The following is a 71,505-nucleotide window of genomic DNA, read 5'->3' as shown; positions in this document are numbered from 1 at the left end:
ATAATAATAATAATAATAATAATATGCCCAAGTCAGACCTGACGTTGGTGAATGAGCATGGAGCGAGTGATAAGAAAATGTTTACAATTACTTAAGGGGAAGTTGGTCAACCACCTCAAGCAATTACATTAACTCTTCTAGTTTTAGTAGTTATAGCCTCAAACATAAGACGAAACCAGGTCCACAGTCTGGTCTTTCAATCAGGATCAGAATAAACACCTGTTTACTAGGCTCTCAGCATCTGTTTCTTTTTTACTGTGGCCATCTCGTTGGCAGGAGGAAGAAGGGGGGGTGGGGTGGGGAAAGGACAAACCAACAGCCAGAGAAGAGTTAATGAGACGTTTCACTTTAAAGGAAGCTTGTTTATAAAAAAAAAAAAAAAAGCACAAGGGGGCATAAGGTGGTTTACCTGAGACGTAAGCTAACTGCTGGATATCTGCCTCCACCAAATATAGGCATGTTAGACCCAACTAGCATATGAATATCTTCAAAAGTCCACAGGATATTCCGGACGAAATCATTTTTAAGACCCTTTAATTTAAAACAGGATAGATTATAATAACAACAACAGATTAACAATTTCCCCCCATAATCCAAAGAAACACCAGAAAAGAAGAAGCAAAGGAGACAAGGTCAATTCCCGAGAGCTGTAAGACAGAGATGTTTACAAAGCAATTTTGAAGACCAAGTGGAATTATTCCCTATCAGTTCCAACTGAGACTAGTTCTCAAAGGATGAAGTGGACTGGGATCAGTTGTCGCAGATGGGCACATGGAAAGCATACCTGACTGTTCTCCCCGTCATTGAACAAAGTAGTAAGGTTTTGCTCTTTAGGTGCTGAGGCCACATGCCCCACTATGCATGAGGGCTCAAGAGGCTCCCTGCCCTGTGGAAAGTGCAAGATAAGGAGTGACTGTGCTGCCAACACGTCTTACAATTGACCTATGCTTACAGAACTATCACCCACGCACAAGAACACATATCCCAATCTACCTGTATGAATTAGCCAGTACAATGCACGGTGTTCATAACTCATGGGGTGTGGCTTGCTTTAGCTCTGATTTCCCACAGTGGCTGCAAGCCAATCAAATCCATATCTTAAATGAGATGGGTTTAAAGATCTTTCAAAGAATCACTTTTCATTCCTTGGTTTTTGGTAAGTTTGATTACCACTCTCTGGAAGCCCAGCAGATCTCTACTGAACTAAAACACCAGGCACCTCAGCCACAGTTTAAAACAACCTTCACCTTCCACAGTCTCCAGTTGAGAATGTCCTATGTGAGCGTCACAGAATCCTAAACCCTAGAGAACTTTCCAATTAGTGTGAAAATCTGCTGCCTGCCAAAAACCTGCTTTTGAAGATTAATGTCTATTGAACATCATTCCCACCAGTGTTCTAAAAACCAAACAAAACCAAACAACACAAAATCCAAATATTTTAAATGGTATTAAATTAGAAAAATCTACCTCCCTCTCTGTATAATCCAATGTCCTCCCATTTTTTAATATTGAAACTACTTCTTCCTTCTTTTGAGACAGGGTCTTTTTTTGTAGCCCTATCCTTTTCTTCTTCCCAGAATCTGGACTACATTAGAAAATACCCACATTTTGGGTGAACACAGTATGCCACACCACAGCACTGCAGCCGCTAGGCAGCTGTCACCAAGAACATTGATGCTCTTCCTTTGGCCTTGAGATGCACACATGGACCTGCTGCTGCCTTCACAGAACTATCTCAGTCCACTGACTTAGAGGAACACAAAGGCTCCCCTGGAGCTGGAGTTAAAGCATTTGCAAGCTGCCCAACGTGGGTGATGGTATGGAATGCAGACCTTCAAGAGCAGTGTGAGCTTACCTACGCAGCCACTGTTCTAGCCACTGTAATGTGAGTTCTAAGAATCCTCTGGTTACAGACAGCCACATGCAATAAAACACATCAAGTACCGAATACAAAACGATACGCCTCTACTTCTTCCTGTAACCACTAAGTGACTTGCATATTAAGCACCTCCTTCCTTTGATGTTTTCTCTTTGGGGAAAAACCAAACACCTCAAATTTAAATACGTACTTTTATGGAATGCCTTCTCTACTTTAAAATCTCTAAAATTAAAATCAAGTTAGCCTTTTTTTTAAAAAAAATAAAAGCAAGTTAGATGTGCTAATTTTTTACAAGTCTGTTATGTGTAAAGACTGAGCCAATCTGACTGAATTCATGTTCAGTCCATGACAATATACAGCGAGACAAAAACCCAATTTACCAAGTTAGAAGGTTTACTTTTTTTCCCTTTGGAAAAATGCTTTATTAGATATTTTCTTTATTTACATTTCAAATGTTATCCCCTTTCCTCATTTCCCCTCCGAAAACCCCCCTATCCCACCCCCCATCTCCTTGCTAACCCACCCACTCCTGGCATTCCCCTACACTGGGACACCGAGCCTTCACAAGACCAAGAGCCTCTCCTCTCATTGATGTCCCACAAGGCCATCCTCTGTGGTTGGAGCTATGGGTCCCTCCATGTGTACTCTTTGGTTGGTGGTTGAGTCCCTGGGAGCTCTGGGGGGTACTGGTTGGTTCACACTGTTGTTCCTCCTATGGGACTGCAAACCCCTTCAGCTCCTTGGGTCCTTTCTCTAGCTCCTTCATTGGGGACCCTGTGCTCAGTCCAATGGATGCCTGTGAGCATCTACTTCTGCGTTTGTCAGGCACTGGCAGAGCCTCTCAGGAGACAGCTCTCTTAGGCTCCTGTCAGCATCCACAATAGTGCCTGGTTTGGGTAAAAAGGTCTACTTTTATTTCTTTTGACTCATTTTAGTGTATCTTCCTAAAAACAGAAATGCCACAAATTAGCATCTACAGTGTTATTTCATCCTACGGAAGACAGAGTAAGTTAAAAACAAGTAACTAGGGGCTGAAGGGATGGCTAAGAGCACTGGCTCCAATTTCCAGGATGGACACGGCAGCTCCCAAGTGTCAGTTAACGCTAGCTCCAGGAGACTGAATACTCTTTTGTGGCCTCAGTAGGCACCAGACATGCACACGGTACTACTCAGAGATGCAGGCAGGCAAACACCCATATTCATAAAATAAACATAAATAAAATAGACAACAGTCTATTCTTTCGTCACATAGACTTAGAGGGATGGCTAAGCAGTCAAGAACACTTTCCTGCTACTCTAGAGGACCCTGGTTCAATTCCCAGAACCCCACATGGGAACTCACAACTGCCTGGAACTCTAGTTTCAGGAGATCTATCATATCAGACATGCATTTGGCACATAGATCTGTGCATGCAGGCAAAATACCCATATATATAAAATAAAAATATTTAAAAATCTTTATATGATAATGTGGGGCCAAATCCATTTTCCAGGAGGAACATCATCCAATTTAGGCCAAACAACCTAAATTATAGGCACACCTATCACTCAATGCATGACAGGTACTTAGTACATATCTAGAGTTAAAAATACACTTTACATTCAGTCGTACTCAATTTTAAGAGAAAAAAAAAATCAGTTGACTACTTTAAAATATTTTGTGTTATTTAATCTAACCCTGATTCATGTTAACTGCTGGATATTCTACTGTGGAAAGCTAAATGCATTTTTGTTTCTAACCCTGAGATGAGGCTGAGTGAATACCCCTCACCCTTCTTCATCACCTGCTTAGTTCAGCTCTGCTCTCCTGAGTGAGTTCACAGAATCAGATCCAAGGACTGACAAACCTGACTGGAAGCACTGGGATCCTCAGACACGGAAGAGGGCATTTCAAAGGGAGCAGGCCAGGCGGCCCCTTCAGACTCATGTGTCTGCTGAGAACTCGATGACTCTTCTTGTTCTGCAGGAGACGGGACAGGCTGCGCAGCTCCATCACCATTGATGCTAGTCAACCGGAAATAGAGAGGAAAACGTGACACATCATACTACAGCCTACCTGTCTGTATAAAACAGACTCTATAATCAAGCATGCATCTTGTCTATAAGAAACATAGTTAGTGTTAACAAAGCAAAACTTCAACTGCAAATTTTACCCTATTCAAACTGTAAATTTTAGGACAGAATCTGATTTTTCCTAAGACAAAGATAAACAGTAGTCAAATACCTGTAGTACAAGAACTTGGAAAGAATAGCCTTCTGATACCAGTGCTCCTTGCTTTTCTTCTTCCTCTGCCACTTCTGATCGATCAGTCTTTGATAGAACTCTTTCAACCATGTCCAATCACCAGTCTGAATAACGAGACATTACCGAACAAATATGCACACGTGTGATGAATACTGGACACTGTGTTGAAAGCTCAGCCCACAGCCAATGGTGTTTCTAAGATACCGAGGAACCTCTAGAAGGCAGAGCTTAGAGGAAGGAAGCTAGGTCTCTGGAGGTGTGGCCTTGAAAGGATCCTGCACTCCTGGCCCCTTCTCTCTCTCTTTACTTTTCGGTCATCATGAGGGAAGCAGAGTCTCACCCTGGCTCTAAGGAGTTGTGCTGTGACAGGGTGACAGGATGGAGCTTCTGCACCCACCCAGAACAACACTCACGTCCCTCCTGCTCTTCTGCTGGATGTTTCCTCTCTGTGACAAGCAAGACACCGATTCTCACTCACCCAATGCTCTCAGCTAAAAGCAGATATTCTTTAGTTTCTACAGATTGTTTCATGAGCATGCACTTATAGGAAGAACAATAGAAAGAACACTTTGATTTTTCTGCACCCAATTCACATCTAAGAATCTCCTACGTTTCTCTTCTAGCTAGGCCTGGAGAGGAAATCCTTTCCTACAGTACCTTCTCAGCTGCCCGAGGAAGGCCCCGCTTTACACTTTAATCAAAGTACCTATGTGTGTCTCAACAACCACACTGAACTAAGGAGCAAGGGCTGTGACTTGTTCACTGTCACCCTAAGATCTGACCAAGTACAGGACACACAAGCTGCACTGTGTTGCTTTCTAAAGAAACTATATTATCAAATTAATTTCTTGTAACTTATTTTTTGTTATCCAAGCATTGGAGAAGTTAGGACTGGTAGGCAGGTCTGTCATCGCAGCTACCTGGAGACTGAAGCAGGTGAATTACAAGTTTAAGACCTGGGTGAACTACAATGTGAGTTAGAGGCCAGCCTGGGCAATTAGCAAGACCCTGTCTGGGGAAAGAGGTGTTCATGGGTACAGTTCAGTGACAGAACACTTATCTATCATGCATGAAGATAGGTTCAAGCAAAAATAGCACTGTGTAGGAATATTTAAAAGGTAGTACAGACAGGCAGAACCATCAAGTACTTGTCAGCAGCCCAGGAAGGCAAGCATCAAGTAGGCCTAGAGAAGTCACAACTGTCCTTATCACCTGGGGGAAAGCATCTACGGACCAGCAGCCTGAGAAGCTAGAAATCAACTCGTATAATTAGTTATACTCATAGGAACAGCTCTTTAACGTTGTTTACGTTTCGGCCAGCCATGTTTCCAGAGTATGTCTATAATAGACATTAAAAGAATTTTCAAAAACAATTAGTTCCTTTAATCTCACAGATTTACCAATCCTTTCTTTTAAAAACTGACTTCATCCTTTTAAAGACAGAATCCTGGTTTTACATTCAGCTTAAAAAAAAAATGGGTTTGGAGAGATGGCTCAATGGTTTAGAGCACTGACTGATCTTCCAGAGGACCTGGGTTTGGTTCCCAGTACCCAAGTGGTAGCTCACAAATATCTGTATGATCCAGCACCCTCTTCTGGCCTCCCTAGTTATTAGGCATGCCATGTGGTTCACAGATGTGTCCATCATGCACCTAAAAATTATACGAAGTTTCTTCTCTGTTCTTTTCTCTCCCCCCTCACCCCCCTTTAAAGACTCTCTATATAGGCCCAGCTGTCCTAGAACTCTACATACAGCAGACTGGCCTTGAACTCGAGATTCACTCTTGCTTCTGTCTCCTCAGCCTGAGGTTGGTTGCATTCCACCAACCATGACCAGATGCTTTGTCTTTAACAAAGCTTTTCTCTATTTTTAAGTCTCTGATCAAACAGCTCATTTCTTTATTGCTGAAGTACTCAGCTACAATTCCAATTTGGCATTAAAAAAAAACTGTTTTAAGTATGAATATGTACATATGCGTGTGTTTGATGCTCAGGCGTGCAGGTCTGTTTTGGATGTCAGATGAGGTTGTCAGGTGTCCTGCTCTATCACCATCTATCTCGCTGTACCCCAAGGTTGTTTTTTGTCATTCCTGATCCGGTTCCTGCCAAGCTAGCAAGCCCTAGCCATCCTATCTCCAGCTCCCCACAGTAATGGGGCTCCAGGCCTGCATGACTATGCTCTGCTTTTTAGACAAGGTCTGGGAATCTGACTCAGGTCCTTGTGCTTGCCCAGCAAGTGCTCTTAGCCCGACTCTGGCATTTCCTTAAAACAAAACCACACTTTCATATTAAGAGAGTGCTTTTCTAAATGATTTTTGCATGAAGTAGTTACCTGAGATGACCTCATAAAGAGTTCTTGAATGTCCAGCTCATCTAGTAAGAGGGTCCTTCCTATGCGGTGCACAGCCATGCTCACGTGGGACTTGCTGTAGGGAATCTTCAGGAGCTTTTTTATGTTCTTAAGAGAGTTAGAGAGGCCCCATTAGTATCACCCAGAATTTATGGAGTTTAACTTCATTCAATCTGAAGTTTAATAAGCCTTATTTAAGGTTACACAAACTAGACTTTTCGTAATAATAATCATATAGAGGGCAGAGCTTTAAACTCTGAGTTACACTGTCAATGTAAGTGCAGCCCAACACTATTACATATTCTATTACAGTACAATTCCTTTTTATAGGGATGGAGGACAACAGCTACTAGTATACCATTTTAAATTCTCAAATGGTAATAGACACAGAATAACTCTAAACATATTCAATTATTACTGTTAAAATACAACCAACAGTATTCATATTTTTTATTAGTCCCACTGTTTTGGAATTGTATCCTCCTCTTAGAGGAGATAAAAAGCATTTTTAAAGCAAACATAGGTATTGAATAATTACATAACTTTGTCTTATTCCATTGCTGATAGCAAGACTGTAAAGCATAACACGTTTTAACATCCTCCTCCCCTCCCCTGCGGCACTGCATATCCCCAAAGTCACCGTGAAAACACTCACTTCTGAGTCGGAGACGACATCCACATCATTTCCCACCGAGTCAATGAAGTCATACGCCATGCCGAAACTACGGAAGGAAGGAAGGAAGAGGCCACAGATGGAAGGCTGAACAGAGTAAAACTGTCTACTGCTTCTAGGACATGCACACCTCACATTTGGAAATCAAGAAGTCCACTGCCATCTGGCTGCCAACTTCTCATTTCTTCTTAGGTACACAGAAAATGAAGCACATCTTTAAAATGCATCTTCAACTTAGTGAGACAGTAAGAACTGCAAAAAGCAGTCAGTGTGAGCATAAACCCTTAACCTCTCTGATGCAAAACAGTTCAAGATTTAATTCCACATATGAAGAAAAACAAAATGAGAAAAATATGTTAACATGTATGGATATAACATATAAAGATATAACATCAATAAAAGAAAAAAAATTGTACCTAAAATCAACTCAGCTTAAAGAGAAAATGAAAAACTGGTAAGCACCTAACTCATTCAAATCACCAAGTTCATCTATAAGGTTGCAAAGCAACGGATGTCACCATTTTCCCCTTAGTAGGTGGCAGAGTCAGGACATTTAATCAGGACTGCATATGCATGTATGATTTTCTATCTGCTCTGGGCAAGTAGGTTAGCCTTCATTTCTCATGTACAAACAGTTAATAGTGTCTATCTTAGGGCTGGAGAGATGGCTCAATGGCTAAGAGCACTGACTGCTCTTCCAAAGATCCTGAGTTCAATTCCCAGCAACCACATGATAGCTCACAACCATCTGTAATGAGATCTGATGCCCTCTTCTGGTGTATCTGAAGACAGCTACAGTGTACTTATATATAATACATAAATAAATATTAAAAAAGAAAAAAATCTAGCACAACTACTGAAACCAACTCACCACATTTAATACAATTAAGCCATTTTTAAAATAGTCGAAATATGTGGTCATTTTCAGACTTTTCACAGTATCAAAAATGCTACATCAACTTGTAAGCAAAGCTATTACCTTTTGAGGCACTAGGATAATCTCTAAACTACTAGCTCAGGGTATTAATGCATTTGTGGCTCTTTCTGTGTTATATAAAGTTTTATATAAGTTATATAAAAATGTTTTAAGTCCAATCATTCAGGGGAGGAAAAAGAAAACACGGTTAAAACAGCCTACAAGAATATAGACACAGCATAAGACTCCCAAATACTCACAACTTTAAAAACCACCAGTAGAATTTCCAGTGTGGGTCAAGGGTGTAGGTTACCCAGCATTTGGGGTTTTAAACCTCAGGCTTTTCCAAATACTCCATCATATTTAATAAACACTCCAAAGGGCAAGCCGAGCAGCAGCTTAAGTCTTGCCCCTCGCATACCATCCTATTTGCACATATGAAAGCAGACACAACAGGCTAAAACAGCTGATGAGCAGTCAACGTGTACACGTTATCGTGACATGCTGCAGCCTGGAAGAAAGCATGTACCTCTGAAATCTTCTTACTGTACCATGGACTTTGGATGACAACTATATTCTTTTACTAAAAATATCTGAGCAAGTGAACATGCATCTCCAATTGAACTGCGAAGCAGCTTTCAGAGCTTCGAGCCGGGGTTGAGAGGGAGGGAAAGAAATGCCAGCGATTAAAATTTACCTTGAAAACGGCTTGCTTTTCTTACTATTGCCAAGAATGGTGGTTCCTGCTGGCCCTAGTTTGGCACTCTCTCGTAACCAGTTGGCAGGTGGGAGTTTCAAGTCTGTTTTTTCTTCGAGACGTGCAAACGCTGTTCGAGGAGGGGCAGAAGAGTATTTTACCACAGCTCTGCTTTTCACTTCGTTGCCTCCAAGAAATAAGGCCGATCCCTAAATAACATATGGAATGAAGCTTTAATGAACACTGCCAGGAACGACAATCTCACTTTCATAAAAATGAATTAAGAACCCACCAAATCAGGATTCACAAGGAGCCTCAGCTGCGTGTCAGCTCTAACACTTAATAAACAAGCTTAAATTACGCTTACTTAGCTGTTTTTCACGAAACTAAAAAAAAAAAAAAAAAAAAAAAGGATCAATCAAGAAGTGGACAGGGGCCAACCAACCTGCTTTTTAAAAATCTGGGCATAGTAGTTGCAAACACAAGCTTCAAGCACTCTGGAGGCAGAGGCACAAGGGCCAGTGCAAGGTCTACGTCCAGCTTGACTGCCCGGTCTGCATAACCAGTTCCACACCAGCCAAGACTCAACCCGGTACGATGAGTCACAGAAAAATGTAGACTCAGAAACTAAGTGCGCTCAACTGTGTCCTGTCAACCGCATGTAAAACGAGCAAGACTTCTGTACGGTTCTAATGGAATATTTTTAAGTAGCATAAGTCAATGACAAACGTCATTTGCAGGACGTGTTTATTTTTACCAAACACACAGCGATTGATCGGTAAGCTCATCGCATCCCATTCTACATTAGCTCCGTAGCTGACCCTACACCCACCCGGGCATGCTCAATGTCTGGACCCGCTGTTCGACTCTCCTTCGAGAACCCTTCCAGGCGTTGCAAATTCTCTGTGCCCTCCCTGGGTCCGTCCCTCTCTCCTCTGCCTGCCTTCGGCGGGCTGTGACACACACACACTCTATAGCCCGTCCACTGGCGCCGAGTGCGAAGCCAGGGGTGTTGCGCATTGCAAGCAAACGCCTGCCTGCACACCCGACGACAGGCTCGCCTGGTGATTCATTCCGTACTAGAGGTGCTAAGGAGGCGTGGAAGAAAGTTCCAGAAGCCCCACGTCCCCCTCCCAGGCCCGCAAACCCCCCAAGCCCCTGCAGGTCGCGCTCCGCCGCCGCCGCCTCTCACCTGTGCAGAAGGCTCCTCGGAGTCCGCCTGGGACAGGAGGCTGAGCCCTCCTCGGGCGGCCGCCCCTGAAGGAGAAGCCTCGGCTCCTGCTTCCTTGGGGTCCCCCATCATTTCCGACCCTGGGGAGGCGACCAGACGCGCGAGCCCTGGAGGCGGCGACAGGAACGCGGGCCCAGAGTCGCAGGAGAACCTCAGAGCGAGCGACTCGGACACTCAGCGGCTCGCACTTCCGGCGGCTGCCAGGAAGAGCTCGAGGTAGCGCGATGAAATCTCGCGAGATTCACCCAAAGGTCCAGCCCGTCCTCCGGCTCTGGCTCCTCCTTCGCGGTCCGGGCAGGAGCTGCCGCACGCCGTTGCCTGTCACACCATTAGGGCGGACACTTCTCGCGATACACGCCTCCCGGGCTCCTCCCCCTCGCTCGTGGCCGGTCTTTGTTGGCAAACAGTTAATGAGACTTGAGTCAAAGTCGCGGTGGCTGGGGTGGGGCGGTGCCGCCTTGGGTATTCGCGTAATCAAAGCTGGTGGCATCAAGGCCCTCGCAGGCGGCCGCTCTCTTGGGGCTTCTCCGAGTTGCACACGCGCGGGGACCTCCGTGGGTCTCAGCACCCTCAGATCAGTGGGGCTGAAGCAAGGAGAGAGAAGCCATCAGTCTGTTTAATCGGTTTCTAGGCAGCGCTCATGCAGCCCTGGCTGGTTTCGAACTCGCAAAATAGCCGAGAGTGACCTTGAACTTGACACTCTGCCTCCAGCTCCCGAGGGCTGGGGTTTCTTTCTGCCCGAGGATGGAACCCAGGGCTTCGTGTAGGCTAGGCAAGCACTCGGAGCTACATTTCCACCCTGCACCCAATAACAGACAAACTGCTACATTCCTCATAAAACATATATATTTGAGGTAAAAGGTTTTGTTTTATGTCGAGGTATTACGTTTTGGGTTTTTTTTTTTTTTTTTTTTTTTTTTAAATGTGTTTTGAGTGCTTTGGCTGCGTGTGTGCATGCAGTGCCCGCAGAAACCAGAAGAGGGCATCAGATCTCCTGGAACGGGAGTTACACGCAGTTGGGAGTTGTGGGCTGTGGGTGCTAAGCTGTGTCCTCTGCAAGAGCAGAAAGTGCTCCTAATGGCTGAGCCAGGACGGAGGTATACGTTTTCAGTTTTCAGTGTTTTGGCCTTTGCAATTATTTAGCCATGCCAGGTTATAATTTTCCTTAGTCTCTAAAAACCCAGTAACTGAAAAACTTTAGGAGTTCTCGGAGAAAGCAGATGCAGTCTGCAAATTGCTTTCATGCAAAACAAGACATTTTTATGAATTAACTTTTTGGTGCATATTTTGCAGATCCTTACTTTAAAGCATGTTTTGTGATTTTTTTTTAAACTACTCTGTATTTAGAGCCAGTTTTTGTTTGTTTGTTTGTTTGTTTGTTTTGTCCTTTTCGTTGTTTATTACATCAGAGGCTAGCAGGCTCGTCACATAAAAGCTTGTGCCAAACAAAACTGAGGGCCCGAGTTCCATGTCATCCCTGGACCCCACTGTAGAAGGAGAGAACTGACTCTGGAAAGCTCCCCTCTGGCCGTCACATGTCCTGTGGCATGAACACACACACAATAATAATACAGAGATCTGAATAAGACCTATGTAGCTAACACAAAAAGATTAAACTTTGAGTACTTAAAAATAAACCCTGTATATCCATTAACTCACGTTACAGGAATATTTTTTTTTACAGGAATATTTTTAAAAATTAAATTGCACATCATAGTATGTTAAATGATAAGCAAATATTTAAAAAGTAATATGGTCCCAATTTGAAAATCCATCTGTTTCTGAAATGGAAATCTCTGGTTGTTTTTGTGTCTCTAAATGAACAGATTCATGTAAGAAAGAAATGATTTACATTTAGTCTAACATTTTTCTATTTTTCTTTCTTGTTTCATATTTAATTTTATTAACACTTCTACAAATATAAGTTAGGTTCTGATAACCTTACAGTTTTGTCATTTATTAATAACGATGTATCAGTAAGAATTTACTGAGGTAGTATAGTAGTGGGTTTTTTTTTCTTCGGGACTCAAATATTGTACAAATTTCTTGAGATGCTAACATGTGGATCCTTTTTAATGATGCTTAGTAGGAAAATGTGCTACTAGTACCCTACAAAAAGGAGAAATGAAGGAAGCAGAAGTGAGAGCTCGGTATACAGAACAGGAGTCTGACAACACCAAGGGGCTCATGAGAGCTCAGGGCTCCGGCAAGCCAATCAAGCTCCCTCCCCCCTCCCCCCTCCCCCCCCCCCCCCCCCCCCGCCGCCCCCAGACTTATGGAGGAAGGTCTGGCCAGGGGCTGGGTTTCAAGAAGCCACACACAGGCAGGGACTAATTTAGTTGGGAGAGGAGAGTGATCCCTGAGGCCTGGAGAAACCAGGCACATCTGGGTTACATAAAGTTTATACATTCCTCCAGCTCTAAGAGCCTTTCCCCCATAATCAAACACATGCTGTAGGCTTCTAAAAGTTATCATCACTGCCTCTAATGTAAGTGATTGAAATCCAGTGTTGTGAGGAAACAGATCACTCCTCCCATCATTCAAACGTTAGGACAAGAACAGCTGCCAGAATTTGCCTAACATACGTCTCCTTGGGATGGTCTCTGTCACACATGCCTCCCTGGACAGTCGCATTGGCTTTGAGCTCTCGTGTTTCCCGTCTCAGTGCCTCATGGCCTCTTTGCTTAGGATACACATGTGGAGTGGATGACTAACTTACTGTGTGCCACCACAGCTCTAAGTTGCTGGTGCTTTTCTTGTGCTTAGGATTCCTTCTCTGAGTTCCCTAGCTTACTCCTGCGCATCTTGTAGATTCCGCTCAGGTCACTCTAATAAGTCCTTTCTGATACACCCCACGTTTTCTTCACACACATCCTTGGTCCCTTATACTTGTACAGCTTTATCCTGTGTTTGTCACACACGAGAAAACAACGTTTGAATCTGCCTCCCTTGCCGCCTTTGGACTCAAAGGCCTTCGTTCTGTCTGATCAGCCTTTTCACCAGCAGCAGGCTCTGCACCTGCAAACCGAGCTGTTTAAGCCCTTAGGCAATGTAGGGGAAATTGACTGGTACTGTCAATTTTAAAGTGCTTTCAAAATGTTGGAAACACAAAAAACAATGTAGTTCACTCAAAAATATTTTAATACTCAAAATCCAGGCTAAAAATGTCTTATAAAGTAGCTCAATGTAGTGTAGCACCGGTGTCATCAATTATTGAAGTTAATATTGATGCACGGTTTGTGCCGTTCTGAAACGGTTTGTAAGCTAGAGCTTCGTAGTTTGCAAAATTTCCCTCACCATGCATGAGTCTCTCAGGGAAATGCTAGTCAGTAATAGACTGATTTCGTTACCAGGTGGTGACACATACTTTTAATTCTAGCACTCTGGAAGCAGAGGCAGGCAGACCTCTGATATGTAGTGATTTCTGGGTTGGCCAGAGATACACAGTGAGACCATTATTTTAAAAATATGCATCTAGTTATTTGTAGCATGTAATATTTTTATATTGTTTTGGAAAAAAATGTATCCTCAAATGTATTCCATTAAACACTATGTTTCCTTTTTTTAGATTTATTTTTTTATGTGTGTTAGTGTTTTATCCGTATGTATGTTATGTGCACCATGTGCATGCCTGGTGCTCTCAGAGGACAGAAGTGGGTGTCACATCCCCTGGAACTGGACTTACAGATGGCTGTGGGCAGTCATGTGGGTGCTGGGAATTGAACCTAAGTCTATCTTAGGAGCAACAAGTGCTCCTAACCACTGAGCCACCTCTCCAGACTCCCATTGAACACGAGACACTATTCAGATAGTATAATAAGTTGCTACTCACTGGTTTTTTTAAAATATTTATTTATTTATTTTATATATTTGAGTACACTGTCGCTATCTCCAGGCACACCAGAAGTGGGCATCAGATCCTATTACAGATGGTTGTGAGCCACCATGTGGTTGCTGGAAATTGAACTCAGAACCTCTGGAAGAACAGTCAGTGCTCCTAACCACTGAGGCATCTCTCCAGCCCTCCAGAAAAGTATTGTAGCAAAGACAACACTAAATTATTTTAGAAGTAAACTTTTTGGCTTTTCATTGTCTTTATTTTTTTAAAAAGACTGGTAGTTTATTCATTTATTTTGGAAGTTAACCTTTTATCCTGATACCTGCTGCTATTTCAAGGCTCACATCCCAGGACAGTCACCCTCAGTCCTCATTGCTGTTGTTATGCCCCAGCTTCAGCACGGCCTAGGGAGGCTTCTCAGGACTGCTTTCCCTCTGCCCTCTTTCCTTCAGTCTGAGGCTCCAGGCTCTTGAGGTTCTCTGTGGTTCTCTCAGTCTCCTCATTAGTGCCCCATCATCAAAATAGGCCCTGCTCTGTGGTAACCCTGTGGATCCTAGATCCCTTCAAATCAAAGGTGCATTGCCGAGATGTCTCGGTGCCTGCAGGGTGCTCTCATAATTGGAAGAATTACCGAGAGCTGACTCATGCTTGTCCAATACTTTTTTGAAACAGAGTTAGAAATCCTCTATAAAACCTTGATAGAAAGAGAACTGTGTGAGGGCTGAGAGCAGTTGTGGGTGCTGCTGAGTCTAATGGGGGAATCCAGTGCCCTTGGAGTTGCTGTGCAACTAGCGGAGGATGCTGGCCTTGGAGACTGTTAACCCTTGGTAGTGTTTTGGAATGTGGGTCTCGCTTACCTTGGGTCTTACACGTAGCCAACCCCACTCTCTGCTTGCTGAACACGGGAAGCCCTGAGCTTCTGACTCATGATTGTGCTCAGAGCTGGAAGTTGGATTTGAGATGATCAGGACCCACCTCTTCCTTCTTTAAAGAGAGTGGCGTGATCCAGAAAGACAAACAGAATTGCATCACTGAGAGATGTGCAGTCTTCACGAGAAGCAAAGCTGGACAAGTGCTCAGGTCTACTACTCAGGTGTAAACTACTAATGTAGGCCAGTAGAGTTTCATTGTTTTTTGTTCTTTCTTAGGGTTTCCTTACACAGCCTATGCCGGCCTGGAACTCAATCCTCTTGGGTCAGCCTTTCCAGTGCTGGGCCACTGTGCCCAGCTAGAACCTCAGTTTGTTTCATAATAGCTGGCTTAAACAGCAGACTATCAAGCCACCATCAGTTTTGAAATCAATATCTCTGGGTTAGCCCAAGAACTCTACATTTTTAATCAGACTGCTAATCCTAGAACACATTGGCCTATAAACCACAATTTAGGACAGTGACCTCCAGAGGCAGTTCCCGGGATTGCAGGAAGAACCACAGCATCCTACAAAAAGAAATACTACTAAATGTGTACCCTTGCTCGGGCCCTGGTCAGTGGCATACCAGGCAGAGACTCCATATGCAATGAAAGTAGTGCTTATTGCATGTGAGGGTTGGTTGCTAGGCAACAAATAGGCCAGTAAGTCAAAACAAAATTTCAGATGAACACTGAAAACATTTGTAGAGTGAGAATATACCAAATATTTATTGTAAATATACCCAGTGCTGCATTTGAGTTCCATGAGTCCATGTCATCTGTATCCAGGACCCAGGCTGCTAGTCCTTAAGCCTTTGGTCAGTGACAAGCACTCCCGCCATTTGCTTTGTTTTAACAACAACAACAAAGATCACATGACCAACTGTTGCATTAGTGAGGTAGGGGAGAACAAGGCTTCCCCCCAAGGCAGGACACTGGTTGTCAGTGACCACTACACAGCACTGTCACAAAGTGAAGTCTGTTGGATGGCACTAGCAAGGTTAAACTCAATGACAAAACCAGGCTTTTTAGAGATCTTCTTTGCTGGTGTGCAATGGGGAAAGAATGACCTTGAAGCAGCTCCTATTACACACAAAGGTCACAGGTCCTCAGTGACAAACCACCAATAAGAGTTGTCAAGCTTGAGAGTGAGTTATTATTTTTTTTGTCAGTGTTCCACGTGGTGACAAGTAGGTTCATTAGGAAGCTACTTGGAGAAAGTTTCCCCAACAGACTTCATCTGTCCATTCAAGATAGAAGTGACGCTCGAGCAATGATTGGTTTTCAAAAGAATTTCAGCCTACTGAGGGAGCTTTTCTGCAGATAGACATTTGGAAATCTTTACAACGTTCGATGAGTATGTTACTCAAGATAAGTCCATGGCTTATTATTTATTCAGGGCTTTGCTATGCGAGTGTGAGGACCTGAGTTCAGAGACACAGAGCCCACACAAAAGCCAGGTGGCTGAGCTGCTCTGCGTAAGAAGAAGGAATGGAATCCTTTGAGTGAGCTGCCTACTGAGGCTAAGCAAAATGCCAAGCTCCCAGTACAGCGAGAGACCCTGAGCCAATGTGCAAGGTAAAGAGCAATCAAGGGAGACACATGATTGCCAGCCTTGGACATCCACGTGTACGCACACATATGTGCACATGTACATGCACACATACAGCCACACATATGTGAACAGGCACATTTCACACACACTTGTATAAGAAAAAAGAAAAGAAAGGAAAAAAAGGGAATAAAAGATGAAGACAAACAAGAGTTCAAATTGCATCCTTAGTGACAGTGGGTGCTCTCAGCACACAGCAGCTCTGGCTTAGGTAGACTGCATGCTAAGGGGAGAGGATCCACATGGTCAAGGGGGCAGCCTGGCTGTAGATCCTTTGTCATACTGGCAGTGTTGGGGGGGAAAATCTATTCATACTTTAATGTGTCCTTTGATACTACTAGTGGACCAACTCAGGTCACCTAGTTAATCTCCTTGTCAGCTGTCAACCCACCTGTTTACCTCATATCTGCTTGCAAGACTCTCTTCAGAGCCAGCCAGCCAGCCAGCCAGCAGGTCTTCCCCCCTCCTGTGACTCATCCTGGTTTTAAGTTTGTTCTATGACAACAGTCTGGCAGCCTTTCTTCTGGATGTATGACAAAACAAGTTGTATGGGGAAACAGGCGACTAACTTAGTCCTCAGTCCCGTGTGACTGATCCATGAGAAGGACTACTGGCTTCTAAAGGATATGGATACGTAGGCAGCCAAGCCTCAGTTTAAAGCCTCGTGTGGTTTGTGGCTCCAACAGAACGTTCAGACTAATACAGTAAGGCCCAAGGCCAACGAATTCTTTTAAGGAGCTCTAAGTATCCTTTAAGATGGATTAAAAGGAGCAGCCATCTAAAATCATTTAAAAATAAACAACTGGGCCTGGAGAGATGGGTCACCTGGTGTGGGAACTTGAGGACCTAGGTTCTGGTCTCAGTACCTCCGTAGAAAGTCAGGCTAGGCATGTGCTCAACTGGAGCCAGAGTGTTGTGGAGAACAAAGACAGCAGGATCAAGGCTTGCTGACCACCAAGCTAGCTCAGGATTTGATGAAAGACCTTGTCTCAAAGGAATAAGGCAGAAAATGACAGAACAGGGCACCCAACATTCTCCTGTGTCCCCTGCATGCATGCAAAGACTCACAGACTCATGCGCACAGACATGCATATAATGTGGTCAGCACACACGTCACACGTGTTTAATGATGTGTGATTTTAAAAGTTTATAAGCTAGTGCTTTTATCTATTTATTTTATTTTATTTAGATCATTTATTTGATTTGTTTGGGATAGTCAAGACATGGTCTCATGTAGCCCAAGCTGGCCTTACACTTTCTGGATAGACAAGGGTTACCTTGAATTCCTGCCCCTCCCCCTGCATCTGCCTGCCATGTACTGGATTTATAGGCATGCATCATCATGCCTGGCTTTAGGAAGACTATTTTAGATGCAATTAAATGCTATCTTTAAGTCAAGAACAATTAGCAAGTTAATGAGGTATACTTTGCTTCACACTTTAATTTGACGAGAGTAGACAATTTTGAAGCACAATAAAAGATTGGATGCACAATTCACTGATATAATGGCAAGATGGCTTTGGTCACAACTGCCTGATGCCTTATTTATGAAATGATAATTATTTAATTTCTATTCTAAAATTAATAACATTTAAGCAGAGCATTTGGAAACCTCCTCCCCCTAGCCCTCACACTGGAAGGGATTTGTTTTCTAGACATCCATGAACTTGGATTTTTTTGGCAAGCTCTCCGCATGGGCTTTCAGAATACAGACAAGTGTTTGTAAGGGCAAGCTGTGTCCACTAACTCTCTCTCTCTCTCTTTCTGTCTCTGCCCCCACCTCTCTCTCTCTTTCTCTCTCTCTCTCTGACTCTCTCTGTGTTCCTCTCACTGTTTGTCTATGTTTCTCTCTGTCTCTGTATGTCTCACTCTGTCTCTGTCTCTCAGGAGTGGGGTGAGGAATGACTATGTATATGTGTGGACCCCGGAGGAGGACATCATGTGTTCTGCTCTGTTGTTCTCTGCCTTATTCTCTTGAGAGAGGGTCTCCCAGTGAGTCTGGAGTTAGGCTGGCATCCAGTGAGCTCAGTCTTCCTCTGCCCCCAGCATCGCTGGGGCTACAGGCATAGGTGCAGCCACACCTCTGCATGTTTGCAAGCTCTGCATGCTTGAGATTTGAACACAGGTCCTTGTGCTTGTGCAGCAACTGTTCCTACCCACTTAACCACCCATCCCCAGATATAGCTTCTTATAGGAGGACTGTAGCTGGCTTGATATTTTGTTGCTTCTTCTTTTTCCCACCCTTTATCCACCTCTTCACCCTATCTCTAGATAGAAGAGAGAGAAAGAAAGATAGAGGAGAGAGGGAAGACTCTAAATCTAATTTCTTTCTTGTTTCTTTGCTTGTAGCTGGTTGTACTGGCTGGTTTTGGGTGTCAACTTGACACAGGCTGGAGTTATCACAGAGAAAGGAGCTTCAGTTGAGGAAATGCCTCCACGAGATCCAGCTGTAAGGCATTTTCTCAATTAGTGATCAAGGGGGAAAGGCCCCTTGTGGGTGAGACCATCTCTGGGCTGGTAGTCTTGGATTCTATAAGAGAGCAGGCTGAGCAAGCCAGGGGAAGCAAGCCAGTAAAGAACATCCCTCCATGCCTCTGCATCAGCTCCTGCTCCCTGCCCTGCTTGAGTTCCAGTCCTGACTTCCTTGGTGATGAACAGCAGTATGGAAGTGTAAGCTGAATAAACCCTCTCCTCTCCAACTTGCTTCTTGGTCATGATGTTTGTGCAGGAATAGAAACCCTGACTAAAACACTGGTCTTTGCTACTTTGTGGCTTCCTCTTGTTTCCCAGTCTTTATCCCCAAGGTTTCACCTCTATCACTGAACAGGAAAAAAAGAAGGATAGAGGAGAGAGAGAGAGAGAGAGAGAGAGAGAGAGAGAGAGAGAGAGAGAAAATCCCTGAATCTGATTTCTTTCTTCTTATTTCTTCTTTGTGCATGACTACTAATAAACCACAACCAATCTCACTGAATGAGCAACAACCAACAACCACCACTTCTCAGGGCCCTCTGAAAAGGTCTCAGAATTCCAAATGTCACACAATGGCAGAAATTATCTGCAGCTGGCAAGGCCACGCCTCTGCTAGAGCACCAGACAAATCATAGTCAGCTGCTGCAGACTAAGCGGCCCCACATCCCTACACTGGGATTAGAATGAAAACATATATTTCTGTGTTCTTAAAAGAACCCAAAATTCCAGAATTCTTACTACAGAAGAGTATTCTTAGAGTATTTGAATTTTATCCTCCAAGCCTGATCAATACTCAAAATGAATCCTGGGAATAGTTTCAATATCTCTAACATCTGCTCTCCAAGCAGATCAGTGGCTGAAGCCCAAAAGCAGTTATTTACACAGCACATAGATGAAGGAGAAAAAATTGCCCAGTGAACCACCCAATGAGTGTGCCAGTCAACAATGTTGTGACCCCCTACACACACACACACACACACAAACACACACATACACACTCAATTCCCCTCCTTCCCAGTTAAGGGGAAGGCTTTCCAGACCCAAATAAATCCTTCAGCTATTAGATATTTACAAGGAGGCATCCAACAGGGAACAACGAAATGACCACAGCCTGTGCCTCGTCTCTAACCGTATCATAACATCATCTGATTATCTTCCCTCAGGCACTGAAGAGATGTAGTTTCTGTTCTCAGGGTCACACAGTCACGAGGACCCCACTGACAAGACCCATTGCTTATGAACGCCATGCAGGATGGCAGCCGCTGCCTGAACTGTGGGTGTTATCCACATATGACAGTTTTTTACATATTTATTTACATTTTTCTCTCTCCAGGAAATGGAGCCAGAATCCACAGATGTCATTATCCATCTGCACACGTTTGTTTACCACCCAGAAGGCAAGATTGCATTTTAAAGTCTTGGATGGTTATTCTTTTTCATCACGAGTGACTCCAGAAGCCCTGACCATTCACAGTGACCCTGGCTGAAAGTGTCTGTCAAAGCCTTGTTTCCTGGAGTGCTTTGAGATTCTCCTACAAAAGGCATTTTCCAAGCACAGAGTGGAAAAACATCATTTATATTCATTCGGTCGCTGTGGCATTTCTCCCTGGAATCTTCCTCTTGTCTGTCAACATTGGGAGAGGGCCGCTGACCTCATCTACATTACAAATGGCCTCCTTTTAACGGGAGGTAAGTAAGATACATGCTACATGCGCGCGCGCACACAGAGAGAGAGAGAGAGGGGGAGAGAGAGAGAGAGAGAGAGGAGAGAGAGAGAGGAGAGAGAGGAGAGAGAGAGAGAGACTGACTTTTGTTCTTTACTAGGGGAGTCTCAGGCTTGGCTATCTATTAGCTAGTTGAGTCAAATAGGGGTGTGTGTGTGTGTGTGTGTGTGTGTGTGTGTGTGTATGTATGTATTACAAATGTTCTGGGAAGGCCTGAGTATTTGAGTATTCCATCAATACAGTATTCTGTAGATTCTGTGGGGTGTTCCTGGGAGGGGCACATAGTTCTAACCATGGTTGCTTGGTTAGAACTTCCCTGATTATGAATAGTTGAAATGTAGTTCCAGAGACAAATTATCTTGGGTTCTCTTTAGTCCCTTTAGCAGTCATCCATTGCCCAGTTCCGTGTCTGACCTAAAGTCCTTTGGATGGTCAGGTAAAGCTTTTGGAATGTATTAACTCATTACTAGCTTCTACTAACTAAAAAATATCACATGACAGTATCCAAATTCTACAGCAGTTTTCTCTGCTGTGCTGTGACCTGCTTAGTCCACACTCCCACCATTATTTTCTGCAGATACCTTGACTCATTCGGTCTGTGATAACAGGAGTTCAGGTAAGGGGTTCCACACTGGGATATGTTATCAGGGCAGCCAGAGTCCCTGATGCGGGGACATGCTCACTCCTATTGGACACAATAAATGGCCTCTTTTTCCCTTTCAGGTGAGAGCTGGTCACACAAAACATGTTAGATTTTTCTATCTATCACTGTGACTTACAGGAGAGTCACCAGAAAGAGGGGAGGACTCCCTAAGGCATCATTTAGAATGTAGCTATTGCTGCCAGTCCAAACGGCTCTACCCTCTCCCAGGACTGTGTTCAGAGTAGAGACATTTCTACCAAGATGGCTCCATGACCTGAACAAACTCTTCTTTAAGGAGGTCGGTGCCCTGCTCAGTGTGACTTAAGGGACATTAGAGGGACATTCTTTGCCTCATTGTAAGGAGAGGTTACCAGCTGGATCAACAGGAGCTACAGCCTCCAACCCAAGGGCTTTGGTTCCCACTTGGTAATGTTCTAGGATATGGAGCAGCCTGAGGCAGTGCCTGAGATGTCAACACCAAATGTGGAAATCTGCATCTATCAATGATATCGTATGGAGTGTTGGGGGGGGGGGTGTGAAGGAGTGCTGCCCCAGAGATGCAGGGGTCCCATGGGAAGAGAGACTCACCCTGGAGCCCTAATCCCATCTCTCTGCCTGCCAGCCTCTTGGTCTGCACATCAGCTTCTGCTTACTTCTCTTTCTCCTTAAAATCTTTTCATCACCAAAACATTTCAAATGCAAACTTCAGTAGAGAAGACAGAAAAGTAGTCCCAATACTTGCACCTGTCACCATCATCTGCTTCCTCAATTATCCACACATGGGCCGTCCAGGTCGATGTTCCCACCTTCCTTCCTCCTCCAGGAGACTACTGAAAGTGGCTCTTCTCCTTTAATTGTGTTTAATTTCGTCCTCCCAGATGCATTTCTTCTTGACATGCTTTTCTGTCCTGTCAATCACTGTCAACAGTCAGTCTTGGGTTGCCCTAGAAAACCTGGATCCTCAGAGAGCCCTGAGCAGCTTTGAGAGAAGCGTTGGGGTTGACTAGTACCATGAGGTATGACGAAGTTAACTCATTTCGATGATTTGTTCCATCCTGCATGCAGCTCTGGGTGGAAGGTTACTATTCAGACATCATTTCTGACTTCTGAGGTCTGTGTTCTAGTTCAAGGTCAAGGCTAAGGGCAGTATTGAGTATCCAGGCATGAAAGGCAGAAAAGCAGTTACCGACAAAGGGAAGGTACAAGGCATGATGAACACAGCAGTTTGGTTAGGAAGGCTGATGGTAGAGGGGCTTGGGGAGAGATTGACAGGCTGGGGGTGGGACAGTAACAGTAAGTATGGAGGTGGGAGTGGCCACAGGGGACAGGGGAGCCATCTTGGTGTCTAGAACACTCTTCACAGGGGTCTGGCAGGAGACAGGTAGTTAGGTTCTTGATCTCAAAGTTCTGTCTAGCTTAGCAATGAGATAATTCTTTTTCTTTTACAGTCTTCTTTCTTTTTAAAGATGTATTTATTTTTATTTTATGTGTATAGGCGTTTGCCTGCAGGTATGAATGTGTACCACAGTCTCCTACATGGAGCCTGGAAGAGGGTGTTGGATCCCTGAGATTAGAGTTACAGACAGTTATGAGTTGTCATGTGAGCACTGAAACAGAAAACCGACTTGATTCTTCACGGGAACAAGGTTTCAGTAGAGATGTGGGCACGTTTATTGAAGAACCTTCAACATCAGCCGAATGTGAGGGGGTGGGGAAATCTGTTATCCTAAGAGCATGCTCCCTCGTCTTCTGGGACTAGTCTGATGATTCTGGAACATGTGTTCGGTATGGGATGACTCCAGGGTTTCATTCCTCCACTGACCCCATTCATCATGCTTATCAATAACTTTGAACAACTATCTATCTATCTATCTATCTATCTATCTATCTATCTATCTATCATATATCTGTCTGTCTGTCTGTCTGTCTGTTTGTCTGTCTATGTATCTAGTTTATGTGTGTACATGTGTGGTCTACAGAGGCTAAAAGAGGCTGTTGTATCCCCTGAAGTTGCAGTTAGTTATAGGTTGTTGTGACCCCCCCACCCCCCGCAGTGTGGGTTCTGAGATCAGTAGCAAGCTCTCTTTACTGCCGAGCCTTTGCTGCAGCCCCCGAACAATCATAGTTTCATCTTTGTTGATGTGAAGTGTCAATCTCCTTTGAACTTTGATTCAGAGAGGCCCAGAGGATACTGCTGGAAGGAAGGCAGCTTATGGGCCCCACTCTACTTTACCACAGCCCAGGAGGTAATCCTGATACCAAAACCCCATAAAGCTTGTTTTCAGATACACAAGCTTTGTGAAGCAAACACAATGTTTGAGGATGCCTACTAACAGAGGCTCACACAGCATCTGTCTGTCTACTATGAAAGTTTCCTAAGATTGTGTTGCTTCTTAAAAAAACAGAACCTAACATTCTTCCTTGATAAATACATCTTTCTAACAGCCACTCTTGAGAAACTACTGACTAAAATATTTCATTTACTCTCCCTTGGCTGCTCTAGGTAGGGGGTTGTTCTTTAGAGAATCAAATTGGATAGAATGAACTTTTATATATTAAAGGGAATTTATTACAGCGGCTTCCAGGCTGTGGTCCAGCTGGTCTAGCAATGGCTGCCTCCCAACAGAAAGGGTGAGAGTCCCGTGATTGTTCAGCTCACAAGGCTGGACTCAGGGGTCTTCAGCCTATGTTGGAACCCCACAAAAGTAGGGTCTAATACCAGTAAAGGAATGCCTCAGCATCAGGATGGATGGACTTGTCAGTAAGACTAAGGGCATGCTAGCAAACAGCAAAACCTTCCTTCTGCCTTCCTTTTATATGGGCTGCCACTGTAAGTGTGGCCCAGGTTTAGGGTGGGTCTTCCCATCTCAAAAGATCCAGTCAAGGAAATCCCTTTTAGGCAGGCCCAGCTGCTTGGGTTTTCGTTGATTCCAGAGGTAGTCAAGTTGACAACCGAGATTAGCAGCCATCACAGGGATATACACGAAGTGCCTTAAGGGACAGGGCCTGGAAGCAGATTTCAGCTGTTAGTCAGGATTTCCGGAACTGCAGGTGAGGTGATCCATCTTTACCCTGAGGCTACAGGTGAGCAAGAGTAGGAGGCAAGGCAAGTGGCCTTCGGGCCCTGGTTTGAGGTAATCATTCTATGTTCCCTATGAGCATTTAGACTGGGTGCCGGGACCAGCATGTGCATGTAGAATCCAAAGGGCAGTGAGACTATCTAGAAACCTTAGCCAAGGACCTCTGACTAAGACCCAATTCGGAAGGAGGTTGTTATGCAACCAGGGTTGGGAAGAAGGACACAAGAATTCCAGGCGCTCACAGAGGTGGGGGCAGGAGGGAGAGTGGAAGGGGGAGGCTTCAGCAAAGTCCCAGAAGCAGAATGGGGCATCCTGGGTGAAGGGCCACCAGTGAGGCTGGAATGCAAGCAGCAGCCAGGCTGGGAAGGACTGGACATGCAGGCGGGGACAGAGCAGCAAAGACCTCTGTGGCAGGTTTAAGAAACGTGTGTCCTCTGCATGAGACACTTCCATCAAGGGTCCTCATGGCCAGGGTAGATGAGGCTAGTCCAAACAGTGGGGGCAGCCCTGGCTTGACACAATCCTTCTCTAGACCAGAGGGGAATGGACGGGTGGGGAGAGGAAAGCGGGCATCAGGTGACTAGGGTTTGGGGGAGCCACTGGATCTGAAGTGTGGAAAGATGAGTAATAAGGTCAGGATGAGGTGCATAAAGCAGGGGCGCTGAGTGGGGGCTCAGCTTGAGGCAGTGGCAGGCCACAGTCTGGGGACACTTGTTATGGCTTTGGAACATTTAAGCAGGTAGCAAGGAGGCAGGGGATTACCAGCCCAGCTGTGAAAGGAAGGGGAAGAGGATGCTAGATGGGAGCCCTGTCTGTGAGCCTGGTGGGAGGAGATGCAGAGGTGACACTGGGGTGAGACCTCCTACTTGCTGTCAGAGTGGAACAATCCAAGCTCTCTCAGGCAACAGATTTCAACATAAGTCACATGAGCAGTGAGCTAAAATGAGAATGGAGGTGTTAGAGATAGCTCAGATGCTCAGCCTACCCTAGAACTCACAGAGAACGACCTGTCTCTGCCTCCCAAGGACTGGAATTAAAGGTGTGCACCTCCACCATAGCCTAAAGTGTTTATTTTGAAAGTACAAAAACCTGAACTTGATCTCAGAGCTCATGGGGGGAAAACGAAAAGGTCAGGCATGCTGGTGACCTTGTAATCCTAGCACTAAGGAGACAGGTGAGTCCTTGGGGCTCACTGGCCAGACAGCTTAGATCACTTGCTGAGTATTGCATCCAGTGAGAATCTATGCCTCAAAAACAAAATAGAAGGTGGAATGACTCCTAAGGTTGTCTTCGGGCGCACGAGAGCACACACACACACACACACACACACACACCACATATATACCACCCCACCTCCTCTACACATATACCACAAACACATACACACTACCCCCCCCACACATACCATATACCACACATGGACCCCTTCACACCCACACACCCCACATATATACCACCCCACCTCCTCTACACATATACCACAAACACATACACACCACACTACCCCCTACATACACACACACACATGTACACGCACCATATACCACACACATACTCCTCCACACACACAGCACACAGACACAGACATACATACCACACCATATATCATACACACACACACACACACACACACACATATTCACTATGCACAAGAACACATGTATGCACACATGAATGATAATGGAAGACTTTCCAGTCACCTTGTGTCATTGTAACCAAGTGCCTCAGACAAATCACGTGTAACAAGAGAGAGGTCTGCAGATAGATTTGGGCACCACTGCCTGAGGTCTCTCATGCCTGTGAGTTAAGTCAGAGTCTTGCTCTCTGAGCACTATTTTGCTGTGTATGTTTGTAAATATATCTCCCTAGCATATTTTATGCTCCAGTTAATTTAGTTGACATCTAATTTAGTTGACATATAAAAATAAAATCAATTTCAGACAAAATACCCATAAAATAAGTGAAATGGCATAATAGGTTTCAAGAAATTAAAATGTAATGTATTTAGGCTTCTATTCTAAAGCAATTTCATCTAGAATAGTAGATACTGACTGTAGCTGTAATTTAAAATAAAATCCCTGTCAGTTGCACAATAACAAATGTTGCTACATATTCAAAAACTTGTTGCTTGGAATAGTTCATTGTAAAAAATGAAGAAATTCGTTCAAGTGTCCTTTAAAACGTCAAAAAGCCTAAACAGGAGGGCTTGGTGCCTTGGCGTCCGGGCTGTGATTAAGTTGTGACAATGATCATTACTTTGGCTGTAAACACTCTCACATTTCACTGGGTGAGTTCTTTAATTAATGCCGGGCTCTGTTCTGTTTATTACCCGTGTGCTTATGCTTCCTGTCATTTTCCAGTTGTCTGCTTGAGTCCCGTTTTTAAATAGTGATTTAGCAACTGATAATGCGTATTGATTCCCGTGCTCCTTCTCATTTACATTTTTATCACTTTGGTTGGCGTATTCGGGCTTAATCATTTTATTTTTATAAACAGTCATACGGTGTGCTAATTCAACTGCATGATTAAGTTTGGCTTCTGAAGAGAGTGTGTTTTAGAGAGCGGCCCTTGAAGTAACTCCGTGTTAGGCATTGTCCATGAGTCCAAAGGTCTGCTCTCCTGTGGATAACTGGAAACATAATTCTAGATTTTCAGAACTGCTTCTGTCATCTGAGGCGTTCTGAGCACTGTGCGTTCCAGTAGGGGGTGCAATGTGATTTAAAGCCAGGATCTGCACCACAAGGACGTGGTTTCAATGTGTCTTCTCAGCGGCAGAACAAGAACGCTCTCGCCCACTGTCTGCAAATCCAGTTCTGGGGGTGGCGGGGGTGTGTGTGTGGGTCACTGCACAGGGGAAGTAGGAGCAGAAATCAGGGCGGGCTAGAAAAACCAGAGGACCTGCTAAAAATTATGCATATGTAGAAAAATATTTTCTCATGTGCTTCAAGTCCATGACGTGTTAGAGTATTAGCTTTCATGCTGGTAAGATGAAGTGAACGTCAGACTTTATCTTTACGTGAAGTGATGGCCTCACGCAAACAGAGCATGCGCACGAGGATGCTCAGTGCAGCCTATTTTAAGTCAATTGTTTGCCTTCTTTTTCTTTTTCTTTTTCTTTTTTTTTCTTTTTCATTTTTATTATGATTTTTTTTTTAAGTTTTGCCTGACTCTCTTTGTTTTCTGAAATAGGGTTTCTCTATATAGCCCTTACTGCCCTGGGACTCACTCTGTAGACCAGGATGGCCTCAAACTCAATGAGTCTCCTGTTCCGTAGTCCCCAGCCCCACCTCCTTGCTGGAATTAAAATCATGCACCACCACTGTTGCCTGGTTTATATTGTTTACTTTCAATGCAGTCGTTTATTTGTGTGACCTGTGGCAGCACAAGCATGGGGATGACCAAGCATGGGGACAACTCTGCCATTGGTGTTGACGAATAAATGAGCACATACACAACGCATTTCGAGCATGGTGGGCATGCAGCAAGTGCTATGTAAATGTTCGTACTACTCTGGTGTGCGTGTGTGCGCGTGCTAGAGCAAGCATGCGCTGTATGTGCTTGTGTAACACATGTGTGCAGAAGCTAGAGGAGAATGTCAGGAGTTCTACTCTCCCATTCTCCACTTTATTCCTTTGCGGCAGGGTCAAAGGAATTTGATTGAACTCAGAGCTAAGCCTGTAGCTGGCAAGCCTCAGCCATTTTTTTTTTTTTTTTTGTCTTTGCTTCTAAGACTCCTGGTGCTGTAGGCACACACCATCATTCCTGACTTTTTATGTATGTGCTGGGATCCGAACTCAGCTCCTCATGCTTTCATGCTTGTGTGGCAAGCTCTCTTACCCACTGACCCGTCTCTCCAGCTCCAACACAGTATTTTAAGTAAAATAGCCAGGCAAGGGGGCACATGGCTTTAACCCTAGCACTCAGGAGGCAGAGGCAGGCAAATCTCTGAGTTTGAGGCCAGCCTGCTCTATAGAATGAGTTTCAGGACAGGCAGGGCTATGGAGAAAGAGGCTCTGTCTCAAAATAAAATGAAAAGTAAAACAGGGCTGGAAACGGTCAGTGAGTGAAGTGCTTGTCCTGTAAGTCTGAGGGCCAGGGTGTTCAAACCCACCCCACACAGAAAAGCCGGGCAGCCTGGAGGCTCCCTTGTAGTCCCAGGTCCTTAGAGAAGCTGGCTAGCTAGACTGGTCTACACGGGGCGCTCTGGCTGAATAGAGAGACCCTGCTAATATAAAAGGTGGAACTCATACAGAAACCCAGGCACTGCGTTTCTCCTGCCAGTTGCTCTCACAGCTTTTAAATGTCATCCTGTTTTTAACAGCCATTCAAGCCATCTTAGTCATCTTTAGTGGATAATTGAGCAGCATTCAAGTACATTCACAGCATCGTGAAATTATCTGCTGTTATCAATTTCTAGAACTTTCTCATCTTCTCAAACCAAAATTCTGCCCATGAAACATGAATTCCTCCGCTCCCTGATTCCACTCCCAATTCTGCTTTCTGTCTCTACGGATTTGGCTACCTGAAGGAAGTGGAACAAGACACTCTGTGTCCTCTTATGACTGTTTTATTTTACTTAGGGTGTTTCTAAGGCCCATCTACTTTGTAGCATGTCTGCCAGTGTTTCATTCTGTGTGTGTGTGTGTGTGTGTGTGTGTGTATGTGTGTGTGTGTGTGTGCATGTGCCAGAGGCCAATAGTCTTGGCTTTATTTTTTGAGATAGGGATTCTCATTGAATCTGGGGCTTGCTGTTTTAGCTAGCACGATGCGTTCCCAGGGTCCACCGTCTCCCCCTGCCTAGCACCGGGGTTACAGATATATGCTGCTGTGCTCAGCTTTTTATATGGGTGCCCATGCTTGCACAAGCACTTTACTGCCATCTTTTCTGCCCCCTCATCCCTTTATGAGACCGAATAATATTCCATCACACAGATGTACCATATTTTGCGTACCCATTTCCTTGCCAGCGGACACTTGGATTCTTTGTAACTCCTGGAAAGATGCTCACATGACATTGATGCCTGCTGCTTTCCATTCCTTTGAGCGCTCATTCCCTTTCTTTGGGGGGAGGGATGTTGAGCAGGGTTTCTCAGTTTTCCAGCGTCCGTCCGTTTCCATGTGGTGGCTCTGTGTAGCATCAGTCTTTTTGCCTCCGCACTCAGCTACATGTTTTACAAGTTCAGGTCAGCTGGAAAAGGTGCTTTTCTCTTCTTCCTTTTCATATTGTCTTGTTTCCTCCACCCCACACCCAGAATTCTGTCATCCCCTTACTGCTTCAGTGGGTGCTCCCTTGTATGGCTGACACCCTCTTCTCTATTCTTCCAGGATACCTGCCCTGAATTTGTCTTTTAGATTTATTTATTTTATTTTATGTGTATCTTTTGGCCTGTATATATGTATGTATACTACATGAATACCTGGTGTCCATGGGGGTCAGACAAGGGCATTGGGTCCTCTAGAACTGGAGTTACATAGAGTCACCAATCAGCATGTGGGTGCTGTGGACTGGACCCGAGTCCTCTGTAAGAGCCACAGGCACTGAGTCATCTCTGCAGTCCAAGACTTCCCTTCCTTTTGATGTTGTTCACCACATTGCATCGTGGTTGCTTAAAACACATTCAATGGCTTTCTTAAGGAAAGATTACTAGAGACAAGTATTTTGATGTCTCAATTATGTTAAATGTATTTACTTACTATTTTGAAGACTGTACAGCTGAGAATAGAATTCCGAGTGGACAAATTACTTTATTTAGAATACTGCAAGGAATTTTTTTCTTGATTTTTTTTTTCGCTTTGGGCAGTACTAAGGATTGACCTTTGCAGCAGGCACACTGCTCTGAGCCACACCCCTACACTTTGAGCATGACCTCTCGCCCCTGCCCCTCCTGCTCTTATTCTTAGTTCTCTGTGTCACTGCTGAGAAATCTTACAAACTCCTGTTTCCGGTTTTATTTTGTGATATTACAAATCTGCAAGAAAAACCCGAAGGCAAGAATAATGGATACCTGAAAACCACACATGTGATCATTACTGTGGCTATCTCGGTAGGCACATCCTCTCTGTTTTACTCTCCTTTTTCTGTTTGTTTCTTGCCATCTGTTATGTAATTTCTGTCTGTCCTAGTTTGCTTTCGGTTGTTGTAATAAAACACTGACCTGGAGCAGTTAAGAGGAAGAAGGGGTTTACTTCATCTTCCAGCTTACAGCCCATATCATGGGAAATCAAGGCAGGAACTGAAGAGACCTTGGGGGAATGCCACTTACTGGCTTGCTCCTCACAGTTTGCTTAGTCTTCTTCCTTATATACTCCAGGACCACCTGCCCAAGGGTCAATCTGCCCACAGTGGGCTGGGTCCTCTCACATCAACCATTAATTAAAACCAAACCAAACCAAACCAAACCAAACCAAACCCATGCCCAACAGGCTTGCCCAGAGGCAAATCTGTTGGAGGCATTTTCTCTATTAAGGATCCCTCTTCCCAGATGACCTGAGCTTGTGTCAAGTTGACAGAAAACTAACCAGCATACTGTCTATGAATACACTCTCTCACATCTCTATTATAAAGCTCATTTGTTGAGCATTGGAAGGCAGCACACATCATCATGCCTCCGACCTGAACACTTCTGCATGGCCATTGAAGAGCAAGGATGTTCTCTTAGGTCTATACAATGTTACCACCACAGGAACATGCTGAGTCAGACACCGTAGAGCCCAACATAGAGTCCATAATTTGAATCCCCCCCCCATGATCTCAAATCACCTTCGTTCTGTGTCTTTTTTCTTTTTCTTTTTCCTGACCCTGGGTTGAGTGTGGCCCTCAAGGCACATATGGTGACTGGAAAGGATTTTGTGTCCTGCCCAGAGCTTGGTTCTTCCAAGTGTGCATGCCAAAATGCAGTCATCAGCGTTGACATGCCAATGTACCAGACCTCATCTTCTCTGATACAGGAGCAGTTTGCCTGCCCACAGGTAGCTTTGAGAACTCCCTCCCCTACTATCTTTGGCTCTTCTGCAGGGGGGTAGAAGCTGTGCTTAGCCACCCTGCAGTAGATTGCCATGCAGTTCTCCACTTCATCCTGCTAGAACCCATCCATCCCACCCACCTCCTGTGGTTTTTGTGTCTCCAGATCTCAGTTCAGGTCCTAGTTAATGTCCTGCCCTTTGTCATACAGCTGCTGTTTCTCTTGGTTGTCTCAGTTCTTGTGGTTCCACAATAGCAGTTATCTTACCTGTGAGTCTCAACCCCTTTGGGTGTTGAAAGACCTTTCCATAGGGGTTGCATATCAGATATAGTGCCTATTAGATATGTACATTATGAATCATAACAGTAGCAAAATAACAGTTATGAAGCAGCAACAAGAATAATTTTATGGTTGCGGGGAGGGGGGAGGTCACCACAGCATGAAAACTGTATCAAAGGGTTGAAGCATTAGGAAGGTTGAAAACCACTGGTCTACATCTTTGAAAACTCCCATTTTGGAGGATTATCTTAAGGAGTGAGGAGAAAATAGCATGACTAGCTTGCCACGAGTTTTCTCTGAGGTTATCTCTTTTTACCCATGCTGGCAATTGGACTCAGGGCCTTGCATGAGCTAGGCAAGCCTTCTACCACTGAGTCAGGGCCCCAGCTCCACTCCTCTTTCCTTTCTAACCCTGAGACAAGGTCTTGTTAAGTCACTGGAACTCACTGCGTGGCCCAAGCTGAATCTGTAATCTTTTTTTTTTCTCTCTCTCAGCCTCCAGAATAGCTGATTAACAGGCCTGTACCAGCAGTCCCCTCCGTCTGTGGCATTCAGTGGACAATGCATACTCAGTCCTGAGATGCTGCCATTACCAGGTCACTGAGATGTGATGGTGGCCACCAATCACCAAGGATGGTCCTAGTTTTACAGAGACCACTGTCTGGGGGCTGGGAGTGCATGTCTCCTTACAAACTGTGATGGGTATTCTGCAGGAAGGTTCTAGTCTCTCTACTTACCTGGGGACCTGGCCTAGTCCAAAGGAGTAGAAATTAGCTGTGGTGTCTGAAGGATGACTGGGAGTGGAGCAGGTAAAAGAGTGCTGTGGTCTTTGGGAACCAGCAGAGAACTGTGCAGGGCTGGGTGGTGGCACACAGCATGGTGTGGGGAGAAGCACAGAGTACAGGGCCTGATGGTGTGAGGGGACATGGGCCAGGACTGTGTCTTTGTATTCAATGTCACTGAGGCCGCTGAAGAGATTTGGAAGCATCATCAGAGGCCACAGAGTAGAGTGGCTTGAGTGAAAGGCAGTGTGGATCCAGGGATGCAGGGGGAGGTCATCATGGAGCTGACTAACAGGGATGACTTCCAAGATATGGCAGGACTTGGGGAGTCGGGGAGGCAGGTGACATGAGGTTGAGCTATATATCTTTGGTGTGTAGAACTGGACAGGTGATGGTAAGAAAGGAATAGAAAATTCTAGACAATAACTAGGTTTAAGAACTGCCAGGAAAAAAATGGACAGGTCTGGCCAGTTAACACATGTGTGTAATCCCAGTGTTTAAGAGGTGGGGGCCAGGGTCATCCTCAGCAACCTCGTAAACTTAAGGCCAGCCTGGGCTACATGAGATTCTGTATTAAAAACAAAACATTAAAAAAGACCCCATCTGTCCATCAACAGGAGAAATGCAGTCAGACTGTGATGGAAGCAAAGCTGGGCAGCTAAGGCTGTAACCCCACAAGAGCCAGACAGAGCAAGAAGAACTTGACTCATGATCTCGGAAAGTAGGCTAAGGGTCCAAGACAACAGAGCTGCTGATCATCCAAATGTGCAGCTGACATATTCCCAATCCCAGTCTTGAGAGAACAGCATGGAAGAGGAGGCTCTTGAAGGTGTTTCTCCTTTGCAAACTGGAAACTGTTTCCTAGGGAAGCTGTCATTCTGCAGAGCTGTGTCCTCCAGGATGACCACATGAGGACACTGAGTTGGTGTCCAATACTGGTGGGTGCACTTCACTGTCCCTGTATGACTATGCAGGCAGGCTGGCCACTAAACAAAGGTAGGTTACTGCTTTGGTAAGAGGCAGCTAGTGAGGGCCTGTGCTGTGAGCAGGGCCTGTAGATACCCGTCCATCACCCCCATATCTCCCTATTGCAGACCTACTCTTTGTGGAACTACAGATGAAAAATAGTGAGCTTGACCAGATGGCTCCATGAAAATGGTCTTATGGAGCAATGATTCAGAGAGATATGAGCAGGTTAGGAGACCATGTGCATGGTAAGGATCTGTCACCATTCTTGGGACTAAAGGACAGGGAGGGAATGGTGGCTCTGGAGCCGAGTGAAAACAAGAGCTAGGGAAGAAGTAAAAGGGAACAGAGACAGATAGAAAGATGTTATCGTAGCAAACAGGAAGCAGAGAAGAAATATCGTAGCCTTTCTCCCACTCTGCTTCTTCTCTCCTAGGTTTCAAGTTTATTTAGGAGCCAAAAGGCAGAGGAGCCTGGGGCACAGTGTCTGCGGGGTTCAGCTTTATGGCCAAGATCAAGGAGGATGAGATAGACTAGGGAAGGGTGGTACTGGTGGTGGAGAACCCCCCATGTATTGGTTCTTTCCTAATTGCTGCAACAAAATAGCCAACAAAGGAGAAGAATTACCTTGAGTCCTAGTTTGAGGACAGATTTCATCACCCAGGGAAGAATGGCAGAAGAGGAAGAAGGCAGCTAGCTGGTCATACTGTGTCCACAGTTAGGAAACAGGCGAACACTGGCGTTTAGCATACTTTCTCCTTTTGATTCACACTAGGACCTCAGCCTAGGGAATCGTGCCACTCACTTTGAGGGCTGGTCTTCCCATCTCAACCCAATCTAGATCCTGCCATATTGCCAATCAGTGTTAGCCAGCACAACTTCTAAACTGCCCTCTTCATCTTCTGCTGCCCTTGCTGCTGGCTGGGAGATGTCTCCCAGAGTTCAGCCTGCGTCTGGGGCTCTGCTCAGCCCAATCACAGCATATGCACACTGATCTTCCAGGGAGATTCACAGATACCCATGCTCAAAACAAGCACATCTCCTAAGGCCAAATACAAATGGCTTTTGGATCCCCCACCATTTGGCTGCATTATCTGCACCATTGCTTCTGTTCATCACTGAGGAGAGCGGGAGGTGTCTGGCCTGTCCTTGCTTTCCAGGATGACCTTGTAGAGAGCTGATTATAGTGTCTATGCTCACAAAGATGTGTGAAACACTACTTCTTTCTTCACCCAGGTTCAGCCAAGCTTAATCTTTGGCTTATGACTGGAGCCCTGAACTGAAGAACCTGTCATTGCTCATGGGTCTCACACTCCAAAGGGTTCAGTGGGCCCTGACAGTAAAAGAATGAGCATATGCTTTGAACACCAGGGAAGTCTCTCCAGACAAGGAGGGGGAGGAGATTTGAGGCTGTCTGTGCCAGCTGGAGGGAAACCCAAAATAATGGGAAGGAGGAGATGCCATGGAGGCCCAGGTGTATTGAATCAAGTTCAAGTCGGAGTATGCAGGCTGGGGCTACACTCAGGTATGTAGAGGGTCCCAGTGAGGTCAGGGAGCTGGAACCCCAAGCCTCTTGCTTTCTCCCACAGGAGCTCAGGTTTCTGCAAGCATCATCCCTGTGGAGAGTCCGGACTGAGATCCACCTCCCAGCCCTGGAGAGGCAACAGCAAGGGTGGCTGAGGACTGATCTGTGCTCAGCAATGGCGGACAGACAGGTCTGGGAAGGTCACACTGGAGGAAAAAAAATATATCCCTGGCTTAGATGGCTTCAGTCAGGCCCCTATAAGGGCCCTGATGCTGGAGGGGGTCCTGGACCCCCAGGACTCTCTCTACTTGTCATCCCTGGTTTAGATGGCTTCAGTCAGGCCCCTATTAGAGCCATCTGATGCTGGAGGGGGCCCAGGATCCCCAGGACTCTTTCTACTTGTCATCAGTGAGGCCTATATCTTCTTTCTTTCCCAGGTCCCTTTGAATCCAAATTCTTTTTTGACAAGCAAATTTCATTGGATCACAGGTGGGAAGGCAGCTGAAACACCAGTCTGTGCTTCCAAATCTGTTAGTGAGGGACTGAGGTCCTCACTCTGCTCAAATCAAGAGTTCTGGAACCAGGTTTGATTCGTGTGCTCATTCTAGATGCTGCGTTCTTCCCAGAACGATAGGATGCTCTGAGGGGCTGGAGTTAGAGCGAGAAGTACAGCTACCTCCACCTAGACAATACAGAATGACAGTGGGGATTATTGCTGGAAAGACAAGGAAGATGATGATCTCAGATCTACAAGTCCCAGATGTCTCTCTCTGTGTCCTCAGGTCCCTCTCTATAGCCTTGGATCCCTCCCTCTGCCTCTCACTCCTACAAATACCTCCTTAAATTCAAATCTGGTCCCTGGTACCTCCCCTTTAAGGAGGAATCATCCAGGTGGCCTATTTACATAATAATTACTCCTGGACACTCAAAGAGTAAAGTCACTGGGCTTTTCAGAGCTCAAGAGGGGAGATGTATACATACATATCTTCAGTTGGCACCATCTGCCTTTTTAGAGGTCTGATGCCTGAGAATGAAAATTTGGAGTTTCACAGGTGTGGTCAAGGGAACACAAGAAGATGACCTGGCAGGTCTGGGCTTCCTGGTTAGAGATCTTTTCTTATCAGATCTTATCCAGCTCTGTAATTCTCCACTGTTAGGATCCAAGGTTTCCCTCTTCTAAGTCGGATGCAGGGCCAAGTATCAAGCCCCAACAGACAGGACGTTTTATGCAATTTCACTTTCCATAATGCAAAGCTTAACTAAAGTGGCCCCCAAGGGGCTGATGGGAGAACTGCTCTGCCTACACAAGGGTGGATGACAATGGTTCCATGAGAATGCGGAGCCATCTGTCAGGCTGTTGTGAGCCCTTGACCACGCGGTTTGGTGTATCATCTGTAGACAGCCCTACCACAGAGGTGGCACCCGTTGTAGCTTTGTCCCATTCTTGTCTGGCTCTTGAGTGACTACAAGGCATTCGTCTTACCTGACAGGCTTTGTCATGCTTTCTTAAAAAACAAAATCCTTAAACTTTGCTTCTGACCACAAATAGCAATATATGTTAATTATAGAAATTTGAAAAAAAAAAACAATGCACAAAAAAGAAACAATTATAAAATATTTATGTAATTTGCATTAGACTGTGCATATAGATTTTCTTTTAAAGACCACTTCATATAAGTATCTACCTTTCTCTTGAAGCATATTTTTCTGTACCATTTTTCATATCCTTCAGGACTGACTGCTCTGCTTTCAGTTGCATTTAAATTATGTCTCATCCCCACCCCATAACGAATACCGTAATGAGGATTCTTAGGCAGATTTCTATCTGCTTAAGTGCATGGCTGTTTTCTTGAGGTACATTTGCAGAGGTAGGACTGCTGGACCATTCACTATGGGTGTTCTTACAGCTTTAGGGGGCCGTTGCTACTACATTACTCTTTGATGCCAACAGTTGTTTCTTAATTCTTAGTCCTGGCACCAGGGCTGGCAGCACCACTAAACACCAAGTGGCTCAGAGTGTACATGCCAAGTATTGACCTTGAGAGATGAGGCTCCAGGCCATAGTATTCTTTGCTTATTACAAACAAGCCTGCCTTCTAGGACTTGGCCCTTTCCACTGCTTGTCTAAATATTGTGTGTGTGTGTGTGTGTGTGTGTGTGTGTGTGTGTGTGTAGTCACAGGTTTCCACATGTGTAGGAAGACATGTCTGCCTATATCCCTTTCTTCCTTGTTCCTTTCAGACAGGGTCTCTCATTAAACCAGAAGCTCATGGTTTCAACCAGGCTAGCCCCAGGGAATCTACCTATATACAACCCTCCAAAGCTGGGATTTCAGGCATATATGACTAGTAGTGTGTGTGTGTGTGTGTGTGTGTGTGTGTGTGTGTGTGTGTGTGCTGGGGATTCAAACTCAGGTCCTCCTGCATACAACCCCAAGCAAGCACTGTTATCCATTGAACCATCTCTCCAGTCCTGAGCATCCCTATTTAATGTCGAGGTGAATTTGGTTCCTACCTCTTTTGTATGTATGTTTGTGTGGATGAAGTTGCACATGTGTGTGTGTGTGCATTCGTGTGGAGGTCAGAGGTCATCCTTGAGTGCCTTTCTTTTCTTACACCATTCACTGTTTTGTTTTTGTTGTTTTGTTTTTTCTGGGACAGGGTTTCTCACTGGCCAGGAACTCACTGAATAGGCTAGGCTGGCTGGCTAGTGAGCCCCAGAGATCTGCCTGTATCTGCTTCCTCAGCACTGGGGTTCTAAGCTTGTATCATCATGCCTGGGATTTTTAACCTATGTTCTGGGGTCTGAACTGGGGTTTTAGTTTTTCTGCCTGAGCCATGTCCCCAGCCCCCTTGTCCCCCAGCTCGAGACCCTGATGGCTGAAATGGTTGGTGCTGTGTATGTTTGTGTCATGGCTCAGCTTTAATTCTGTGTCTCTTAGGGAGAGGCTTTAGGTCAGAACACCCCCTTCTGAGGGCAAGCCCATCTCTCTCGAGACCTTGCCATTTGGAACTAGTCCAAACAGGAGGACGATTTCACCTTCACAGCAGCCTGGCCTCTAGGATGGCCGTAGGGATGTTCCTGGAAAGTGAGCTGAAGTGCTTTAGCAAGACATTTTTATTTTATTTTATTTTTAAACAGAGAGATGACCATTTGTGGCCTTTCCAGGTATCTGCAATAACGGGTCAAAGAAGGAGCTACTCGCTGGAACATTCCCTGGGCTATCCAGGCAAAAGTCACAGATGCTCTGGCCAATGAGAAGGAGAGCTAATTTGCTCTGAGGCCCTAATTGGCTGATGGTATAATTACGTGCGTACTATCTTAAGGCTCTGTTTCTAGCCCCAGCTTGGCAGGCTTTCTGGAGGCATCTGGCGGCAATGATCAACGCCTCTTTTTTTTCAAGGAGGCTCACAATCGATTCATCCATGGACCGCAAGGACAGACTCATTTAGTAGGACCAACATGTTTCAGAGAAAAGTATATTTTCATTAACTAGCCTCAAAGCAGTAATTATATGTTCAGAGAACACAGTAAAATTTTATTTCTAAATATTTGGCAGCAAAAGGTTGAAGGCGGTGTGTGTCCAACATGTCGCATGTGTTTTAAATAAACCCAGCATCTTCCCCTCCGAAAGGAAGCAGGATATACAATCATGTAGACTTTTGAAATTTAATTTTTAGCAACAGGATGTGTTTCTAAATACCACTCACATATCAAAAAGAGAATGTGTAAAGGCTTTAAAATTGTTATCAAAGCAATTGCAGAGCAAATGAGGCGCCTTTAATTTTTTTTCCCTCTCCTGCCTCCCCCTTCCCCCTTTTCTCCTAAGCATAGTGGTGTCTGAACACAAAACTAATCTCCACTGAGAATCAAAAGCGACAGTGGTGCCTTTGCTGAGATCCTGCTGAACTTGGGCGCTCCCTGATCGGATTCACAGTTTATAATCACAGTTATCACAGAACCATTAAAAGCCTATTAACTTGAATTCCCACAATTCCTTGAGGGCAAGGGCAGAGAGAGAGAGAGAGAGAGAGAGAGAGAGAGAGAGAGAGAGAGAGAGAGGGAGAGAGAGAGGAGAGAGCGAGCGAATAAAATAACTTGAATGTAAATGTAATACAACACTCGAGAGGAGAGAATCTCTTAATTATGCCAGCCAAGGAAGAAGACTCGTGGATGTCTCTTCACAGGCAGATGGCTGAATGAAAAAAAAAAAAGCCACACAAAGTCTTAGGCGCAGGGGTTGCCACAAAAATGATTTTTTCTGGGAAGAGGCTGGTACAGTGTTGGGGAGTGGAGGCGGTATGCAGTGTCCAGACTTCTCAGGAGAGGGATGGGCAGGGAATTTGTTAGAATGCGTAGCTACTGGTTAGCTTGGCTGAACAAACACATTTCGGTGGCTGAGGAAATCAGCCTGAAAAGAATGTTCACCATATTCGGTGGAAGCAAAAGCTCAGAAGAGATTCAAGCTATTGTCATGTGAGAAATTTAATTTCTTGTTTCTCCACCCTCCAGTGCCTTTGCTGACTCCCCCCCCCCCCAACAATGCTATTATGGGCCACCCCGTAAGACAGTGCAGTCAATAAGGTGTCTTGTGCCTAAAGATAAAACAGAGAGATCTTATCGTGCCAGGAACAATTAGACACATCAAATTACTTCCTAAAAACCATACTGCAGTAAGCCCCATGCATACCCATGACAGACCCTGATCCCTAGCATCCCACCTGCTCACGGGAGGCAAAGATGCTCACCCTGCTGGGTTCCCCACACCCTGCATTCCCGGTACCTTTGGCTCCAGCCCTCACCTTGCATTTATAAAGGCATATTGGAATCATCTGAGGAGGGACTGCATGTTCTCACTGCTGTAAATACTGAATGCCAATCAACCCAGCCTCACCTTAAAGGAGTTCTTCCCGCATGGATTACCCACGCTCACTGCCTAGCTTGATCTCATTCCTTCAGTGGATGAAGCAAATGGCTCAGCCCAGAGGGATCAGGTTATCGACTAAGTGCTTAATTAGGCGCACATCCCTGATGTGGTCATTCTTGTACACTCAGAACGACTGGACCGTGGTGTGGTAAAACCATGAATCCGGCTAACTCTCATTTGCTTGAGCCACAGTGGAATCAATGAGGCAGCAATCTAAATTAAACATTAACACAGCCATACTGCAGCATGTTTATGTAACTGTGCAACGAAGCAGCATGCATCGTAGGACCCTTCGGGGAAGCATGGTACTGGCTTTCTGATATCCCCGTTGGGCACCCCAGAAGGTTTGTTTTGTTTTGTTTTGTCTTTTTTTTTTTTTTTTTTTGAGAGTGCCTGAGAACCTGCATTTCTGAGGAACTATGGGTAATTCCAATGTTGCTGATTCAATCTCCACAACAGATGCAGGAGGCCCAAGTGAGGGAGGCAAACCCCACAGCTGATAGTTTGATGGCAGGACATATTGGGATCCAGCATGGGGTGCTGTGTCTGGGTCTTCTTCATTGTTTCCCGAGCTGAATAGCAGGTGGCTCCAGTCCAGAAGCCTGCACAATACATCTTAGCACCCCATCTACTTCCTGTCTGCCATCTGAGGCTCATGCTCTGGGCAAAAAATACCTTGGAATGTGAAGAAAGAGCAAAGGCAAGAAAGGACAAATTTGTGGTCATCCACACGATTAACTCAGTTGATGAACCCCGTGTCCCCGTGGAGCTGCAAAGCGAGGCTGAGGGCCAGAATTCAGCCTAAGTCTGTCTTTTATGACTTTGTCTTATTATCTTTGTAACAAGGCTCTTTTATTAGCTCACGATTTCCTGCCAACTTGATGAAATCTCCATTATGTTTTATAGTACGAAATAAGAGGATCAGGTGGTTTTAAAAAGTCTTCTGTTGAGACCTTGCCTCCCGGGCTTCCCCCTCTGCGCCTCTGTGGGGTGGGAATGAGCTTCTTGCCATGTTCCAAGCTGCTGTTTATTTTCCCTTTAGCTGAAAATAGATATTTATTTTGCCGATTTGTTTCAAAATTCTGGGGCTGCTGTTTCCCATCTTAGAGCTCCGTTTTGAGTCACACATGTCATTACCGCTGTCATTTATTCTGGATTTTTGGAGAGCTAGCCCATTTGATCTGTGGAGACAAAAGCAGCTGCTGTGGCACACGCCTGTAATCCCAGCAATTTAGAAGGATGAGACGGGAGGGTCAGAAGTTCAAAGCCATCCCCAGCTGTAGAGAAAGTTTGAGGCCGACCTGGTGTATGCGATACCTTGTCTAAACAAAATCAACCAACCGACCGACCGACCGACCACCCTGGCGTACAACAGGCCCCAGAAAAACCTCTCCTGGAAAGCTCTTAAGATGTGTATAGTGATGGGAACGGTAGCACATGTTCGTGACCCCAGACTTGGGAGGTGGAGAGGCTCAAATCATTCTCTAAAACATGGAATCACCTCCAGAGCTAGAAACACATGGCCGAGATGAGCACACTGACCTTCTACAGACTCTTGACTGCTTTGGGTGGAGACTATCTGAACTGCAGAGCTACCACCAAAGCTATCGTGTGAAAAAGACACAAAGGGTTCAATGAAAATAATGTCGATTACTTGGTGGTTAGGGGACACCGGTGCTTGGATATGTTGCTGAAACCATGTTTGCTGTTTGCTGGGAACTGATGTTGGTGAGGACCACAGTATGAGCCCACAGTGGATGTGCAGTAATATCTGTACAAGGATACATTTTTTTTTCTTAAGTGAAGATATACTTTTGTTTGTTTGCTTGTTTGTTTTATTTTTTGAGACATGGTTTCTTTGTGTAGCCCTGGCTGTCCTGGAACTCACTCTGTAGACCTTGAACGTGCAGAGATCTGCCTGCCTCTGCCTCCCAAATGCTGGGATTAAAGGGGTGTGCCACCACTGACCAGTTTATAAAGACATACTTTTGCAGAACCACTCTCTTTATGTCTAGTAAGCAGAGGACCAAACTGAACTATCCTGCTTGATCCTTCCATAGAAGGTGGCTTTGGCACATGTGGGTTCAGTGTGATTTTATTGCATATCGGCTGTGCAACCACGTTGAGCTACTTCATTTCTTTGAGGCGGCACTTCCCTCCCTGCCAGTGGAGATAGTTACTAACACCTGCTTCAGTTTCTATTAATGTCCCACCAGGGAGACTGATGGTGCAGCGAAGACAGAGGAGGCAGGGACATGGAGAGAGCCCAGTGAGCTCCCTGAGCAAGCATGAGGACCGGAGTTCAGATGCACAGCACTCATAAAAGCCAGGTACTGGGCTGGGCATCTACCTGTAACTCCAGCGCTGGGGGTGGAGGCTGGCAAATCTTAGAGAATTTCTGGACAGTAGTCCAGCCCAAACCAGTGAGCTTCCAGTTTAGTGAGAATCCTTGTTCCAAAAAGCAGAGGAGCAACTGATAAAGACACCTGATATTGACCTCTGACCTCCATATGTGAATACACATGTGTATATACACACATGAGTGTACCGGGGGCGGGGGGGGGGGGGGAGAAACAGCTTACTGAAGTCTAAGAGCCGTGGTCCTGAAGCATCACAGAATTGACAAGGAAGCGTACAGATCCCAGGAGCAGCAGTAGCAGGAGGCCTGATATACCTGGAAGTCAAAGGAAGTCTTTCATGGGGAGAGCTGTGGTTGTGGGGACAGAGTCATGGATACTGGTAGAGATGCTTAGCTGCTTCCAATTCGTGGCTTCCTAGGGAAGGAGCCTGGAAGCTCAGCAATTTGACTCAGTGGTATATTAGAGACTCATATGCACCTCTTCTTTATCCCGTGTTCAGCGATATTAGCTAGAAACCACAGCAGAAGCTCCCACAGCAGAGTCCTTAGCAAACCCCACCAGTCAGGTTGCTATTCTCCCAGAGAGCTGGGTGTCATATATCACAGCAGCACACTCCCCCTTGCACCTAACGCCTTCTGCCTTTCAAGTTCCCATCAGGGCTTCCCTTCTGGATGAATTAAGCCAGACACAAACACTAGGAGACTAGGTTATGTAGTTTTTACACCCCAGGGTACACAGCAGGGTGGGGTGGAAAATGAATTGGTAGTGGACGAGGCATGCGTAAACAGAAAATAATCAGCGCAGTTCGTCCGGGATGATGCGGAAGTCATTTAAGTAACGGCAAACATGGAAGCACTAAGCAAACTTGCAAGTATGTGCACTGTGTACATTCTTCACTTTCCGATGTGCTTTCGAGTTACTGAGTATTTCTTGGGGGCCCATGACCACAGTGCTCACAAAGAGGTGGCCACACCTGTACTATAAAGAAGGACAGTACCTTGCCCACTCCCACCCCCCAGTTAGGATCCAGGAAAGTCCAAATTCAGGATCAGGGTGGCAGAGCTGGTTGACCTTGGGACTCTGATAGAACTTTGAGATAAACCATCTTACTGCATCACCAAGCCGGACTCAGTCTCCGGTGCAGAAAGGTGTGGTCACGTTGAAAAGGTTGTAAAGCCGTTCAGAGGTGGTATGGGATACACCCTGACACCAATTATCAGCTCAAAGGAGATTTAGTACCCCAGAGAGGCAAGCAGGAAGGGAGTACTATAGGGAGAACTGCCTCTGAATCAGGCAAAGGCAGACAGCAAGCAGCAGCAACAAGTGTTTTGTTTTGATTTTTCTGGATGGGTTTTGACTCTAGCTGCATATGTATCAAAAGATGGCCTAGTCGGCCATCACTGGAAAGAGAGGCCCATTGGACACGCAAACTTTATATGCCCCAGTACAGGGGAACGCCAGGGCCAAAAAATGGGAATGGGTGGGTAGGGAAGTAGGGGGGAGGGTGTGGGGGACTTTTGGGATAGCATTGGAAATGTAATTGAGGAAAATATGTAATAAAAAATATTAAAGAAATAAAGAAAAAGAAAAAGAGGGAGTCTGTGCTAGGGTCAGGTGATAAGACCTGATTGGACAAGTTAGCCATTGTAGCTAAACAATGAGTTTTGATGGCTGGCCATTGGTGTTTTGTCTCAGGAATGAGTCAGTGGTCAGTGGCTAGACCTTGGGGGCTAGCTTTAGGAATATAACCTGTTCAACAAGAGAGAAAGAAGGAAAAAACTTGGTGGCCCTGTGTTTGCCATGCTTGGGCCTGTTTGAGCCTTTCACACGTATTTCAGTTCTGGGCCATGATATGAAGTGTTGTAATGGTGCCTGCCAAGGTCATTTCTTAGACCACTGAGACCATGACAGATATGGGCTGGGCTGGGCCAATGTAACACAAGCCCCCCCCCACCCCAGTCCTTCTTTTCATCCTGTACTGTGCTGCTGGAGTCAGACCCTGTGTACAGGGACCAGGAGATGACTGCTGCCTCCTGGGACTGATCAACTGGGGACAAGCAAGAGGGAGTGTTGTATCTCAGGGCCAGACTTCAACACAGCTGCCACACCGAGCCAGTCCTCAGCTTCAGATGTGATCCTCTTTTTCTCCTTAGCCTGTGGCTCTTGTGTCCCTGCTGCAGCAAGAGTGTGGTGCCTCAGGGGTCACACCCAGGAACCCATGTTGAGAGACTCTAAATGCTGGCAAGAGGGTAAGGTCAGTCTCTTGTCACTGACATGGCAACTCTTGTTAGGACCAGAGAGGAGATGGTTTGAGGAGGTGGGAAATGAAGACACAATTTCTCCATGCAAAGGAGCCATCTTGTGGATGTCCACTCTCATCTTCATGTGGAACTGCCATGATAATTGCCTGGGTGGCATCCAACCAAGAAGGCAAGCAGAAAGCACATCACTCACTCAGCAGGAGAGAGACAGGTCTGTGTCTTGACCCAGGGACAGAGTCCAGATTTCAGAAGCAGCCTCTGCAGCCCCAGAGTGACAGGCAGCCTTTGTCAGCGCTGAGGGTTTCTAGAGGGGACTCATGACATAATTTTGCCTTCTGGTACCTTATTATTGAGGCTGTGACCCCGGTGGAGAACAAATGAAGGGAAAACAAGGAGAGACATTTAGTCTAGGATAGAATCTGATACATAGATATGCCCAAATGTTTTCTCCTGTGTCTATGCAGGTGAGTGAGTGTCTATGCAGGCAGGTGAGTGTCTATGCAGGTGAGTGAGTGTCTATGCAGGCAGGTGAGTGTCTATGCAGGCAGGTGAGTGTCTATGCAGGCAGGTGAGTGTCTATGCAGGCAGGTGAGTGTCTATGCAGGTGAGTGAGTGTCTATGCAGGCAGGTGAGTGTCTATGCAGGTGAGTGAGTGTCTATGCAGGTGAGTGAGTGTCTATGCAGGCAGGTGAGTGTCTATGCAGGCAGGTGAGTGTCTATGCAGGCAGGTGAGTGTCTATGCAGGCAGGTGAGTGTCTATGCAGGCAGGTGAGTGTCTATGCAGGCAGGTGAGTGTCTGTCTATGCAGGCAGGTGAGTGTCTATGCAGGCAGGTGAGTGTCTATGCAGGCAGGTGAGTGTCTATGCAGGCAGGTGAGTGTCTATGCAGGCAGGTGAGTGTCTATGCAGGCAGGTGAGTGTCTATGCAGGCAGGTGAGTGAGTGTCTATGCAGGCAGGTGAGTGAGTGTCTATGCAGGCAGGTGAGTGAGTCCAGGAGTAGGAGATTATTAGGTCTGAACTGGGACACAGAGAACATATGGAAGGAGAAAAGGAAATGTTTTGATCTTGGTCCAGCAGCATTGCTGATGTGAGCAAGGTTAGCTCCAGAGCAGTACTCAGGTTAGTTTTCTGAAAACTAAGAGTTTGAAACAGATGGTTGCCATGAGGACAATGCTGAATCCATGAGGGTGCAAAATGTTTGCTGTGTTTCCAGCATCTTCTTGTCCTCACCTCTCAGGCTGGTTTTGGGACTTCTTCAGTTAGAATCTGGAGGTTAGAATTCTGCACGTGCTTGGGGAACCCAATGTAAGGAACAAATGGCAAAACCCCCTCTTGGGGCTTAGAATGCTCTGGCCATTGTGACATGAGCTTCCATCCCATGATAGTGGTGGGCTTTCTCCACCTCTCTGCCCAGGCAACAGCTGAGAAGATCAGATACAGTGGGTGGGGGAGCTCTACAGACGTCACAAGCTTGTGAGGCCACAGACAGCTTGTGAGGCAACCCCAGTACATTCAGCTCATTGGAGAGAATGGCCAAAGGGAGGCGTTTCAACCCGTCTTTGAATAATGACGGAAGATGGGTAAGGAAGGATGCATTCCTGAAAGCTTCCTCATGAAATGTGGCTGTTGTTGAGGGCACAGATCTGGGCTGGATTCCCTTCTGCTGCCTCTGGTAGCTTGACCTTTGAAAAGACTCTGGGCCTTGGTCTTTTCACCTGTCAAGAGGGAAGCTCAATATTCTTTTGAGGATTCAGTGAACACACATGAATCTGAGGGAGGCAGTCCAAGCCTGTAATCTAAGTACTTGAAAGGCTGAGGCAGGAGGATTGAGAGGTCTAGGGCATCCTGGGCTGCTTAACAAGGTACAGACTCAGAAAATAAAACTAAAAAAGGGAGAGGAAGGACAGAGAGAAAGAAAGAAGACATGGGGTACAGAAAGGAGTGGAAATGTGGGAATGAAGAAAAGGAAGAAAAGAGGGAAAGAGGGAAGGCAGAGGAAATCAAGAAGGCAGAAGGAAGAAAGGGTGAAAAAAATGAGGAATAAGGGGTAAGGAAGAAAACTGCTCAGTGCAGGGTGGGCCCTTGAGGATGCTCAGTGGGTAGCAACTGCTACCTGCTCTCCCTTGTCCATTTCTGCACTCCTGCCTTCTAATACTACAGCCCTCATTATATGGTGAGCTGTTTCTTCTTCCTAGATCGTAAGTTCCATGGGGCTTTGTCATTTCTCCTCAGTGGTGCTTCATCAGTACCTAGACTAGAATCCAGTGCAGAAGGCATACTCGGTACTTGTTGAAGTAGTCTTATATTTACTTATTTATTTTAAAGATTTATTTATTTGTTTTATGTTCAGCTACACCAGAAGAGGGCATCAGATTCTATTACAGATGGCTGTGAGCCACCATGTGGTTGAATTCAGGACCTCTGGAAGAGCAGTCAGTGCTCTTAACCACTGAGCCATCTCTGCAGCCCTGTTGAAGTATTCTTAAAATCTCAACAAATCCTGTCCAGTTCTTGTCATCAGACTAGGAAATGGACAGAGCCCAGGAGTCGTTTAGCTGTTATCCTAACAGTTGTTACCTGTTTCGATCATCCCCCAGACTTCTGGGCTCAAGTTATTTTCCTGGCAAGACCCCTGTTTGTTGATATCACAGTCAGCCCAGTCAGGAATTCTAGCGTCTTCTAGAAACATTTGCATCTTGACCCAGGGACTTCTCAATTGCTCTTTCATATGCATATTTCATGCACTGTCAGTTTTCCATGTCCAGTTCCTATGACTTGTTCACAAAAAGGGAATCCCCCTGTTGTTTTCCACTGTCAAAATGAGAGGCAGAATCTGAGAAAAGATTTGTGTTCAAAGCTTTAAGGCAATAATGTGGGGTGAGGGTGGGGTGGAGATGTGTGGGTGTTTTGCATGTGTTTGTGAGTAGTGTGTGAACATGTTTATGTGTGTGGATAGGTGCTGTGCATGTGTGTTTGTGGGGAGACCCAAGGATGAAGTCAAATATCGCCTCAGTAACTCTTTACCTTATAAATGGAGGTAGAGTCTTGAGTCTGGAGCAGGCTGGCTGGGGACAGTCTTCTTGCTCTGGGGACTCCATCTCTGCCTCTTGAGTGTTAGGTTGGCAGGCGGGCTGACACTCCAGCCTGGCTTTTATGTGGGTGTTGAGGATCTGGTCCTCAAGCCAAGATCTTTACTTAATCAGTCATATCTCTAGCCCCCAAACTGAAATTTGTGTTTGTTTGTTTAAAAGAGAAAGGGAAGAGATGTTGGGAAATTTGGCTCCTTAGAATGTACAACACTGATTGCAGTCTCTTTGGTATCAACCTTAGACTAAGGCAAACAAGTTTTATCTAATCTTGACTTTTTAAAATATAAAATGAAATATAACAAAATTGGAGAGTCACTGTGAGACTAGCAGGATAATTCATTCAGAAGGACAAAGGTAAGCAGACTAGCCAGTCAGCACTTCCTAAGTATAGTTAGTATATGTGCACCACATATTCACGCGCACGTGCGCACACACACACACACACACACACACACACACACAGTACACTTTATTTTATTCCATTAAGATCAAAAGTAATATGTAGAGAATATACAATAAAACATAAAAGTCTAATAAAGTAAAATAAAATTTATGATGAGTATAAATATATGTTAGAATATACTGAGACTGGGAAACATTTTTGAACTTGAGTTCTTTTGGGGCCAAAGCCAAATGGGAAATAGTGTCAGTCACATTTTCATTTTTTCCCATTTTAATTAATTAATTTTTTGAGAAAGTGTTTTATATGTAACTCTGGTTGGCCTAGAACTCACTTTATAGTCCAGACTGCCTCAAATTCAGAGATTTGCCTGCCTCTGCCTGTCTCAGTCACATTCTTGTAACGGCTCATAGTGAGGAAACTGTGTTTCTTAGGTTAAATACCTTCATGTTTATGTCATCTAAACATCAGTTAGATGGATGTTTGACTTACTAAAAAGCTGACTCCAGGGCTGGACAGATAGCGTATTGGCGTGGTATTTGCCTAGCATGTGCAAGGCTCTGGGTTTGGGCTTTGGTTACCAGCATGGTGGGATGCGGGGCAGACTCAGATTTATGCTTTCCCTTAAATAGCAACAACGTTCAGAAGCAGGCAGGTTAGGGCTGGGACTCTGCCTCAGGAAGTTTTCAGAGGCCTGGATTCTTTCCAGCATTCTGTTTAGACATTTTTATGGAAGGATTAGTCTCTTCCAGGTTGTAGAGAGTCTACATACACTCCAGGCAGGAAAACAAGAAGATCAAAGAACAACAATACAGAAATATCTGCCTTCTTTATCAGGAAAACAATACTTCTCCCAGGAGCCTTGCAGGCTCATGGGTTCACATCGCCAATCTAGCAGCTGCAAGGGAGTGTGCTTTGGTTTTATGAACTACATTGACATTTCAGGTGAACTCAAGTTCTGTTCTAATAGATGAAGTGAGAATCCACAGAGCGTGGGTAGACATTTCATGTCCTGCTCCAGCCACAGGCCCAGCAGGGCAGCTTGGTTCTCAGGAGTGAGTAGGAGAGACACTGTCCATCCACTCTCAAACTTGAGCCAAACTTGAGCCTCTGGCCAAGGTCCTCTCTGCTGTCGGCACCTAAGAGTGTCTGAAGAATCATGCTGATCCCGAAGTTTCCGGAAGGAACTTCAGATGAGTTGGGTAAATTAAAGAAGCTGTTGGCCGTGAGTCAGCTGCGGCCCATCTGCGAGGACAGTAATTGTCCCATTAGAAGTGACGGTCATTTTGCAGTTGACCTTGCTGGTTGTAATCTGGCTGTTGCTGGGCAGGAAAGGCTTTTTTCCCCTACTTACTTTCGTTTTCCTATTTAATATTTCAGTCACTGAGTAATGGAAGGCAGTGGAAATCTCACCACCAACTAGTTAAAAGTTGTATTTCACGGTTACACTATCTAACAGAAGGGTTTATTTCACAGCTATCATGCTATAGCCATTAAATATATATATTTTAAAAGAGTAAAATTAAAATGCTAGAGCCATATTTTTTTAAAACAGTGATTTAGTCCACAGACTTGCAGAATACGAATGAACTCAAGTCAGTTATGAGCTGATGTGAGCTGTCTTTCCTGCTATCAGAGCAGCTGCCCCACCAGCCCGGGTTCTAGGTGTTTCCAAGGGGGTTGCAACTTAGCTGGAGGGAGGGAGAACAGAGAGAATACTTGGATCCTGATTGCACTTTTTGTATTCATCTTTAAAAGTGACTGTTCAGGGACCAGCCAGTAAAGGTAGCTACCATGCATGCTGACAACTCCACTTCAATCCACGGACTCCTGTCAAGGTTGAAGAAGACTGCCAACTTTACAGAGTTGCTCTCTGACCTCTTCATGTGTGTACTTCACATCATGCACACACATGCACACAGTAATAACAAGTAAACAATTACAATTGCTTAGGGCCTTAGGCGATAGCCCAGTCAGCACAGTGTTTGCCTTGCAAGAATGAGGGCCCACGTTTGTTTCCCAGATCCCACATAAACAAATGGGTTTGGGGGTGCCTATTTGTAGCCAAACACTGGGGAGATGGAGACAGGCAGATTCTTGAGGCTTACTGGCCAGCCAGCCTATCCTTACTTGGCAGACCCTGGGTGCCAGTGAGAGACTCTGCCTCAAATATCAAGATAACAGCCCCTGAGGAATAAAACCTGTGGTTGACATTCAAAAACGTGAACAATAATGGTTTGATAATGCTTTAAATTTTAATACAAAGCTACTTAAAAGTATATGTAAGATGGTTGAGAATGTTCTAGTATATGTTAGTGAGGAAAGCAAGGTATGGACCATGGACAGTGCAGCCTGTGTCCTGCACAGCAGTATCAATTCCCTTCATGTAAAATACATGAGGGCTCAGTCAGTGTTGTGATCCAAGGTGGCAGTGCAGGCAACAAGGAGGGAGGAGGAGGGCAACAAAAAGTTTGTGAGAAATAAAAAGGCATTCAGTGTTCAGAAATGACATTGATCATACCACGTGGCCACATGTCCGTTGTAAAATTACAAAGACATTTTTTTTATAGATAGGTTTTTAAAAAAAGATATATTTATTTATTTTATGTAGATGAGTACACTGTAGCTGTACTGATGGTTCTGAGCCTTCATGTGGTTGTTGGGGATTGAACTTTTAGGACCTTTGCTTGCTCTGGTCAACTCCACTTGCTCAGTCTTAGCTTGCTCTGGCCCAAAGGTTCATTTATTATTATTATACATAAGTACACTGTAGCTGACTTCAGATGCACCAGAAGAGGGTGTTTGATCTCATTATGGGTGGTTGTGAGCCATCTCTTACCTGCTGAGCCATCTCACCAGCCCTACAAATACATTTTAATTCTTGTATTATCTGTATGATACAATATGTGCAAACTACCTATATGTAGAGTTGTATATCCACATCAGGATGTTATGTTAGTCTTCAAGAGCTAAAGGTGAGGGATGTGGTAAACATTTTTGGGAGAACATTATCCCCTCTCCCTGTTTTGTGGTACTGAGATTGAAACCATGCCAGGCAAAGCTCTTGACCATCGAGGTATAGCCCCAGCTTTTTCCCCCCCCCCGAACCAGACTCTTACTGAGTTGTCCAGGCAGGCCTTGAACCTGCAATCTTCCTGTGTAATGGGTTATAGGCGTGAACCACTAGAGTTGGCTGTCTCCCTACATTTTTCTCTATTTATTTTTTTTTTCCACAGGACATATATATTACAAGTCTCATCAGGAACAAACTCACTGGGGTCCTATGGACAGTTCCTTACATTTCCACAGGAGGGTCTGCACACATAGAGGGTGGGGGGGGTTGCCTGGTGATTTTGTTGTCATTGGTTTTATCCTCCTTCTCAGCCCATGGGTAGCCACTGAGACGTATTTGGTGGTATTTTATCATACTGTGTTCTTGTAAGTTACATATTGGTTTGTGTGCACAGGTTATTTTTCCACACCCATGCTGCTGGGTTATACATCTGTGAGTCTCAAACTCTAATACAGGAAAGGAGGAGGGTCACAGGCGCGTGGGAAGTCGAAGGGAATTTAGCAATGTGTAAGCAGATAGGACATACATGGTATATACTAGGTAGGGAGCTACTGGCAGGCACCCAGGCAAACATTGATACATACTGACCACTCAGCCAAGTGGCACATGAACTTACAGACAAAAATATACAGGCAGCTTAGAAAAGGCAAAGACTCAGGCTTTTGGCATCCAGGGCCATTTACACAGAACCCACATAAAAAGGACACTCTGCCAGGCAGAGTTTTATGACAGATCACATACCTGATCCCTCTTGGGGTTCCCAGGTCATCATCCATTGTCACTCATTTTGTGCTGACTCATAGTCCTCTGGTGTCAGTCATATCTTAGCTGATTCATACCAGATATCATGCCGTGATCAGCACCATGATTTCTAAACATAAAACTCACCCTGTTATGACCCTGTTCTCAACAACATTGTGTTTCTTTCTTCTGTCTACTCCATCAAGTCCTATGTGTCTTTTAGCTTCTTCATGGCTGGAGATAACACCTACAAAGTACATAGGATTTATAACACAACCTCCCAACCTAACTACTTAGCACACTCTGGCACAGATGCCAATCAAAAAGCACCGGAATGTACAGTTGTATCTTAACTTGGGAGAATAGAGAGATAATTACAGAGTTAACCAATGTCTTTACACTTCAAAAGGGAAGAGCTGGGTAGGGAGATAGTTTAGTGGGTAAAACACTTGCCTTGAGAGTTAAGGACATGTCTTTGATCTCCAGAACCCACAGATAAAGCTGGGAATGGTGGCATACCACTGCGATCCCAGTGGTGGAGAGATGGAAGCAGAGACAGGAAGATCCCCAACAGCTTGTTGGTCAGTTAGTCTAGCATGCTTGGCAACCTCTAAGTCTGAGAGTAGACGACCCAGTCCTTAGAACATGGGCTGGATGCTAGGCTCCATAAGACCTTGAAGAAGCCCTTGTGGCTTGAAATGTTTGTTTGGAAGGAATACTTCAAAGGTACATTTTTTTTGTTTGTTTTGTTTTTTGTTTGTGTTATTTATTTATTTACTTTTTTTCCCATTCCCAAAGGGTTCAAGAAGTGCTCAAACCATGTTTTAACTATGTTGCAGAGGAAGCCTGTATTTGGCATCCAGCTTCAGCTGTATCTGGTTCTAATCAAGACGCATGTTGTGTTTCCAGTTCACTCACACTGGTCTGACGGAGAAGACACCAGAATCCATCACGTGTACTTCCCTGAAGGAAACCCACTGCCCATACTTGTCTGAGCAGGTGGAGAGGAGGCTGCCACCAATCTACAAAATTCGAGAGAAGGTGACATGAGTATGGGGCCCAGATATAGCATCTCAGGGCTCTCTGAGGAGGTGCCATGTTGGCCAGATAGCTAACCCATTTGCCCATCTGCCATACCCAGGTTCCCAGTGATAGATCCATGTCCTCTGCAGCTACAACTGCCCCCTGATCCAGACAATGAGCTGGGATTCTCCTCGTCATTAATAGCCATGGTCTGCCTCCCTTGCCAGCTCCTGAGCTGCTGCTCCAGCCGTGGTAGTGTGAGGGAGGAGGCGGAATGGTTTTAGTATCAATATCAACCACACTCACTGTGGGTCTTGACTGAGGCGCTAGGCTTCTGGGAACCCAGCCTCAGGGCTTCTAGGATCAGGCCAGGTTTCCAGGATTTGCTTTCTGCCATCCTTATTAGTCAGATAAGAGGCTGGCCCCCATGCTGTCAAAAGGTCCTTGCCAGCATTTGGTTCTGTGCATATATGCAGTTTTGCATTCTTGCCTCCAAAGACATTTTGAAAGAGATTTTTTTTTTTCTTCAGAGATTTGGTAACAGGATTGTTTGGAAGCCCCGCCCATGCTTGCACCCACATCCTGTGCTATTAACTCCATGCTAGTGATAGACTTCATTAGCCTCCCTGAGAGTTCCCTTTGTCCCACGCCTCTCCCTTCCCCATCACCGTGCTCCGGTTCTGAGGACATCTCGCAGTTCTGACGTGTGCTTATCATCTCTTCATTCTTCCCCAGCAAGCAGCAAACAAAAACTTCCCTTTCTCTGTGCATGACAACCGCCACAGTTTCCAGAACTCTGGATACTATTTTGACTCTGTGAGTACTTCTTTGCTGACTAGCAAGGCTTCAGGTATAGCTCAGTGGTGGAGCACTTGCCTAGCGTGAGAGAGGTCCAGCATCCCATCGCTGCTGGCACAGCAAGCAGTAAACTGGTGGAAGGGGGATCATTATTTTGATTTCTATGCTGCACAGCTTATGGAGACACATGTGTTTCTCGAGACTGAAGCAATGTCCAAACAGCCTGGCATCTTCCACGAGACTCAGAAACAGTCACAAAACAAAAGCCACCTCTTGAAACTCGCAGAGTTGGGTGGAGTTTTTCAAACTGGCACCAGGCTTCTGCCTTCATACACACGGGCCATGGTTACAAAAGTGTCACCTCTCTCGTGAGATTCCTGGAATTGTTTCTCTAAGGATGGCGAGTTCCCTGACACTAGAGAGCTTAAGTTTTAACAGTACTTGTTAACAGTTTAATGTAGCATTGGATGTAGAAATATAACACAAGGTGCAACTACAATTCTCAAATGTCTAGTAGTGACGGGAACATTTAAAAACCAGGTAAAATTAATAAAACAGATGGTCTACTTAAAAAGTTTCAACTTTTATGGTGCTGTGAAGGTAACACTCAGCAAAACTTCACACTTAGAATTTCGCCCTTTTCTTGGGCTATTGCCAGGTATAAAGTATTTTGTATCTTCATTTCTTTCGAGGATCAGTCGCTGGTGTTGGGTCACACCTTCCAGCTAGCCACACAAGATGCCAGTAGACAGATTTAATGCTCTATAGTGTAGTGTGTTGCCAAGCGAGGTCAGGTGGACCAGAAACATGTTTTTCCTTTAAGAAAAATTTAATTTTATTTTTTAATTGTTTGAGAACTTTTCGTACACGTATGTAGTGTGTTTTGATCAAACCTACCCCATCTCCTTCTCTTCAGTTCCTCCCTATCCCTGCATTACCACCATCTTCATGCACTTGGCTTTAAACCCTCAAAGGCCACTCCAGATATACTTTCAGCTTAGAATATTTTCAGTTTCCTTTGGTTTGTTTGATCATAAGTCCATAGGGGTTTGTATATTTTATTTAACATATTTCCTCCGGATTATCAACTCAACATGTAATACATGCAATAGAGCAATTCACATACAATTATGTTTTAACAAATTCTTAAGCTTTAAAACAATTTTTTTACATTTACTCTGTGTGTGTGTGTTAGTGTGTGTGTATATGTGTGTGTGTGAGTGTGTGTGTGTGAGTGTGTGTATGTGTGTGTGTTAGTGTGTGTGTGTTAGTGTGTGTGTGTATGTGTGTGTGTCAGTGTGTGTGTATGTGTGTGCGTGTTTGTGTGTGTGTTAGTATGTGTGTGTTAGTGTGTGTGTTAGTATATGTGTGTTAGTGTGTTAGTGTGTGTGTATGTGTGTGTGCATGTTTGTGTTAGTGTGTGTGTTAGTGTGTGTGTATGTGTGTGTTAGTGTGTGTGTTAGTGTGTGTGTATGTGTTTTAGTGTGTGTGTGTTAGTGTGTGTGTGTGCACATGCGCACACACGTGTGTAAGGGCATGTGTAGGAGTGGGTGAAGGTCAGAAGACAGCTTGCAGACACCGGTTCTCTCTTTCCATCATGTGGGCTCTGGGGATGGAGCTTAGATCTTCAGGCTCAGCAACAAGAGCCTTTACCTGTTGAGGAATCTCATTGACTCCATAAAAATTATTAATCAGTTATTTTACATGTTCCTTTTTAATGAACTCTCTTAAACATCTGATTGACCTGTTACTACTCTCAATTTAAACTGCTCACATTTACATGCTCTGTAACTAGTGGTCTGGGGCTTCCATACTGGACATTACAGGTTAGTGTACCTTAGGCAGAAGAAGGTATGTCAGGTGAGCTTCAAGGACACGTATCAAACTTGAAAATCCACACGACAAAGGTGCTGTTAGCAACATCCTGTCTTTATTAACCCATGACTGTGCTCCAGTGCTTCACATGATCTTGTTTAAGTCCCATAGCACTCCTGTGGGCTAATTGCTCTTATCCTTGATTTAGAAATGAGCCCAGAGAAACCTTTTCCTCCACACAACTGTGTTCCAAGTAAAATTGAATAACTTAACCTAAAAACCTCCTCTCCTTTGGCAGAGTATAGAATAGAGTCACAAAACATCCACCCCCACCCTCTCCAAGAGGATGGATTAATTAAAAAAAACATCATGCTTATTTTTCTTTGCATATGAATATTTTGCCTTGCATTCATGTCTGTGTGCCACATCACCACTTGCATGCCTGGTGCTCATGGAGGTCAGAAGGAGTTGGATACTCTGGAATTGGAGTTAGAGATGACTGTGAGCCATCACGTTGGTTCTGGGAACCAAATCTAGGTCCTTTGCAAGAGCAACAAGTACTCTTTGACTTCAGAGCCAGCTGTCTAACCCTGCTTAATGTGTTTTCTAGATTGCTACAGTAACACAAGTCTATCAAAAGCCAAACAAGGGACACTGAGGTGACTCAGTGGGTGCTTGCTGCTGGGCCTGAATTTGATCTGTGGGATCCACATGGTGGAAAAAGAAGCTCCTACAAGATGCCCTCTGACCTACATAGCATGCATGCTCTCTTTCTCTGTCTGTCTGTCTGTCTGTCTGTCTGTCTGTCTGTCTCTCTCTCTCTCCCTCTCTCTCTCACACACACACACACATGCTCAAACACTCAAGTAAATAAAAAAAGGAACATTTTAAAAAAGTCAACCCAGATTTGTATAAACTTACAAATAAAATTTGCATCCTTATTTCTGCCTTTAGCACTTTACCCTGGTGCTTAACTGCTTATCAGGGTCTAGTGGGTAGACCCAGCCAAGTGTGTATCTTGTTAATGACACAAGCAGACCTGGACACATGCATCTTTAGCAGGCGAGGAGACCCTCCAGCCAGCCTCTGAAGGTTTCTCACATGTCCTCTGTGTGCTAGAATAGCTTACACAGCCTTAACATTTGGATTTTCAGTTTGATAGAACTTGCCCATGGGACCCAAGCTGGTGCCAGTGGCACAGGGGGATTGCTTGCCTACTGCACAGGAGGCCCTGGCTAAATAATTTTGTCCATGAAACCACTTAGGTTTGGTACATTTTTGTTTTTTTTAGAATAAGCTTTTTGAATATGGACTTGACTATTACTCTGTCTATTAACTTCCAAGCGTCTGCTTCTTATTGCATGGAGTTTAACGATGTGTTTGCCTAAAATTTATCTCATTCATTTCAAACTTAATGGTATAATGTCCAAGTACCCTTACTTGTCTATTCTTTAAAATTGCTTCAGTTGACTGTGGAATTCAAATACTTGTAATTTTTGTTAATAAGATTATTAAATCTACAAATATTCTTGAGTTGTTTTGGCTACCAGGGAGATATTATTATTTAGACCTAATTAATAATTCTAATATTGTTCCATTAGCTGAACAGAGTAAACTCTCTGAAGGTGTTGCTTTATTTGGGGGGAAAGCTGCAGGGGGTCGTTTTTATATCCAGAGTGTAGTAGCTTGTTAATACACTTTTTAAACATTTACATTTGAAGGTAACACTTAGGAAAATATTGTAAGTCAGAATGAGCAAATAAAAGAACAAGTAACATTTTAGGCAAACACATCATTAAAATCGGTATTAATCAGACCTAATTAAGGTCTCATTAGTAGTTGCCTCCAAATAGTCTTTATTTAATTTTTAATTTCCCTTTTAACTGAGAGCTATTTGGAAGATTCCTTGAATTTCTGATGTGACTAGAGTTTGTTAGGTTACGAATTTGTTGCTAATATCTGATTTTGATGTCCCATTAATTTTATGGAGGGCGCTCTGTGATTTTGACTTTTCGAGTGATAGAGATTTTTTTACATGTGATTAATTTTAAAGTGTCTCATTAGTGATAAAAAGATTATATAGTCCCTCATTTAATTGCAAAATTATTGACTGAGGACTGCTAATTATGTTGTAAAATATTTCTTAACTCTTTGTCTTGGTTTGTCAATTTCTGCTTCTGAGAGTTACTCTTAAATGTCAACACTTTTTGGTTTTTGCCTTAAATCGTTTAGTATCGTGTCTTGTTGCATAAAGATTCATGATTGCTTTATTTTTATCTTGATGGCTTTGCCAGTTTCCACCGGGAGTGTCCCTCAGCCTCTGTGTTGCTTTTAGCCATGTAACACGTTGTACTACGAAGTGTCATTCCTTCATCTTCATGAATTAAAAATACATTTTTTACTAATTCTCTGAGCGTTTCATAAACACATACAATGTATTTTGATTATATTCACCCCATTCTTTCTTCCAACGCCTCCCAGATCCACCTCCTACCTCCCCAACCCTTCCCAAGTTCATGTCTTTTTTTGTTTTTTGTTGTTTGTTGTTTTAAATAACCCACCAAGGCTTGTATACTCATACCTGTGGGAGCATCCACTGGAGTTGTTTTTTATCTACCACTTACCATACCCATCAGGAAAACCGACCCTCCGTCTCTCAGAAGTCATCAGCTCTTTATAGCTCCTCAGAAAGGGGCTGGGCTACCGAGTCCCTCCTATTCCATGCTAGACCGTTGCCTGGCTTGATCTTGTCCGGGTCTTATACAGGCAGCCACAGCAGCTGTAAGTGCTTAAGTGTGATAGTCCTGTGTTGTTCTGAACTCAGTTTCCTCTGGTCTTCCCTGACCTCTGGCTCTTACACAACTGTCCCTGAGTCATGGTGGGAGGGAGAGTAATACAGATATCTCATTTGTGTCTTCATGAACTTTAGTCATTTTGCTTTGGGTTTATCTTCTGTTGTAAGCAGGGTGCAGCCCAATTTAAAAAGAAAAACAATACCGAAGAGTCACTGTTTTTCTGCATAGGACTTTGAGCCATGAACATTATTATGACAATTTTGACTTTATACATGCCATTCACTTTATTCTGTATATCTGCAATATCTATCCTTCCTTCCTCCCTCCCTCCCTCCCTCCTTCCCTCCCTCCCTCCCTCCTTTCTTTTCTTTCCTTTCTTTCTTTCTTTCTTTCTTTCTTTCTTTCTTTCTTTCTTTCTTTCTTTCTCTCTCTCTCTCTCTCTCTCTCTCTCTCTCTCTCTCTCTCTTTCTTTCTTTCTTTCTTTCTTTTGTCTCTTTTCTCACATTGCTCTATCGGTTGTGTATTCTATTTGCATATTCTGACTTCTACTGACTTTTTACTAATATTTAACTTTCAATACAAATGTTTAAAATATATGCTAACAAGGCACTCCTTTCTGGAAAATAACAACAAACAAACAAACAAAACACCCCAAACAACTCCTGCAGACTTCTCTGGAACAACGGGGCCCCTTCCTGAGTGCCATTCCTCTTTTCTTTCCTTCCTGGGGCTGATAGAGTGGTGGCTCTGGCTGGCTTCTCCCCTTCTCTGGATGAGCCCTAAAGGGACTTCCCTGCAGCTCAGTAACTGGTCCTGTTTTCTCTGATCTGGTTAAAATCCTGCAACTTCCCTCCAGTCTCCCTTTTCCTCTCTCCCTCCCTCCCCTCCTGCACCCTTCCTTTCCCTGTCCAAGCCTCCCTGCTCCCCCTACCCCCACCCCCACCCCAGCTCCCTGTTCCTTCCTCTTAGGTTTCCGTGCTCAGCACCAATTTTGACTTCTGTTCCCAGCCACTTTCCGTGCAGCTCTTCCCTATATTATTCATATAATTTTTATTTCCTTTTATTTTGCTGGAGCATCTTCAAGTAACTTCCCCCAAAGATGCAATGTGACCAGGGTCTTCTCTTTGTCCCTACAGAGCCTCCCTCCCTCCCTCTTTATTTCCTGCCCTAGCCTCACAGGCTGGTCTGTACAGACTGTACATCAGGAGCCATTACACTGTACCTGGACATTTCCCCATACTCTACTAATTTTACAATATGTGAATGCAGTCATTCCTGGACATCTGTGCGGATTGGTTCTGAGATCCCTGTTGATGTCAAAATCAGCAGATGCTTGTCTCTTACAGACAATGACACAGCATTTGCACATTTCCCCTCTAATCTACTTACCATATAGTGTGATACTGTGTAAATAGTTTTAATATTGTTTGGGAATAATGCTAATGAAAGTCTATACATGTTTGGTTCAGATGTGATTAGAGTAGTTTTGGTGCACGCGCGCGCGCACACACACACACACACACACACACACACACACACACTATTTTCCATCTCCAGTTAGTTGGATTTGAGGTGGTTGAAGTAGGGAGGCAAATGCCAGCTGTGGCACTTTGTAGACTCTCTTTCACCCTGATTCAAGTATCCCACTCAAGGGCCCTGTTGCCACCTTGTTGATGGGCCCTTGGAGCAGACAGTCCTGATGTAATCTGGTGTCTGTCTCTTTTCAGTCTTTTGTGCCAACATCCACTTTCTTTCTTAGTTTTCAGCCCATTGTGATGAATCAAGCGCTCAGTTCTGAATACAGGATGATTCTCAGGTTCAGATGTAAGGTGCTGATAGCAAGCAAGCCTGTGGGTAGAGACCAGAGGTCCTGCTTTGCTTCCTTTGGGAGACAACAGGGTTGGAAAAGAATTCAACCTGCCAGTTCTTCAGAGGCAGCCATGAGTACTGTGACCCTGAAAATTGAGGACGCTGAACAGATGATATCCAGCTGGGCTTCCTCTGATTTTGCTTTCATTGTCCTAAAAGTCCAGTCCCCTTGGTGGAAAGGAAGCTGAGAATAGTGACAGGGCACTGCCAGGATGTCATTGACTTTTGATATTCAACAAGTTGGCTTTTTAAATGGTTATCTTATCTATGCATTTAAATATATGCCTGTCATTAGCTGGTTTCATTGAGATCCTCAGAACTGTGTGACCTTGTGTATCTCTCTCCTAATCTTGTTCCTCTTCCTCAGGGCTTGGGGCGCAAGAAGTTCACCCCAGATCAAAAGCAACACATTTCTAGAAATTTCAATCTCTGGGCCTGTGACTACATCCCATCCAATTTTGATGGTCTTTCAAATAACCAAACATCCTACGTACCTAAGAAAGCTGTGGTGATCTCAACTTTCCGACGATTTCCAAGATATTATGATGAGAAATGGAGTGACTACAAGTTTGCTTACAACCAAAACTGTGCAAAGTTTTTGGGATACCAGCCAAATGGAGAGCTTGCTGTTGACCCAAAGGTTGTCTCTCCCCAGGCTTGTGCAGGATCCCTAAACCTTCCAGAGGCTCTTGATGAGGTTTGTGATGTTATCCCATCAGGCGGTCATAAAGACTCTGACCCAACACTACCTCATGATTGCTGAAATACTTTTGTGATTTTTATAAGGTTGAAAAATTCTTAGGAAGGTACGTGAAGCTATTGCATGTGTAAATTAACTGCTAAGATTGTCATGTTAACCTTTGGGGGTTTTAAAAAAAATTTTGTACTTCATATATGATTAAATTATCATTTTGAAATCTTGATGCTGTTTCATCTCCAGCCCTATGATGTCTTGGGGAAGGGTTGCTCTTTGTTGTAGGGTAATTTCATTTAAACTTTATGTGTGCATGTGTGTGTTTTAAGAAGGTTTTACAGTAACAGGTTTCTATATGCCATTTTCAAAGGTCTTTAGTGTTAGTTATCTTTCCCCACACTCCCTCCGGCATCCTGTCTTTCCATCCCCCACCCAACCTAATCATTCATGCTCCACTATACCCCATCCCCCTTCATATCACCTGTAATCTATCCCCTCTCCCTCAAAATTATTTCCCATGTCTCCATAGCAACCACACATGAGAGACAACATGCCATGCTTGCCTTTCCGGGTCTGGGTTTTGGGGATTCTTTTTATTTTCTAAAAGTTGCACTTTTAAATTAGCTATGGCTAGGAAGATGCTGGTGATTTCCATATACAAATATTATATTTGTTCCCTCAGCTGCACTTCTAATACAATAATTTAAAGAAATAAAAATTAAGTTCTAGTAATTTTCCATTTGCTTTCCCCTTCGTTGTCTACAAAAACAATTTAATCATTTGGGGAAGTTGTGACTTGGTATCATTTTGGATACACTGCTTTGTGTAGGTCTGGGTATATGTTTGATTAGGTGTAAGTTTGTATATGTGTGGCCCAGGGAGTGACACTATTAGGAAGTGTGGGCCTTGTTGGAGTAGGTGTGTCACTATAGGCATGGGCTTTATATATATATATATATATATATATATATTTTATTAGGTATTTTCCTCATTTACATTTCCAATGCTATCCCAAAAGTCCCCCATACCCTCCCCCCCATTCCCCTACCCACCCACTCCCACTTTTGGGCCCTGGTGTTCCCCTGTACTGGGGCATATAAAGTTTGCAAGTCCAATGGGCCTCTCTTTCCAGTGATGGCCGACTAGGCCATCTTTTGATACAGATGCAGCTAGAGTCAAGAGCTCCGGGGTACTGGTTAGTTCATAATGTTCCACCTATAGGGTTGCAGATCCCTTTAGCTCCTTGGGTACTTTCTCTAGCTCCTCCATTGGGGGCCCTGTGATCCATCCAATAGCTGACTGTGAGCATCCACTTCTGTGTTTGCTAGGCCCCGGCATAGTCTCACAAGAGACAGCTACATCTGGGTCCTTTCAGCAAAATCTTGCTAGTGTATGCAATGGTGTCATCGTTTGGAAGCTGATTATGGGATGGATCCCTGGATATGGCAGTCACTAGATGGTCCATCCTTTTGTCACAGCTCCAAACTTTGTCTCTGTAACTCCTTCCATGGGTGTTTTGTTCCCAATTCTAAGAAGGGGCAAAGTGTCCACACTTTGGTCTTCATTCTTCTTGAATTTCATGCGTTTAGCAAATTGTATCTTATATCTTGGGTATCCTAGGTTTTGGGCTAATATCCACTTATCAGTGAGTACATATTGTGAGAGTTTCTTTGTGATTGGGTTACCTCACTCAGGATGATGCCCTCCAGGTCCATCCATTTGCCTAGGAATTTCACAAATTCATTCCTTTTAATAGCTGAGTAGTACTCCATTGTGTAAATGTACCACATTTTCTGTATCCATTCCTCTGTTGAGGGGCATCTGGGTTCTTTCCAGCTTCTGGCTATTATAAATAAGGCTGCTATGAACATAGTGGAGCATGTATCCTTCTTACCGGTTGGGACATCTTCTGGATATATGCCCAGGAGATCCACATCCTCGCCAGCATCTGCTGTCACCTGAATTTTTGATCTTAGACATTCTGACTGGTGTGAGGTGGAATCTCAGGGTTGTTTTGATTTGTCTTTCCCTGATGATTAAGGATGTTGAACATTTTTTCAGGTGCTTCTCTGCCATTCGGTATTCCTCAGGTGAGAATTCTTTGTTCAGTTCTGAGCCCCATTTTTTAATGGGGTTATTTGATTTTCTGGAGTCCACCTTCTTGAGTTCTTTATATATATTGGATATTAGTCCCCTATCTGATTTAGGATAGATAAAGATCCTTTCCCAATCTTTTGGTGGTCTTTTTGTCTTGTTGACGGTGTCTTTTGCCTTGCAGAAGCTTTGCAACTTTATGAGGTCCCATTTATCGATTTTCGATCTTACAGCACAAGCCATTGCTGTTCTATTTAGGAACTTTTCCCCTGTACCCATATCTTCGAGGCTTTTCCCTACTTTCTCCTCTATAAGTTTCAGTGTCTCTGGTTTTATGTGGAGTTCCTTAATCCACTTAGATTTGACCTTAGTACAAGGAGATAGGAATGGATCAATTCTCATTCTTCTACATGATAACCGCCAGTTGTGCCAGCATCATTTGTTGAAAATGCTGTCTTTCTTCCACTGGATGGTTTTAGCTCCCTTGTCACAGATCAAGTGACCATAGGTGTGTGGGTTCATCTCTGGGTCTTCAATTCTGTTCCATTGGTCTACTTGTCTGTCAGTATACCAGTACCATGCAGTTTTTATCACAATTGCTCTGTAGTACAGCTTTAGGTCAGGCATGGTGATTCCACCAGAGGTTCTTTTATCCTTGAGAAGAGTTTTTGCTATCCTAGGTTTTTTGTTATTCCAGATGAATCTGCCGATTGGCATGGGCTTTAATACACTCGCCCTGGATGCCTAGAAGCCAGTCTTTTCCTAGTTGCCTTTGGAACTTTCAGTTCTTTCATCCCCATGCCAGCCTGGATGCTGCCATGTTCCCACCCAGATGATAATAGACTGAACCTCTTAACCTGTAAGCCAGTCCTAATTAAATGTTGTCCTTATAAGAGTTGCCTTGGTCATGGAGTCTGTTCACAGCAGTAAACCCTAACTAAGACAGTCAGTCTACTTTTAACATTAATATTGGTAATACTTTAATTTTATTTCTAAGTTTATACTGCTTGCTTCTAGTATGGCACCCAGAATCACGACTTTTATTGTAGAGTTCATGTGGTTAAATTTTATATTTATTTAATTGAGCATAGTCTTTGATTGTATTAGTTTTTTTTATTTTTCTTGATAGCATTTTTGAGTATATGTATGCTGATATTTCTAAGAAAGTAAGAATAAATATGACCACAACAATGCTGTTCCTTAGACTCTGGCTGTAGTCCACCCCCCCCAGGGGGCTGTAGTCCTCCCCCCACAGGGGGCTGTAGTCCTCCCCCCACAGGGGGACTGGCTTTATACTGGCTTTGTATGTTTCTCTCCCCAGATCTGCGTATAGATTTTCTCTATCTCCAAACAATACTGTAGTAGACACCATCTGCTCTTTTTTTTCTTGTTTATCTCCTATAAAATACATGTATAATTTGAAGTAATTTCTTACCAGTATTTACAATGTACTCTGTTTGTGTGTGCATGTGTTGTATGTGTGGCGGTTGCATGTGGATGCGTGTAGCACCAGACGTCTTCCTAGATCACTCTCTACTTGGATTACCAAGACACTTTCTCTCCCTGGCTTTTATTTATGGATACAATGTTTAATTCTTTCTGACACTAAGGCTAATGACTAATGTTTTGCTAGTTCCCCTCCCCTCCCTGAGCTTTCTCAGGTGAAGCAAAACACATTTTGACTCTTGTTTATGGTCCTGGCCGTGGGGGGTGCGGTCATGGTGAGCTGTGTGCATATTCTCACTGACTATATGAGCACAGGGACAGGGTGGCGGGGGCGGTTGTAAGAGACAGGACAGATGGCTCTGGGTGTGGCTACCAAATACACAGGGAGAAAGAGCTCCCAGTTTATCTACTAATACGTTCCCGGGATACTACTCTGACCTCTAATCTAAGTACCCACACAATTCATGCACTTCAGCAATGATTTTGATCCATTTCAGCACTTAGCAGAGAGAATGATGGGACCAGACATGGCCAGAGGACCTCTATAAGAAACCTCATCAAATGCCCTTGGTCCAGCCTCTCCCCAAATTCACTACATGAATGGCCAAGTTTACACATTTTCAGCAGACCTGACCTGGGCTCTATCTGCTTCTTTGCCATAGAAAAACCAGGCACTTTCGTTGGGGGTAATAATCTGTTGGCTATGTCATCACCAGATCTGAGAGACATTCTCCTTGAAGTCAACAGGCTTGAAGTAGAAGAGAAAATGAAGGAATTTTCTTAATGTATAGCTCAGTGTAATTGGATGCTACACTGGGGTAGCCACTTACTCACTGCCTCCACACTGTAGGAAGTGCAGGCTAAGCGCATTTCGTGCTCACAAAGCAGAATCTCACAAATGGGCTCAAAGAAACGAAAGGGACTCACAGACTCTGTTTTATGCATCAGACATGGGTAATGTGACCGTGTCGTTTGTTTCTTTGCTGAGGGTAGCTTGCAGGCACACTCCCTAGTTCTCAGTTTCAAGGGGGCTGTCTGGTTTTGTTGCAGCCCACTGCCTAGAACATGGTGATGACACCAGAACGTCCTTTGATGTCTGGTCCTGCTTCTTGGGACACTCATCTGATGCAGATACAGTCCCTAGATGCTTGAAAATCTGCAGCTTGCACTATACTCAACTCCAAGTTCATGTCCAATACACACAACCATACATGCGTGTGCGTGTGGGGACACACACACAAACACATACTTTACTAAAAATGTGTTCAGAACCAAACCTGCAATTGTGCAGTATGAAAGCTACTCTTTCCTTATTAATTCTCTCCTGTGATAAACAAATGACGCCGTCTATTCACTCACACTTCTTAATGCAGTGAACCAAGAACAAGAGGGTACTGGACGTTAAGGGAAGATGGGACTGAGGACTCCAGACATAATCCACTTTATGCAAATAAAAATCTCCCATAAATTGGTACCATGCTATTGAGCTGCTCTAGTTGACTCTTGGTTTTAGTAGGTCATTTTGAGTGGAGGGCTAAACAAGCAGTCAGTTACAGAAGCCCCAACTTATGAGTCAATTATAGGCGGGTGTTTGTAGATTTCTTTCACCTTAATGAATTAGCTTTAGAGTTGTGCCATGCTAGAAATCACTTAGGTCCTAAAAAGGTAAATAAATGGACTGAACCTCTGAACCTGGCTCGGCAATCCCTTTCTGGAGAGATGCTGCCTGGTTCTTGTTCCAGAACAATACCAGGAAGCTCCAGCTACTCTGGTTCATGTAGCAGGCATATGCATCACCATTGAGTCTCATATCTGTAAAAATAGGGTCTGGCTATCCTTGGGCAGCACAGATAAAGGAACAAAGTGGTTGTTTTCTATGTGAAATACAGTCGTAAATGCTTTCCACTTTTGAATAGAGACACACAATCCTCTGTGGTTCATTTTGACATTTAGGATTATGTTGTAAAGATTTTTTTCAAGTTTTTATTAGATATTTTCTTCATTTACATTTCAAATGCTATCTCAAAAGTCCCCTATAGCCTTCCCCCGACCCGCTCCCCTACCCATCCACTCCCACTTCTTGGCCCTGGCGTTCCCCTGTACTGGGGCATATAAAGTTTGCAAGACCAAGGGGCCTCTATTCCCAATGATGGCCGACCAGGCCATCTTTTGCTACATATGCACCTAGAGACACGAGCTCTGGGGTTACTGGTTAGTTCATATTGTTGTTCCACCTATAGGGTTGCAGGCCCCTTCAGCTCCTTGGGTACTTTCTCTAGCTCCTCCATTGGGAGCCCTGTGTTCCATCTTATAAATGACTGTGAGCATCCACTTCTGTATTTGCCAGGCACTGGCATAGCCTCACACAAGACAGCTATATCAGGGTCCTTTCAGCAAAATCTTGCTGGCATGTGCAATAGTGTCTGCGTTTGGTGGCTGATTATGGGATGGATCCCCTGGTGGGGTGGATGGTCCATCCTTTCGTCTTAGCTCCAAACTTTGTCTCTGTAACTCCTTCCATGGGTATTTGTGACTTCCTTTTTTTTATACTCATGCTTCTATGTGTGGAATATATGTATGTTTAGATGCATATATGTACATGCATGTGGGTACATTGCACACATGTGAGCATGGTTGTGTCTCTGTGTGCTATATGTACAGGTTCAGATAGGTATGTATACATGTGTGAGCATACATGTGGAGACTAGAACTTAGAAAGGCCAGAGGTTCACTTGAGGTGTTTTCCTCTGTGGCTCTCCACCTTACATGTTAAGGCAGAGTTCTGCATGAGGGAGCTGCTCACCGTTTTGGCTAGGCTGTTTACCCAATGAGCTCTTCGGATCCATTGTCCTTGCCTGACCCCCCACCCCCACAGTACTGCTGTTACAGAAGAACCCTGCCATGCCCAGCTTTTTTAAAATGTAGGTTTTGGGGGATTTAAACCTGGTCCTGGTGTTTGTGCTCAAAGCCACCCCAGCCTCTGCCTAGTGGTTTCTTATTTAGAGACTCTTGGGGCTTCCTTTGGCCAAAGGCATAGTGCTGTGGTTGGCTTTGCTCTGTGTCTGCCACTAAGGCTGATATGACAGTGTTCTAGGAGCAATCTTCACATGTAGATTAAACCCAATCACAGCTCCCAGAGTGTAAGACATGTCACTGCTGCCTCAAGGGTCAGAAGTAGTAGATTCACCCAGCTCATCACTCCCCCAACACACACCTACATAATGGGTCCATATTGAGGACTTCTAGGGAGAAAGATGGGTGTGGGGGAGGAATGGTAAGCTAAAAATAGGCTCCCCATATGTTCTGCCGAGTTCAGGGAAAGATCCGTGCTGTTATGGTAACACCCTAAGAACATCATATAACAAGCGAGAATAATCAATTTATTCCTTCGGGTCCTTGGAGGCTGCCCATCATCTTTGGTTGGAAATGACAGTGGGAGCTAAGGGTTTTGGAGGACCCCTTTCGGCTCTGCCGTGAGATTTGAGGCTTGGAGGTCCTTCCGGCTCTGCCTTTGGTCGAAATAGACCCATACTTCACAAACACACGGGGTAGTCGCTGCGCTTCTCCGGGTGCTGGTTGAGGATAGAAAGTGCTGGGTAAGTGTGAAATGCGGAGTAGTGCCTTCACGAGAACCCATCAAAACAAATGAAAACATCTTGTTTAACACCCCATATTTCAGCAAACATGTTCCCAGCATACCAAAATAATCCCCCCAAAATATTAAACAACAAATCAGGCCTCTGCCAGGGCCTGACTCACCAAATAAATGTAACGAAGAGAGCTGACTCATAGCCCTCATGGAGGCCGTCTGAAAGCGCTGAATTAACCACAGCGTGTAATTTCTGCAGAGGAACGGGAATTACCTCATTATTCTGTCTCCTAATCAAAGTCAAACAGATCCACAAGTTCTGGAGTCAGGTAGCACAGGCACAAACGAGTGGACCCTGCCCTTGTCCTGTCTCCTCTCCAAGATCATGTAAGTGCTTCCCCGGACACTGATCTCACAGCACCAGCAGCATCCACCAGGGGCAGCCCTATCTCCAAAGGGGAAGAGCAACTCCACTCACTACCCACATGGAGCCCATCCACGTGCAGGATCATAGACGATGCCTATGGCAGGAACAGCTTTCCCTAGGGGAGAAGGCAGCTATTCCTTTGGCTAGAAAAGAAACCACCGTAATGTAGTATTACAAAGTACTTTTTCTGAGATCCCAAGACTGACATCAGCTGGGAGTGCAGTACCCAATCCTCCTCTAGCAAATATTGATGAGTTTCTAAAAGGGTAGTAGCAAGAAGTTCCTCACAGGAGACATACGCCTGGCCCTCCAAGGACTAGCTGGCCATGGTGGTTCATGCTGCTGATTGCAGTGCTCGGAGGGTGGGAATTCAGTGCCATCCTTGGATTCATAGCAAGTCTGAGGCCAGACTGGGCTTCATGAGACTCACGTTGTCTTAAAGCAAACAGGATAGTTTACAGCACCAAATACCTGGGAACGTCTGCCCTTTAAGGAAGAGTTTGGTTTCCTGGAGCACATCAATCAAGAGTTGGATATCTTTGACCAGTTAAAACAGTCCAGCTCAAAGATGCTGCTGTTTGCAGCCGAATGGGAGCTGATTTGAAGCTTAGTTTCTGACAGAGCATTACCCCTTCCCTCTCACAACCCCACTGTGCACCAAGCCCTTCCTGAATGCCCGTCCTCTCTGACATCCACCACAGAGCCATGCCACGTGTATAAATGTTCATGCTTTTAAACATTTGGTGACTATTTAAAAATTATTTTTATTTAAACATTTTTTCACATAATATATTTTGGTCACATTTCCCTTTCCCTAACTCCTTTAGGTCCATCCCATCTTCCTACCTAACTTCATGCTCTCTCTCAAAGCAAAAGAGGAAAAACTTCAAAAACAAAAGAGAAATCAAAACAGACAAATTAAAAAAAATTAAATCAGTAAGACAAAAACAAAAGCCCAAACTAAATATCCCTTCCCCCAACACACACACACACACACCCAACACACACACACATACACACATACACCCAACACACACACATACACACATACAACACACACATACACACACACACATACCCAACACACACACACACATAAACACACACACATATACATACATACACACACATACACACACACACACACCCAACTCACACACACACACACACACATACCCAACTCACACACACATACACACACACATACACACCCAACACACACACATATACACACACATACCCAACACACACACACATACACACACACATACACACACACACACCCAACACACACACACACCCAACACACACACATACACACATACAACACACACATACCCAACACACACACATACACACACACATACACACACACATACACACACACATATACCTAACACACACACACACATACACACACATACACACACACACACACACACACACACAGTCCTTTTGTGATGGCCTGGGACATGGGGCCTACCTACTCTGTAGTATGGTTGATATATCCAGGGACACTCTGTTGGGGAAAGCTGATTTTCCCTTCCCCAGCAAGTATCAGTTGCAAGTAACTTCTTGGGAAGGGATGGGACAAGTGACCGGATTTTGAGCCCTTACTGAGTTTAGCACTGCTCTGGCCTCTGCACTACGAGGCTGAGCAACAACAGACCTCATCCAGACCAGAAGACCTGTCAGGGAGATGTAGCTGCCCCTAGGAAGAGCCAAGATATGAAGCTACGGAGGCTGCATCAGTGGGGATCAGGCGAGGATGCTTTGAAAGGTCATAATTATAATTTTATTAAGCTGTGATCAGGGAGAGAAGATAAATGTCATAGCAATGTGTTTAATATTGGATACATATTATATTACAGGATGATTATGAATTTGTGTTTCTTGTGTACGTTCAAATTTGGATATGTATGAGGGAAAAAGCTGAGTTTAATTTTTTATCTGCTGGATAAGGAATTGATTTTAATTCTTTCTCTGCTAATTAAAGGAAAATTAGAAAAACAAGCTACTTACTAAGGCACTAAATACATTTTGATTACTTATGGATATAAGCAGTTGTGCTGGCTTCATTTATTTATTTACTGAAAACCTAATGACAGATAAAATGAAGAATTAATAGTGTAATAGAGAGGGATAATGGAATTATTCAGCAAGCAGAATGAGGTCTACTGTTTTCCCACCTAGCAGCCAGAAACACAAAGCATTTGGTCTCAGGCAACTATAGGTAGCACGTGGCCCCTGCTTGAGTGGAACAAACTGCAGGGAAACTGGAGGGGCCAGGTGGGAGCAGCAGGTGTGGGCCTCAGGTGGGAGCAGCAGGTGGGGGCCTCAGGTGGGGCCTTCAGGTGGGGGCTTCAGGTGGGAGCAGCAGGTGGGGGCCTCAGGTGGGGCCTTCAGGTGGGGGCTTCAGGTGAGTTCAGTTCAGTGCACCTGAAGGAAGCCGAGAGCTGTGTCCTGCATGCAGCTGGGTGTGGTGGCTCTGATGGTTAACCTTTGCTGTCTTCTTGTTGGTTTAGAGTTACCAGAGTCACATCTTTGGGTGTGTCCTGTTTCCAGACCACCCTGAATGTGGGTGGTACCATCTCATAGCTGCAAGGCTATGAGGCCCGAAGAGGAAGGGGAAAGAGAACGGAATGTCAGTATTCATCGCTCTGCTTCTTACTGAGAATGCTGTGTGGCCAGCTGTTCACTTTCAAACCACAGCAGCATGGGCGGGGGATGGGGGGTTGGGACAGGATGAGCTATTAAGAGAGGGGAGGGACTCTGCATCAGGTGAAACCCTGATGAGTCTGAAGGAAGCCCAGCAGCAGTGGATCTAGATTTGTAGAGGATTTGAGGTCCTCTGGGATCTTAACTGGGCTTGGCAGATTAATAAAGGGGCTGGACAAAACTTCCCAGAAGGAAAGTGGAGATGAAGATGTGAGCAAGACAAAACTGGAGACAAGGCTATTTTCTCTGAGGTTTATTTTTACTTCTAAGGTAAGGGGATGTCTGCATGTGGGTGACCAAGGAGGCCTGGAGAGGACCTCAGATCCCTTGGAGATGGAGTTCTAAGCAGTTGTGAGCTGCCTGACATAGGTGGTGGGAAACAAACTGAAGTCCTCTGGAAAAGCGGCTTGTGCTGGTAACCAGTGAGCCAGCTCTCCAGTCCCAAGTGTGTGGGGGTGGAGGGGCTAAGACCTATGAAGCTGACTGTTCCTCAAGTGTCCTGAGGAGCCCAGCGTTCATTAGTGTCTGGGTCCCACTAGATCGGCCTAGCGAGATTCTGGAGGTGGGGATGCCCCAGTCTTTTATAGAAAGCTCCCCAGATGACCC

General features: G+C 44.7%; 2 protein-coding genes and 1 long non-coding RNA gene across 7 annotated transcripts in view; 1 reads left to right on the top strand and 2 right to left on the bottom strand.

Annotated features, from left to right (window-relative positions):
• The window catches only part of Edrf1 (erythroid differentiation regulatory factor 1), a 35,474-nt gene extending 25,142 nt beyond the window's left edge, over positions 1 to 10,332 (bottom strand). The window contains exons 1-8 of one of the 5 annotated variants that reach the window (XR_378229.4): positions 9,953 to 10,332; positions 8,761 to 8,969; positions 7,130 to 7,196; positions 6,457 to 6,582; positions 4,104 to 4,228; positions 3,727 to 3,883; positions 785 to 886; positions 410 to 531 (exon numbers count right to left, since the gene is read on the bottom strand). Coding sequence is in view for 3 of the 5 variants with exons in the window: in XM_006507558.4 (XP_006507621.1) it covers positions 410 to 531; positions 785 to 886; positions 3,727 to 3,883; positions 4,104 to 4,228; positions 6,457 to 6,582; positions 7,130 to 7,196; positions 8,761 to 8,969; positions 9,953 to 10,063 (1,019 nt within the window). In the remaining 2 variants the exon portion in view is untranslated. The remainder of the gene's footprint in view (positions 1 to 409; positions 532 to 784; positions 887 to 3,726; positions 3,884 to 4,103; positions 4,229 to 6,456; positions 6,583 to 7,129; positions 7,197 to 8,760; positions 8,970 to 9,952) is intronic. The other 4 variants (XM_006507558.4, NM_178115.4, XR_003946434.1 and 1 more) reach the window with 4 other exon arrangements.
• Positions 10,333 to 40,537: 30,205 nt separating this feature from the next.
• On the bottom strand, positions 40,538 to 45,611 carry Gm35625 (predicted gene, 35625). Its single transcript, NR_166565.1, has 3 exons — positions 45,559 to 45,611; positions 42,290 to 42,381; positions 40,538 to 40,888 (listed from the first exon to the last, which is right to left on the bottom strand). It is a non-coding gene; the product is annotated as a predicted gene, 35625 (long non-coding RNA).
• Positions 45,612 to 45,760: 149 nt separating this feature from the next.
• Positions 45,761 to 60,852, top strand: Tex36 (testis expressed 36). Its single transcript, NM_028654.1, has 4 exons — positions 45,761 to 45,908; positions 52,541 to 52,672; positions 53,390 to 53,470; positions 60,299 to 60,852. The coding sequence occupies exons 1-4, from the start codon at positions 45,858 to 45,860 to the stop codon at positions 60,692 to 60,694; spliced, it is 660 nt and encodes a 219-aa protein (NP_082930.1). The 5' UTR covers positions 45,761 to 45,857; the 3' UTR covers positions 60,695 to 60,852.
• Positions 60,853 to 71,505: the final 10,653 nt, after the last annotated feature.

This window comes from Mus musculus, chromosome 7 (genome assembly GCF_000001635.26).
Source record: "Mus musculus strain C57BL/6J chromosome 7, GRCm38.p6 C57BL/6J".
Taxonomy (NCBI): domain Eukaryota; kingdom Metazoa; phylum Chordata; class Mammalia; order Rodentia; family Muridae; genus Mus; species Mus musculus.
This window is presented reverse-complemented; position numbering and strand designations above follow the sequence as displayed.

Bases quoted from the DNA above. Each gene is read 5' to 3' on its own strand.
- Tex36 (NM_028654.1), top strand. From the start codon at position 45,858: ATGGCCAAAGGGAGGCGTTTCAACCCGTCTTTGAATAATGACGGAAGA. The intron at 52,673-53,389 runs GTGACATGAGTA...ATTCTTCCCCAG, and splicing joins TCTACAAAATTCGAGAGAAG to CAAGCAGCAAACAAAAACTT. The intron at 53,471-60,298 runs GTGAGTACTTCT...CCTCTTCCTCAG, and splicing joins CTGGATACTATTTTGACTCT to GGCTTGGGGCGCAAGAAGTT.